General features: G+C 56.6%; 1 protein-coding gene across 1 annotated transcript; it reads right to left on the bottom strand.

Moving 5' to 3' along the window:
• Positions 1–14,234: 14,234 nt before the first annotated feature.
• Positions 14,235–53,730, bottom strand: LOC147600357 (axonemal central pair apparatus protein HYDIN-like). The gene is made up of 41 exons (XM_086751247.1): positions 53,658–53,730; positions 50,545–50,608; positions 50,105–50,363; positions 48,050–48,193; positions 46,757–46,900; positions 45,611–45,924; positions 43,857–44,004; positions 42,944–43,153; positions 41,923–42,060; positions 40,067–40,244; positions 39,747–39,877; positions 38,556–38,689; positions 37,938–38,074; positions 36,954–37,081; positions 36,654–36,845; positions 36,118–36,267; positions 35,217–35,456; positions 34,770–34,938; positions 34,058–34,243; positions 33,037–33,213; positions 32,223–32,399; positions 30,856–31,049; positions 29,965–30,117; positions 29,482–29,665; positions 28,883–29,024; positions 27,470–27,620; positions 26,294–26,707; positions 25,904–26,131; positions 25,209–25,421; positions 24,734–24,936; positions 24,374–24,556; positions 24,008–24,127; positions 23,477–23,636; positions 23,195–23,371; positions 22,873–23,067; positions 21,838–21,945; positions 21,102–21,506; positions 16,478–16,543; positions 15,240–15,903; positions 14,491–15,139; positions 14,235–14,379 (listed from the first exon to the last, which is right to left on the bottom strand). Exons 1-41 carry the CDS (start codon positions 53,728–53,730, stop codon positions 14,235–14,237), a joined length of 8,247 nt encoding a protein of 2,748 aa, XP_086607373.1.
• Positions 53,731–56,736: the final 3,006 nt, after the last annotated feature.

Below are 56,736 nucleotides of genomic sequence, written 5' to 3'. Positions count from 1 at the left end.
TTGGAGTCAGCAGGACTCCAAGTAGCCCCCGGAAAAAGACAAGAGGGATGTCCCACGAACTACTTGGGGGCCCGCATTCAACAACGCTTTATCTCTCCGCAAAAGATAGTAATAGAAGACCCTAAAGTGCATACCTTAAATGACATGCAAAAACTGGTGGGGGCAATCCAATGGCTGCGGCAATTCGCCCTCTTTTCACCCGAAGAGATGAAGCCGTTCACAGACGAACTGGCAGGGACTCAAGATCTTGCAGCCCCGCACAGCTCGGCATAAAAACCTGCTGTCCACCTTCTTCCGCTGACTACAGGAAGGCGGACTACGGTGGTGGGACCCGCAAAAGGAGATGGGACGCCACATCATTCTGCAAAAAGAGGGAGCAATTGTACTCATATTTCAGGGTTTGCCGGAAGCACCCCTGATGTATGGGTATGTGGGAATTCCAAGAGTGGCGTTACCCCAGTGGTCAGCAGTACTGGCCGGAGCCATCTCCTGGGGCTGGAAAAAGATCACACAATTATGCGGGGAGGAACCTCAGAAAATCCAGGTAGAAATGGAGGCAACATCCCTCCACCATGTTATACAACATAGTACGGCAGTGCAAGCCGCCTTAGCCGACTGTCCTGGCCTGCTAATCGGCTCTGCGCCCACAAAAGTAGGCACAATCCTGGCGGTGGTTCGTGTCTTACCAAAAATACTCATTGCAACTCGGCCGGTAAATGGGCCGACGGTATTTACAGACGCCGCAGGAAAAACAGCAAAGTATGGGGTCGTTTGGTTGCAGAGGAAGCAATGGCAACAACGTGTGGTACATTCACCTGAAACCCCCTCAGTACAGCAGCTGGAACTCGCGGCAGTGTGCGCAGCGCTCCAGCAGTTCGCTGCCTGCCCGGTCAATACAGTGACAGATAGCCAATACTGCTTTTGCATGGCACAACTGTGTAAAGACTGCTGTGGGGCTCGCACCCCCACGGCGCTACGACTGTATCAGGCGCTGAGTGAACGTGCATGCCCCGTGTTTATCATGCACTGCAATAGTCACACCTCCTTACCTGGGTTTATAACAAAAGGAAACCGCAGAGCCCACAAAGCCTGCGCCATGGCCGTGGGAATCTCGTCCTTAGATCTCGCACGCGCCTCGCATGCTCAATTCCACCAGAGCGCAATTGCATTGCAAAATTTGTTCCATATTCCTTTAGCGCAAGCACGGCACATCATTCAAGAATGCGAGGCCTGCACGTCACTCCCCACTTTCCCTTCAGGAGTAAATCCCCGTGGCTTAAAACCGGGAGATCTCTGGCAAGGAGATGTCACGGAATACCCCATATTTGGTCGCTTTCGTTACCTTCATGTAGTGGTAGATACCTGCAGTGGAGCCATTTGGGCAACGGCCGAAACAGGGCAAACGGCAAGATGTTGGAGAAGGAGTTGCAGAAGGTCCAGAGGAGGGCCACAAAGATGATAAAAGGGCTGGAGCACCTCTCTTATGAGGACAGGCTGAGAGAGTTGGGGCTGTTCAGCCTGGAGAAGAGGAGGCTCCGGGGAGACCTGAGAGCGGTCTTCCAGTACCTCAAGGGGGCCTACAAGAAAGATGGGGAAAGGCTGTTCAGTAGGGCCTGTTGCGATAGGACAAGGAGTAATGGTTTTACAATAGAGGGGGGTAGATTTAGATTAGAAATTAGGAAAAAATTTTTTACAATGCGAGTTATAGAACACTGGAACAGGTTGCCCAGAGAGGTGGTGATGCCCCATCCCTGGAAACGTTCAAGGCCAGGCTGGATGAGACTCTGAGCAGCCTGATCTAGTCGGGGATGTCCCTGCTCCTTGCAGGGGGGTTGGACTAGAAGACCTTTGAAGGTCCCTTCCAACCCTAACCATTCTATGATTCTATGATTCTATGACATTGTGTTTGAGGCCTCCGCGCGGCATTCGCGGTACTGGGAGTTCCAGTAGAAGTAAAAACCGATAACGGCCCCAGCTACCGCAGTCAGACCTTTGCTGCATTTTTGGCCAGGTGGGGGATACGACACTCTTTCGGTATCCCAGGTAATAGCCAGGGACAAGCAACAGTAGCAAGAGCCCATCGAACACTCAAACAGCGTCTACAATGCCTTAAAGAGGGGGGAGGACTAGAGAGGGAGGAGGGGTGTCCTCACGCAATGCTACATAGAGCACTGTCCTCGTTAAATCATCTGGAGGGACGCATTAAAGACCACTTTGGTGGCCCACAGCACCCTATAGGGATAGTGCAGGTAAGAGACCCCCTCTCAGGAATGTGGGACAAGAAGCCGGTGCCTTTGCTGGTAATGGGACGCGCTTATGGTTGCGTACAAACAGCATCAGGACCGAAACGGTATCCGGCCAGATGCATCCGGCCAGCTCTTGTGAATGCAACACCCAGCGACTAAGAAAACCTGTGAACGCATTTGTAAAAGCCCTAATAATGAAAGCCAAGAGTGTGTTTTGTCTTGACAGGTGAGCAGCCAACGCCTTCTGCTGGGACTGCCAGCAATCATGATCGTCCCAACAACAGCGACAAATTTCTGGGAGGAGTTTGCATCGTACACTCATGAGCATTAGGTTTGCCTGGCGCTGAAAAGCGTGGGAGCACCTTTCACCACTTGTGCCATCGGGGTACGCTTTAGCAACATCTCAGACCGACTAGGCAACGCAAGTCAATGGCTTACTTCACCACAGATACAAGTACGGAATATCAGAATGTCGGAGAGTGGAAATATGTCTGACCGGTACAGCAAAGACAAAAATGTCAAATGGTTCGCTAGCGTTTGGAAGATGAAAAACGAAAACTGCAATCATAACGACATATGTATATTCAAAGACTCGGATCGCTGGATTCAGAGGACTAAAGGCTGGATCGATAGGAGTGGATGGACTGATTATAGACAATTCAGTGGATTCGCTACGGCTGCCTTAATCCTCAGTGGGAAAGAGGTGCCAACAGGAGAAAACATCAGATGGCAGACCCTAGGGACGATGCGCCCAAAAGGTTCCACGGTGGGCTGGCTATGGTTCAACAGCACATAAGCGAAAACAACTCTCCCCATCAGTGAAGACGCCTGTTGGGAAGACATTGGCCCCAATGATTTAGAGTTTCTCGGCAGAATTGAGGGAATCTACAAAAACAGACGCTGTGCCACCATAATACAACTGACACTAACTAACGATCGGCCATTAAGACTGCCGGAAGGGATGTTCCTCATTTGTGGATCAGGCATGGTGTATCCGACCATTCCGCTGAGGCCTCGGGGCGGACCCTGCAGCAGCGTTTCCTGGCCATAGCCCCAACAACCATAAGGGCGACCAAAAGCGCCGCAAGCAACAGAACAAGACGAGAAAGCATTCCATTAGACCCAACTTGCAACGACCAGATAAGCCTGACCGGAACGACACAGATGGCCTTCGAGACATTCTTCACGTGGCCGCAAATTGTGCGTAACACGGGCAGTCTGAAAAACTCAGCGTGCTGGGCTTTGAAAAATGCCAATCGCACGGCCAGTGCGGTGAGCGCGCTAGCGGATGTCCTGGAAGGGCACGGCGAGGCGCTCATGACTCTAAAACTAGCTATGGACTATACACTGTCCAGACTGGGTATCGGTTGCGAAGACACAACAGAAGAAATAAAAAGAGAATACTGCTGCCTGGACTTTGACAAGAACGCCTCGACAGCCATCGAAAAGGTGCGGGAACAAGCAAAACAGATAGCAGAGTCAGGCAACAAAGCAAGAATCCAAAAAGACTGGGGGTGGTTCTCAGGGCTGTTCAGCCTGCCTGGGTGGTTGTCAAACGTAACATCTATGGGCTTGACGATTTTAGTAATCACCTTAACAGCAATGTGTTTACTGCCAATACTCTTAAAAATGCTGATGCGCGTGGTGGAAGGAGTCGCTAGTAAAGTAGCTATGACCACTTATGCTATGGCAAATTATCAACCGCTACAGCAGAAGGACCAAGCATAAAGAGGGGGGAAATACAGGATAGCAGAAGCGGGGCGGTAGGGAGGCGGAACTAAAAGGGGGAAAGCCAAACAGGGGCGAGAGGGGGCGGGTTAGGGAGGTCGTGGGTTTTTGGGGCGGTCAGGTGTACAGGTGGCACGCGGTATATAAGGCTGTGTGACGCAGCAATAAATCGGCATTCGGAGCTAGATGCAATGTGTCCGTCTCTGCGAGTCCCTGTTCTGGGAGGGCAGACGAGATGGGTCTGAGCCCTAGTATTCGGGACCTCCTGAGGAGAGGAGCCCAGAGAAGAACACTACAGGTATCAGATTGTCTCCACACAGGACACATCTCACTCCACAGCAAATGCTTTGGCATGACACCCTGGCCTGCAAAGGAGAGCTCAGATGCAATGACCAATCCTGTACTCCCTGGGGGTTACAGCACACGAACCTCTGCTCTGCTGACACGCAAGGATTTGTTAATCTACCAGGGAACTGCACAGCCATGCTGGGACAAGGGGCACTGCCAGCACCCTGAAAAACCACCCTCTCTCCCGTTCTGAACTGTCTCTTGGCTTCTGCAGCATCAACTCGACGCGCACAGCACAGCCTGCACGACGCACACATCCTGACCAGCTGCCTTCACCAGCCAGGACCCTGAGAGCTCAGGCATCAGCCCCGTTGTCTGAAATGGTCCTGTGAACCTCCACCCAAGCCAAGCTGGATCAGCCTCCAGCTTCAGAACCTTCCCAGTGAAACAGTTCTGCCTGTTCATGCCCAGCTCTCACAAAGGCCTTTCAGCCTCTGGAAGAACAGAACCACGCATTGCATCCAAAGGTGCCAGACTGACGACAGGGAACCCACCGGAAGCAGAGGCAGGAATACCACCCCCCAGCCCCACCTTGGCTGCCTCCAGCCTCGCACCCAGTTCTCCAGCACACACACACTACTGGCTGCCAGGACAGGAAAAATCTTGGATGTACGGGATTACTGCTGTACTGCTACAGCACTGGCTGTAAGCCCCAGGTGTTACAGAGCACACTTTGGCTTCACCGAGTCCTTTCCCACCCTTCAGTCGGGGGGCAAGGCTGGACAACCTGGTACGAGCAATCTGCACCCTCCTGGAGCAGTCCAGCCTTGCTGTTTTCCCTAGGTGTACGCAGGAACCGCTCCCCAGAAAACCACCCATGGGTTTAAAACGCAAGGGGAGTCGCGGTGAGTCAGCTTTGCAGTCCCTTCCAGCTGGGCCAGCTGTTGCACTTCTCATCATAAGCCTTCACCGCATTTTATAGACAGAGCAAGCACAAATAATCTCACCCCTCATTGACAGGCTGAGCCAGAACATGCAAAAGGCCACGTGCAAGATGAGGAGGGCAACAGCAGCAGCCGCGAGGCAGGCAGCCTCTGTCCCCTCCACGTTTAACCCACAGCCTGGATGCAGTCACAAGGGCATCCCATGGGAAGAAAGGAAGAAGTTTTGGCAGTTTGTCTTTTGGGGAGCAAAGCTTGCTCCCTGTCCAGCTCTGCGGGGGAAGAAGGGGCTCCAGCTCCCAGGCCCTGACACGGAAAGCGCTGCCGCCCCCAGGTGCCTCTCAGGCAGCAGCAGAGCCCCCACTCTGCTCCACAGGCCACCTCACCCCTCAAATCCTCCCCCAGAAAAGCAGCTTGGTCGCAGGGGAAGGGATCCCACAGGATGGGGAGCACAACCTGCTCCCAGGAGAGCTTTGTCAGGCCCGAGGTGGCCCTGGCCCAGGCGCAGCCCTGCCTCTCTCCCCCCTCTCACACAAGGGGTGCCCCCACACCGCTGCGTGGGACAGGGGGTGTCAGCCCTCCGCGAGCTCCCCCACAGCCCTGGGTCTCTGCCCAGCCGCGCTTCCCAGCCCCTCCTCCCGACCCTCAGCAGCCTGGGCTCAGCGGCACCGACGGCTGCCCTCCCTCTTTCAGAGGGGACAAGACGCAGCCACGTCAGCACGGGGGTGCTCACCAGCATCCCTCACCTTTCCCACGCCGCGGGGACACCGAGGCACACTCACCCGCTTGATCCCAGCTCTCAGCCAGACTGTTGCCCTCGTTCCCATAGCAACAAGGGCATCCCAACACTGCCATGGCGACAGCAGGGACAGAGAGGGGAGGAGGCGGCTTCGGAACACCATGGCGGACACGGAGGCAGAGGGGACGGGGACACTCAGCGCCCACCCACTCCCGCAGGAGCAGCGCACGCCATCAGCAGGGATCTCTGACCCGCTCCTTGCTGCCCCAGCGCCACAGAAACCAGCCGCTCTTCCCTCCTTTGCTGGGGCAGGCACACCAGGGCGCCTGGCTAGCAGGGCCTCATCTCACAGCAGCAACAGCAGCTCAGGGAAAGCACACAATGGCCACTGCAGGCATCTCTGACATTGCCGCCAGCACAGCCTCCCCGCTCCAGCACAGCCACATCCCTCGGGGTGTTACCCTGAAACACAGCAGCGGCCAGAGAAACTCATGGCAGCACCCAAAGGCTTCCTCCCAGCTCTATCACCTGTGCCAGGGCTCAGACCAAGCCAGCTAGCCTGCAGGACTGACCGTGAGCAGAGCCACACACCACCTGCAAACACCCACTCTGGCCCAATATGCCAAAAGCCAAGTCCCACACAGCCCACAGAGGTGCCAGCGCTGCCCTCAGAAGGGGCCAGCTGCTCTTCTCTCCGGCACGCTTGGTGATAACTTGGACCCTGCTTCAGCCCGCTGCCCTGCTCTGCTGGCACCTCGCACCTCCCAGCCTGCCTGTGGCAGGGCTCTGGGCACAGGCTGACACCCACGCGCACAGCCCAGCACAGCCGGCCCTGTCGCTCTCACAAAGCACCCCGAGAAGCACAGCCTGACACACACAGCTCTCCACTCTCTCCTGAACCCAGGCTCCCCCTGACTCCCTCACCCAGGAGCTCCACACGGCCTCCGCGCTCCATCGCTCTGCGCACCGGGGCTCCCTTCAAACGGATGCGTTTCACCCGAGCGCCCCTGCCCAGGGCTCTTGGGCAGGCTCTGGCACGGGGCTCAAGGGAGGTCAGTGCCTGCTGACTGTGGCTCAGATCCCTCATCTTCATCTCACGGCCAGAGATGCTTCTGCAGCTAAGGAAACAGAACTGCTTGGCTGGCCGTCACGAGCACAGCGGGAAACTCCAGTTGCATAAGATGGCAAACCAGAGCACTTCCAAACCAGGTCTCTGCAGATTAACTTCTGCTTCACAGGGAGCATCGCCGCTATTTCAGTAAGACTCCGTCCACGACACTGCAAACCCTGAGCCCTGGGCAAATCCCACGGGACGTCCAAGTGGCAAATACTTAAAAGCAGCGCGTCGGCTATTCATCTTCCCCACGTTTCCTCTCAGAGAAAAAGGCCTTGCCTCAAGAACTGGCCCTGAGAAGCACCGCAGTCATTAACGCGCTTCCCCTGGGAGCGTGTGCACTGCGATCCTGAGCACGGCCTGAGCTCATCCTCCGCCCACCATCCTTTCAGCTCAGAGTCAGATGTTACCTGTGGGCCAATCCCTTTTTCCTTCTCTTCCCTACGCTGCTGCAGAGATGAGCCAGACACAGGGAAACACAGGGCTCCCAGGTCGGGTCAGCAGGGCAAGATATGACCTGCAGTTCTTCCCAGCCACTGCTTTCCGTCCGTCAGCCTCAGAGCAGCAGACAAAGGACAGCGCCTTCAGCCCCGTTTCACCAGGCAGACATTGCCATCTGGATACCACGGCCTGGTTATTTCCCTGCATGTTCTCATCCAGATGAAGACCCCTCAAGACCTGACAGAGGTTGCAGCAGCTTGAGGCAGGTCAGTCTTTCTGGCCGGGAGCTACATTAGCAGCAGAGAGAAGCACCTTCACCTCTTCTCTTCAGGGCAGCAGTATTCCCCTGGGAACTCCTCCTGGCTCATGACATGGGGCAGGGTCACACAGCCAAAGGATCTGTAGGCACAAGGCAGGGCTTCACACAAGGGCAGTTGGGCCAGGACCTGGAGAATTCAGATGGCTCAACAGCACAAATCCAGACCCAGAGGGGCCCTTCGGGGCCCATGAGCTTGGCAGAAGCGGCCGTTTCAGCCACAGGCACAGCTCTGTGTCCCCACAGACGCCGTGGCTGGCACTGCCCACACGCCAGTGCTCTCATTTCAAGGGACCCCACCTCCCTGGGGCTGAAGCAGCAGCAGCGGCCTCTGGCCTGGTCTGACGCCAACTGACGGCGCTGCAGACGGAAAGGCTGGGGACGGATGGGCACACTGTGCGCTGCAGAGCACTGCGCCCAGCTGTTCTTGCAGGAGCACAGGCCAGCGGGTGAATTTGGCCTCAGCGCGCAAGAAATCCTCTTTCTTCTGCCGGCCAGGCCGCTGCGCTGCACAGCTCGGCCTCCATCTGATTGGCGGCCCGGGCTGTCACTCTCTGCAGGCACAGTGCCCGCCCTGCCCTGGGGCGATGCTTCCTGGGATTGGCTCTTTGCTCACTGTCAATCACGTGACTTGGCCCCGCCTACTCAAATGGCACTGGCTGTCCTGGGCCCACTGGCGCCCCCTTGACTTCTGGGCGGGCGTTGCCAGGCAACGGGCTGGGCCTCCCGCGTTTAGGCCCTCAGGATGGAATTTGGGCCCCCAGAAAAGGCCGGGGGTCAGAGCAGACGGGTTGGGACCCGAATAGTGAGGATTTTGGCCCCAAAAGTGGGGCGGTGGGCACTGACAGGATGGGCTGGTGCTACAAATGGCGCTTTGGGCCCTGAAAACGAGGGGAACCTCTTGGTTCCGACCCGAGCTGGCTTTGGTGCCCAATGGCTCCGCGCCGTGCACCACCCAGAGCCCTCAGCTGCTCCTCTGGGACACGCCTGCCAGCCCCGCCACCAGCTTTCCTGCCCTCCTTTTGACACCGCGGGTATGGGACAGCGAAATAAATTGCTGTGGGTAATGAAAGACACATTGTCCCTTAAAAATGAGACTTTCCAGATCACGACTCGGGGAGGCTGTGCCAGCCCAGAGCACACAGGAGGTGCCCACCTCTGTGCACGGGGACAAACTTGGCAGGATGCGAGTGCTTTTTCGTGCTGTGGGCTGTCTCAGGAGGGGGCAGGTTGCCTAACGCGCCTCTCCCCTTCCTCCCCTCCGGGTTCTTGTGCTCCAGTGGGGCAACGGGGGCTTTGCTGCAAGGACACCCCGGGTCAGCGTGACGCGCGGATCAAACTCTACAACTCGGAGTGAGTTACAAAGCAGGCATGTTTATTCGGCGCCGGGTGCGTGGGGGATCGCTCCTCCAAAAGCACGCACACCGACAGCACATTTTATCCAAAATTTATCTGGTGCAGGTACACACATCCATAGGATTGCACAATACAGACATACATGTGCCTGAGCGAGGCGGGGCTATTAAAAAACCACTTGCGTTAGCATTTCAGAGCTGTCTCTGGTGGTCGTTCCCTTCTCCAGGGGTCTGATCTTCCTGGAGATGAGCTTCAGTCTTTCACCCACGCTCTCCTTTCACTGGGGCATTTCAGCAGTTTCCCACTTCTGACCGAATCTGAACTGACATTCTGTCCTTTGCTAGACATATCAGTCCTTGACAAATACCAGTTTCTTGACAAATTCCAGTCCCTGACAAGCTGAAGTGAGTTTCAAGGCAAACAGGATTGCTAGGCATTGTCTAGCAGTCTCCTAAACCAAGCGATATTTCGCAGGCAGTCAGTCTCCCAAATCAAGCGATATTTCGCAAGCTGTCAGTGTCCTAAACCAAGCGATATTTCGCAGTCAGTCTCCTAAATCAAGCGATATTTCGCAGGCAGTCTCCTAAATCAAGCGATATTTCGCAGTCAGTCTCCCAAATCAAGCGCTATTTCGCAGGCAGTCAGTTCCCTGTGCCCGCCCCGGGCACCCTCCTGCGGCCAGAAGGAAGGACGGAGCCCTCGCTCTCCCCAGGGGGGCCGACCACGGCCCCTCCCTTCTGTCCCGGGGGCTCCCCAGCGCTGCCAGGCCCCGCGGGGCTGCAGGGCCCAGCGCAGGCCGAGGCGCCAGGGCCTCCTGGGGCTCAGGGCAGCTTCAGGCGTCTCTGGAGCGCAGGCGCAGCTGCCCCCGGGCTCCTGCAGATGCACTTGTTTGCCTATTTGAGGGGAGGGCCCGGGGCTCTCAGGGAGGGAGCGTGGCCGAGGATGCGGCTCTCGCCGCGGGGAGCCAGGGGGTACAAAACCCAAACGCCCGCTCAGGCTGGGAGGCCCACAGGAAAGGTGGGAACAGCCAGGAGAGCTGGGCCGCCTGCCGGGGCGGGGCGTGCCGGCGGCACCAATCACGGCTGGCGGGAGAGCAGCACGCGCACGATTGATAAGCTGCCTGACCCATCACTTGATGGGAGGGGCAAGGGGCACATCCCACGCAGCCAATCAGAGGACGCAGCGCCTCAGGTGAAGGGCGGGCACTGCAGCCCAGCAGCCTGACCCCCCCGGGGGCCAATCAGAGGCAGCATCCACACAGGGAAGGGCAGGCCCAAACCAGGGCAGAGTGACAGCCAAGGATCCAATCAGAGCAAGACGAGGGCAGAGTGACAGACCTAGGCAACAATCAGAGACAGAAAAGAGAAGAGTGACAGCCGAGCGAACCAATGAGAGGCAGAGGAGGGCAGAGTGACAGCCCAGCAGACCAATCAGAGCCAGCTAAGGGCAGAATGACAGCCCTGGGTACCAATCAGAGGCAGATGCGGGCAGAGTGACAGCCCAGGGCACCAATCAGAGCCGGCACCCCCGCAGGTGCAGGCCCCGGGCTGTGGCCGCCCGCTCCCCGACGGTGGCTGCGTGCCCCAGGCCGGCGCTGGCTCCTCAGATCCCCGCGGCCAGGGCGGCTCTGGGCGGAGCCTGGGCTGTGGCGGCGGCGCCAGGCCCGGCTGTGGGTGCTGCTGCGCGGTGCCCGGCCCAGGGAGGGCTGCTCGTGTTGGGGGGGCTGCCTGCTCTGGCCAGGGGGGCGCAGCTCGGGCTGCTGATGGCTCAGGCCCACGTTTGGGCACGCGCCACGGGCTCTCTCCTCGCCCGCAGCGTCCGAAACCAGGACAGCGAGTGTGTCCGTGGGTTCCAGAGGGGACAGCCAGGACAGCCGCTGCTCCTTGGGCTGGATGCTGGGACAGCGGGGTTTGCTGCAGCGGGGCTGGAGCAGAAGGTACCGGCTTCTGGTGGCTTCCCCAGGGTGACCCTGACTCACCAGTGCGCTCAGTCAGTGCAGCAGAGCTCAGAAGCGGTTTGGCTCTGAGCGCGTGTCGCGGCTGAGACTGCCTATTTACGTTTCAGCCGCTGCCTTGACTCATCCCGTCGCTCTGTGCGGCTGTGAAGTGACCTGAACGGCTTCCTGAAGGAAAGAGTGGCAGCAGCGGTCTCCGCAGCGTGAGGGGAAAGAATGAAGCAGCAGTTAGCAATTCCTAGAGTGCCATGAAGCTTAAAATGAATAACGACTGGCCTGGCCTGGTGGCCTGGCGCTGGAGTGAAGCAGTCCTTGGAAATCTACAGCTCTGAAGCTGAATTCCTGTCATTTCCTTTAGGCACCGCCTGCGCTTACAGCCCACTTGTAGATTTGTGTTGTCCCCCGGAAGGTGCAGGAGGTTTTGAGGACCCCACTACTGGGCCTTTTCACAGCAGAGATTAAACTGAAGCTGGGCTGAAGATGTTTGAAATGGCCCGGACACGGCGTTTGGTTTGTTGAGTTGTTAACGCGGGTGCAGCAGGCGGTATGAATGGATGCACAGACACCTCCTTGCTGCAGGGTGAGCACCTCAAGTCCCAGAGGGGTCGGTGCTACTCTCAGGGCTACAGAAGAATTTTCCTGCTGCAAGGCTCAAGTGGCATCTGCTGTGCAATGGTCTGTGGTTCCATGGGAGCGGAAGATTTTTAAGAGCCCTTTCTAGTTTCCTTACCCCAAGTCTGGGCATTAAGGTTCTGATGAAGCGTCTCCATGCGGACCCACGGGGTTTCCTCCTAGGCTGGGGGCAGAGGTGGAGGGTCAGATCTACTCGTGCGGCAGGGACTGATTTAAGCCCCTCCCCTCCTGTTGCAGGAACGGCCGCAGACAGAGGTGCTAGGAAACAAACATCCAACCTGTAATGAATTAAGAAAGAAGCAGAGGTCTGGGAGAGGGCTGGGGCTGAAGTGGGTGAGTGCAGGTGACGTGTTGTGGGGGATTTGTGCTCCTCTCATTCTCTGTCCAGGTTCCAGCAGCGGTCAGGGGGGTGTGGGGCACCTTTCCCCCCGGCAGCCCCCCGGGTTCTAGCTGGCTTGTTGGGCACGTTGTTGTCATCCATTGCTTTTTGCTTGCTGCTGCCCGCTTGTCTCAGCTAGCGGTGCTGTTTCCTATGTGCGACCAAATTCGCACCCTCGCTGGATGATATCCCTCACACTAGCCGTAGCCAGGAGCGCTGCAAGAGCTTGCGTGTACGCCGCTAAGCAGTTTGTACGCAAGCAGTCTCGCACTAGCACTTCCTGTGCAGCTGCTGGGAAAGAGGACCCTGCTATTGCAGTTTGCACTCTGTCTGCGAAGTGGCCGAAAGTCTCATTTGAGCCTTGTCTTATATGGAGATAACTCGGTGTCCCTGAGAGCACAGCATTCATACGCTCAAAGGCTTGTCGCCCGAGCCCAGCTGCAGCAATCAGCACAGGAAGTGGCAACTCAACTTGATCTTGCGGAGCGAGCCAGGGTCCCGCGCCTAGCAACATATCTATGTGGGCCCCATAAATGGGATGGTCTGGCTCATCTCTCGCCTGCAATAGCAGCTTTTCCCCTTCCTCTCGCAGCATCTGCTCCCAGATGGGGACTTGAGCAGGAGTAAGGCAAGCACGAGCGCATTGTCGCCAATCAAATATTAATGGGCCGCCCATGGCGATGGTGTCCAACAGCAGTTGTGCAGAGGGTCCCATGATACGCCCTTCTGTCACAGCTTTCCGCAACTGCATTAAAAGCTTGTAATCAAGCGGATTCCAAGCACGGTTTCCCCCTGGTTGGATCAGCCCTGGATATGCCGTTCGCGCTGGCCCCTCCTCAGGCTGCAGCGTGCAATCAGCAAGCACGCACTCCCGTGCGGTGATCGTCCAGCGTTCTGCTGCTGCTCGCTTCCTCTCCTTATTCGGTGCCCCCTCTTTGCACACCAAGCGCTTCATTTCTTCTCGTAACTCCTCTACCTTTTCCTCAAGCCTTTTCTCTCTTCCCTCTTTCTCCTGTATTTCTTCCCTTGCTCGCTCTGGGAGCAGCGCCTTATCCTCTCGCCCTGCTATCGGTACCCCATATGGCGGGGGCACTGAAGAGGGGACTCGTCCCCTTGGCTCCGGAGCCGGTGCCCTCTGGAGGCGCCTCGGGAATCCGGACCAATCCCCCTTTTCCCAAACCCCAGTACGCCCCACCACCCTCTCTTCCCCACATCTGACACTCAGACGGCGCTGAAGGGCCAGAGGGGAGCGTGTGGAGCGGCACTGTAAATGGCTCCAGTAACGGCTCTCCGGCCCCCCTCCCGCCATCTTCTTCCCCGCCGCCATTTTCTTTTCCCTCCACGACTTTAGCTGGGACGCAAACCTTCTCACAATTTGTTCCCCCACCCTGTTCCTCCCTGCACCCTTGTCCGTTGCCCGCCTTCTCGCTCGGTCGTCCTGCAACCGAGTGGGTGCTGGGGAGCGGTGCCTGGCGCCCGGACCCACTAACCCCTTTGGGCACGGCTCCTGCTGGTCCTTTGTTAGAGGCTTGGGAAGGGACATTCCTGGGCGGTTCCAAGCCTCAGGCCGCAGCAAAGCACATGCCGCCTGCCACGCACCCCTGCAGTCTTTTGCTTTCTCCAGCATGGCCCGGAGGGAGCCTAATGCCGGCAGAAGACCGGAGAGAGCCTCTTTGTTCCCAACACAGGCTCTCTGGAATAGTTCCTCTGCTGTTTGTTCGAGGGCCCCCTTACTCACACAGTGAGAAAGAGCGGCCGCTATACCTGTCCGCACCATCCAACGGAAGAGCGGGTCCAGGTCCTTCTTATGCACAGGGCTCTCCACCTGCTGCCCCACGCCTTTCAGCATACTCACCACTTGCTCCATCAAAGCCATATCGAGCAGCTGAAACAGAGACGCCTTACTGCGCGCCTCCCTCACCAATGCAGGCCTGCCTTATCACGTCGGGGTCACCAATTGTCACCTCTCGATCGGCAGCACGGCTTAGGCGCCTGTCCGTCTGCGCAACTCCCTACGCAGGTACACAAGAGACGGACACATGGTGTCTAGCTCTGAATGCCAATTTACTGCTGCGTCACAAAGCCTTATATACCCCCCGCTACTCGTACACCCGACCGCCCCCTGACCCTGTGATCCCTAGGTCCGCCCCGTGGTGCTCGCAGGCACCTCCCACCCGCCTGGCCCTGTATCCCGCAGTCAGCATCGCCGCCACCACTTGCTCCTTGTTGCAGCCGCCTTCTGCCCTGCACTCCAAGAGGTGGGGGAGCTTGTTGAGGGAGGTGGTCAAGCGGGGGACACTGGCAACATCGGGGACAGCGTCCTCAGCATTCCCCAGCCCCGCTGCCCCCACTCACTCCTTGAGGCAGCTGCCCTCCGCCACGTACTCAGAGAGGTCGAGGAGCTCAGCGAGGGCCTCGGCAGTCAAGCTGGCGACATTGGCAGTCAAGGCGGTGTCCTGGCCGTCCCCTCGCTGCGTCTCAACAGCTTGGTCCTGGGGGCAGTCGCCAACCACCACGTCCCCCGAGAAGTTGTGGTGCTCAGGAAGGAAAGCAGTGCTGGCGAGGCTGTTGGGGAAAAGCAGGACGTGAGGGACGGTGCCCTGGCTGTCCCCCAGCCCTGCCAGTGCCACTTGCTCCTGTGGGCAGCTGCACTCAGCCACATACTTGGAGAGGTCGGGGAGCTCCTTGAGGAAGGCGGTAAAGTCGGGGACATGAGGGATGGTGTCCTTGCTGTCCCCCAGGCCTGCCAGCACCACTCCTTCTTGATGGCAGCCGCCCTCCGTCCCGTACTGGGAGAGGTCGGGGAGCTCGTGGAGGAAAGCGGCCAAGCTGGGGCTGTCGGGGACACTGGGGACAGTGTCCTCAGGGTGCGCAGCGTGGGGTCGGCTGAGCGTGTTGTTGCTGGTGGCGTGCGCTGGCTGCTCCAGAAAGGGCTGGGTGAGAGCGGCTGGCCCCTTCTCGGGCACATGAGCAGGCTTGCCCGGAACTTCCAGCGTGCTCAGTGCTGCAGGAAAAGCAAACACAGCCGAGCCAACCGCGGGGCGATGCAAGATTTCCTCGGCTTGGCCACCCGCCTGCAGGCTCCGTCACCCCGCAAAGCTCACCCTGGGGCTTTGCTGTGGTTCTGCCAGTGGGCAGAGCGAGGACAGGCTGGCGTGGGCTGGTGGCAGGGACGCTGTTCTTGGTGGTCTCCCCGTCCTCGCTGGAGGCCTGTGATGGCTTCTGGGTGCTGCCGGGCAGGGTGCGGAGCGCAGGGGGGCCCTGCACCCAATGCTGAGCTGCAGGGCGGCAGGGTGGCGGGGGCCCGTGGCAGGCAGCGATATGCAGCGGGCAGGAGCCTGTGGGGTAGAGGGGCTCCCCCTGCACCACAGCCCACAGCCCCAGCCCCGTCGGCTGGTGGGACACCAGTGTCCCCCTCACCACCTGCTGTTCCCAGCCATGGGCACGGGGACAGGGAGCAGGCATGGAGGGGAGCTGCACCACGGGAGGGAGCTGCCAGCTTTCGGGGAGCTGCTGCAACTTCCCCGCGGCCCCCAGGGGCCCTGGCACCCCGTGCCAGACGCTGGCCTGTGGCACCTGGTAGGTGACGGGGTGGACCTGGGCAGGCTTACAGGACCCCGGCAGCTCTGGAACAGAGGGCAGCACACAGGCGGGGACCGGCGGCGGCACGCCCGGAACCATGAAGCTCACACCGGGCACCTTGGGCGGCATCGACAGCTGGAGAGGGAGCTTCTCTGTGGGGGAAGCAAAGCGGGGCGATGGGGTGAGCTGTTGGCAGGTGGGTCCGACAGGGGGTTACCTGGAGGGCAGGAGCCCCAGGAGGAGCTGGAGCCTGCTGCTGTACCTGCCATGGCAGCTGGTCAGAGTCAGGTTTCTGGGGGACAACCAGCCTGCGTCCCTATGGCGAACACTGCGCCAGCACCTGCTTCAGCCAGCCTTGCCAGGGTTTGACTTTTCCTACCACAGCAACTCCCCAGCTCAAGGATTTCCTGTCCCGCTGATGATTTCCTGTCCCCAGTGCTCATTTCCCATCCCCACAATGGATTCCCAACCCAGCCATGACTTCTCAGCCCTGTCACGGTTTCCTACTCCAACAGTCTCCCATCCCCACCATTTCCCACCCCAAGTGTGATTTTTGCGGGGAGGTGAATTTTCTGTCCAAGGGGAAGGGATGGGGCCAGCACCCGTGGCCTGGCCATGCCCACCTTTGTGTGCTGCTCCCTCCTGCCCTGGCAGTGGGGATGGGGCTGGTTTTGGCACTTTTGAGGTTTTGTGACCCTGTCCCTCTCTGCCCCAGTGGGGCAACTGCTGTTCACAGCTGTGGTGGAACTGGTGCCGGTACTGTGCGGACACGATGGGAGCTGTCACAAAAATGCGACAGCTGGCCCGTGCCATCCAAGCAGAGAGGCTGGGGCGCAAAGTACGGCATCACAAGAGGAATTCTTGCAGTTGTGCATCTGAATGCGCGCCCACACTCTGCTGTTCTGCAAAGCAACTCCAATTCTGTGGCATCGTCAGCCGATTCTTTCTTGATCCAGGCATCCCTGGAGTCGCTCTTGCTGCAGTTCCCTGTCTCTGCTGCCAGAGAAGGGCTCAGGCACCTGGGAGTTGTCCTTGTCTCTCTTCTGGTAGAGACCTGAAGCAGCTTGCCCCCAGAACAGACCTTCTTGTGCAGAGAAAGCCCTAAAAATGTAGAGCAAGTGCTTGGACCCTCTTGGACCCAGAGAATGAATTGTCTGGCTCCTCTGAGAACCTCGTGCTGCAAACATTTCTGAACCTAACAAGGATGTGTATCCTGAAGGATTGTTTGTCCTGGCCAGAGTAACAGGGTTGCTTAAAACTGGGACCCTCATGCAAACAAGTAGAGGAAGTTGTCGGTCCTTGGTTTTTACTTTTTTGGGCAGGCGAGTGTCTGCGTTCCTTCTTGTCCTCATCTCCCTGACCTTTACCGGTTTTCCATAAAATACGTCAGAATATAGATGTGGAGAGCTGACTGACCCTACTCTCTTCTTGCTGTCTGAATCCCATCCTGACCTCCTGAGGCGTTTATTTAGCAGGCTGGAACAGTCTCATGCCCTAGCTGCAGCTCCCCGGCCGTGCCTTGACCTGCAGCCGTTCCTCTCACAGAAATCCTTCACAACAGGCAGGCAGACGCCTCTCAGGGTCTCTTCACATCTCATTCCCATCTCATCTCCTCTCCGCTCCTTGCAGCCGGGCCAGGCTGAGTCAGGCCCAGACGCCGCCCGACGGGAGGCCAGAGGGTGAGGGGTGCAGGGCTCGTGCCTCCGCCTCCCTGCCCCCGCTCAGCTCCTTCACATCTTCTCTTTTTTTTTTTTTTTTTTTTTTCCCCTTCTTAAATACGTTATCGCAGAGGCGTTATCACGGAACATTCTGGTACCAATTGGCTAGGCCCTGGCCAGCAGCAGGTCCGCCCTAGGCCCGGCCGAGTCCACTGGACAAGGGGGAAACTTCTAGAAGCTTCTTAGAGCAGCTGCCAGCGTAGTCCCCCCTCACTAAACAAAACCAGAACAGAACGTGGCACAGCACGGGAAGAGAGAATTTGCTCAATACCTGCTCAGGCAGAGAGAGAGCTGAGTTGCTTTGTGCTCAGTGGTTTGGCTTGGCTTTCAACACCAACTATGGACACTCAAAAACGGGCAGGCAGGCTAGCATCTTAGGATCTATCCAAATTCAAATAAGGTTTATCATCACCAGCGGGCAGTGTCTAAGTTGACTGGAAGGACTGAAGAAGTCCGTTTTTAAGGTCTGTAGCAGCAAAACGCAGACATCCACATTTTCCCTTTCCTTTCTAACCTGCCATTCCCGATGTTTTAGGCGCTGTTTTTGTACGGTTATATTGGGAACACAAACATTTCATAGAACTGTTTGTGAGTTTGAATACAATTCTGAGCATTGCCATTTCCCTGTCATTCAGTAAAACGACATTCAAGGCTATTTCCACCAAAAGCAACCTGACAGTCCTTCTCACAGGCCCTTCCAACCCAGCCCTCATGTCAAAGACCTTTGAATGAGACTTCCAAACTCCTTGCACCAACAGCCAATGCGGACAGTCTAGAGCATCTCTAAAATCAGCTTCACTGAACACTGCCTGCAGTGTAAAGACTTCCCCAACAAAGACCTTCCAGCTGGAAGGAAATTCAGGTATCTGAGCAGTATTTCTTGCGTCATCTCCTACGTCTGTGTCCTGGTTTCAGCAGGGATGGAGTTAATTTTCGTCTCAGTAGCTGGTGTGCTTTGGATTTCATCTGTGAAGACTGTTGGCAAAAACACTCTGATGATAGGAGCTGTTGTGAAGGAGACCACGGACACTGTCTGGCTTGCCAAGTCTCGTTAAAGTCTCGTTAATGTGCAGATGTGGGAAGCTGGGCAGAAGACAGACAGAATAACTGGCCCAAGCTGGCCAAAGAGAGTATTCCATGCCATGAACGTCATCCTCAGCATAGAAGTGGGGGTTGCCCATGGGAGGGGGCATCCATTTGGGCATTCCATTCTGGCATGCACCCTTGGCATCCATCTTCTTTCCATCTCTCTTGCTTGCTGGCATCGTTCCCTCTCCCTTGCTGGCTTGCTCTCCCCCTTTGCTTGCTGCTCGGTGTCCTTTCGTGATCGCTGCTCGGGACGGGCTGTGTTGGTCATTCGGACATCGGGTGGTGAGAAATCCTACACTGTCCATTTTGTATATTTTGTAGATATTAATATCCTTATATTCTGTTATCCTTGTAGTTTTTAGTATTTCAGTAAACTGTTTTTATCTCAACCCACAAGTCTTCCTTTCTTCCCAGCTTCTCTCCCCCATCCCACTGGGCAGGGGGAGGGTGAGTGAGAAGCTGTGTGGTGACTTGGGCTAAACCACCACACTCTAGGACACAGAAGGGTTTCCCCCAGCTCCCGAATCTGGAGCTCGCTTCCAAAGCAGGAAGGCAATGAAAAAAACACTTGGCATGAATAATTGCAATCAAAATTCGTTAGCAAGCAGTCTCAAGATAGATCAGAAAGCCGAGCCACAGCCCATCAGCTGGAACCCTTGTCAGTGCAGCAGAGCCAACCCTGAGGAAAAAGGCACACAGCTTCTTCTGAAGAATACCAATCCGTGACGGCAAGCGCTGAGAATGAAAACGTTTGGGTAAGGATTAATAACAGGCTAGCAGATAAAAGTCCAGTGTGTGACAGGCTTGTCCTACCAGAGTGGCTGTCACGGCCAGGAGAAACTGCAGATCCTCCAGACAAAGCCCTTGCTGTTCAAGGAGCTTACAGCCACCGCACAAGGGGACCTGGACTGTCACACACGGTGACAAGGCCAAGGGAGCTGCGTGCAGGCCTCCCACGTGCGGCTTGGACCACGTTTGCAACTGAAGTCTCTCTCTGAACCAGGAAACAGCAACGGTAAAGACCGTCCAAGAAGGTGGGAACCCAGCACCACTCCCGCTGAACAGGCTGTTCCCGTGCCCCTGTAGCTGTCGCTCACCAAGGACGGACCCTCACGGCAAGACGAGGGAGCCGTGGCTCCGGAGAATGAACTCTCAAACCTCCCCAGACTTCTCCCTCCTCTGCCTCACACGTTTGTTCCATGTTTGGTACAGAAACCCAGAAACAGAAACATGTAAAACCTGCACTCATTTGCCGGCCAAATGAAAATATGCAATGGCCAGGCAAAACAACATCCCTTCATCTACTCAGAAAAATACAGATATCCTTCAAAACAAAAGCGCACTTGGATGAGCTGCACAGCAAAAGCTGTTTGATCCTGGGGATTTCCACACACGCAAACAGGAACACACCCGTGTGCACAAGAAAGGCGGCACACAACTGGTGAACTGCTTGTTGGGGTGGCTGTGCCCCAAAGCCTTTTCTAAAGGACTGTTAGCAAGGAACGGCTGGCACACCCCGTCAGCTGCGTGTTCTGTTGGCCTCTCCTGGCTGGTGGAAAGGGTTCCTGCGCTTGAATGTCTCCTGAAGGTCCTGCTGGGTATAAGCGTCTACAGCCACCGGCTCATTCTGTTAGCAAATTTCATTCTTAAGAGCTGAAGCCAGCTCTGCTCCCATCAGGAGTCACAAGACAGGGCTCGATGGCAATCCAAACTCTTGCCTAACGAGTGAGCACTGAACAGCCGCGGGCTGAGTGCAGCGCTGGCAGAAACGGCTCCGTTTGATCCTTCTGTCAGTGCCTGAAGGGCACAAAGAACTGGAACTCGGGAGATCAGCACGGCATTCGTGGGGATAGTTGCACAAATGAGATGGGAAAACCATTACCAGCCTTTGGCAAGGAAATTTGATCTCAGTCTTCACTCAGTAACGTGCTAAAAACCCCTGAAGAGACCGACACGCAAAGGGTACAAGTGATGTTGAGAGGCTGTGTTTTCAACTGGGAAAAGGGGGCAAGTGCTGACAAACAAACCCATTTCATACCACCCAGAACGGTAAGGCAAGGCACCCAGGATTGGCCCCGCTTCACCATGAAGGACTAACATGCTGAAAAGCAACCATAAATCAACGAGATCTCAAAAGACAGTTTTTCGGGATGGTCACAGGAAGCAATAGGGCTCTGGGGCTTCCGCTACCAGTCAACCCTTGCTGCCAGGGAGTCAAGGACTTGGTGTTATTCTGCATCCCAGCGCACCCAGCTCAGCTGCCAGAAATCAAGGTGTGTTTTTCTTTGCTCTGATTTTCTACATGGGCAATATTAATCTCTGGCCGCTAAGTCCCAAATTGTTTCTCTATTAGAATGCAACTCTGCAACATACTCTACTTTTACAACCACTAATTTGATGGATCCAGCTTAAATTAAGATGAATAGACACCAATGAGAACTCTTTTAATAGACTATGGGTGAGGGGCAGCTTTGTCCAGGGACCTCCCAAGGGGGCACAGGTCACTGGGGAGGGGGGAGGCCCCTGAGGTGGTAGACCCAGGAGATGCCTGCCCCTCCCCGGGCAGGAGAGCAGCACCTTGCTGGTGAAAGGGGCCTCGTCAGCGTACAGGCCGCCCTCCAAGGAGATGGTGATGGAGGCGGTCTTCCTGGCACGCCAGCTCTCAGGGCCCCTGATGGTGAAGGCCAGGTGCTCCACTGGGTCTGGAAAGGCCAGGGGCTGCGGGAAGAGGTTTTTGAAGGGGACGGAGGTAGTGGTGCCGCCGGCTGTGATGGTGAGGGGTCCCTGTGCCTTGGGCAGGAGGATGAGGCCGAAGAGGGATACGCCGGACTCCCCACCAAGCCGGATAGAGAGCTGCAGCCCGGCCCTGGCTCTGCACACTTGGTGGGGCTTGGAGGTCACCTCCATGCTCTTCTCTGACCTCCTCTGGCTGGCACGGGCCATGCTGATGGTTTTCGCTGACTGGAAGTTGGCCCAGTTGTTCTGCAGAGGAGAGAGAAGAGACAGTGGAGGGGCTGATCACCAAAGCAGAGCCAGCAGCTCGGGAAGGAACCGCTGGTCCCCTGCCATCATGCTGGCTGGGGTCCCTTTCCCTTGCCCACCTGTACCCTCCCACCCCTCACACCACAGCCCTGGGGAGTGCTCGTGATGAATGGCCATAGGGGCTGCTGCCCAAACGTGCCCAGCAGGGACAACCCCGCACCCAAACGCTGGGGGACCTCAGCGCCCAGCTCTGGCAGCAGTGGAGAAGTGCTTTGGTTGCCCATCTGCAAAGGCACTGCCATGCACCCGCATTACTTTGTTTCGGGGGCACCCCCTGACCTTGAGAAACGCTGGTGCTCAGAGCAGGCTCGCAGGCCTCTGCAGAGATCTTGATGTTTTCGGTCTGAACGACCCCCAAGATGTCTTCTGCATCTGAAACCTGAGGTGACAAGAAACAAGCACTGCTTAGCCCCTTCTCCTCCATTCTTTTGCTAGACAATATCTGAGTCCTTGTCTCTACAGGCTGCTTCCCCCATGGCCTCCCCTGCGTGACAAGCGCTGTGAGCACACAAGCTTTCCTAACCTGTTCATCTCCCGGGCTGACCCAGCGGGGTTCTGCCGCAGTAAGAAACCCTGTCAGCCCAACTCTTCTCTCCGCCAGCAGCCGCGTGGCTGCTAAAGCACCCTGGGAAGCAAAGGGATCTTAAAGCCACCACAGGCGTGAGGTGTCCCAGAGCAGGGGGCATCGACAACCAACCCTCTCCTCTTCAATCACCCAGCGTCCTCACTGAAATGCATCCCCGAAACCATGGGGAACAGCCTCCCAGGGCGAGAGTTTGTCGCTCTCTGTCAAGAGCCCCAGACAGAGGCCAGGACGGGTGCAGCGAGCATGCCAAAGTCTGGACAACCCAAGGACAGCGTTCAACCTGGCACAGCAGCAAGGTGGTTGTAGCGCGGGCTCAGGGCGCAGCCTCATAACCCAGCCGTAAGCCCTGCAGAGGCAGCGGCTGGTTTTCTGAGGTGACGTGGATGCCCGGGGATGCAGCGCGTGTGCTGGCAAACCCAGCTGGAGGCAGCAGAAGCTGGGGTCGTAGCACCCCTGTCCCTGTCAGGCCCATCTCTTCCTGACTTCCCAATATACTTGCCCCATGGAGCTCAGCTACCAGGGCACCCGAGCAGTCACTTCGTCCCCAAGAGCCCCTTGCTGCTAAGGGCACGGCCCCCCAGCAGTGCAGGAAGGAAAGAATCTCTGGAAGCTCATCCTTTTGCCCTCTTTGCAGGGTACCCTTCAAGCAGCCTCCATCCCTAAGAGCACAGGGCTGATCACTCTGCCCTGCTCTGCCAGGGAGGGCACAGTCCCCCTCACCTCCAGCTGGATGGTCTTCAGAATGCTGAGAGCCTTTGTGGCCTTGAAACGCAGCTGCACAGCAAACTCCGTGTGGGGACCCACGATGCCGCTGTCTTCTGACACCGAGAAGTCCTCGCCCAGGTCTTCCAGCCCAATGAGCCGCCAGGCCACGGGCAGCGGTGTGCGGTTTTGCAGGGCCAGGGTCTCATTGTCCTTCCTGCAGACAAAAAGAGACACTCAGCACCAGCTGCTTGATGGGCATGTTAGTCTTGCAGTTGAATGGAACTTGGAGCAGCCCTGGCTGACAGCTCTCGTCCCCGGCGAGGGGCTGTGGGGTGACTGACCTGGGCAGAAGCAGCGTGTTGAACGACAGCTCCTTGGGGCTGACCCCCAGCTCCACCTGCACCCCCTGGCAGCACAGGCGGAAGACCACCGGCTCTGGGTTCCCCTGAACGCAGCAGATGAGCTTGTCTTCCACCAGGCCGGCTGAAGTGGGGTACGCCCAAACGCTCAGCTCCTAGCCCCGTCCCCGCAAGAACAAACACACAAGAGCATTCAGTCAGCAAGAGAAACAGCTCCTGGGCACTGCCACCGCTGCCTGTCCTACCTGCCTGTCTCCTACCTGCTTCTCGTTCGGTTGCAGCCTCATGCTGGGAGGCTCTAAAAGGAACGTGCTCTCCTGGAGATCGCGCTCAAAGGAGAAATGCACCTCTGCTTCCAAGGGGCTGACGTTCAGGATGGTTATCTTCTCGCAGTTGCTGGGATAGCGCAGCTCCTTGTACCTGTCCACAAAAGGGGAAAAGGCTGCAGAGGAGATGCCAGGACCACAGCCTTGATCACATCTTGAGGAAAGCACCGTGTCCGGGCAGCGGCAGGCTGCACTGGAAGACCATGTTCCGACGAGCAGGCTAAGAAAAAGGATCACTTTGGGCACATTGCATGGAATATGGGTTCATCCTTGCGTTGCTTTGATGTCTGCCCCTATACTTGGTGCCTGCATGCCAGAGGTGTGACGATGCAGTCACGCACTCAAAGAGCGTTTTACAAAATCTAAGTGGAAAGGCACCTGGAAAAATAACAGTATGCCAGGCACATGGCTTCTTCCACCTTCTGTGTGAGCATCAGCTGCTAACTCAGGGCTGGGAGCACGTACCCGTCTCTTGGCTTCCCACACAGCAGCGGTCCAAAGTGGAAAACACCCGTGTCCATGACATACTTCTTGGAGATGATGTCCTCATCCTCCTTGCTCTCCCTCTGGTGGGGAAACACCAGCCTGGGGAGAGAAACAGGGAATGAGGAGCTGTGAGATGCTCCTAGGTAGGAAACCTGGTCAGAAAGCCATAACCCTTCTGGGTGGCTGAGGTACCAGGACTGGTTCCCAGCTCCAAGCACGGGAAGATGCTGGGCTGCTCAGGCAGCACGCTGTGCCCAAGCCAGAAGGTCACAGGGGTACAAGGGGCAGCCCTGGCTCTGAGTTCAGGGGGAGCCATGCGTGAGGGCTCCCACGCGCCAGCCTTACCGCGGGTCCTGGCTGATGGCGGGATACAGGCAGGTGCCCCTGCAGGGCAGCTGGTACAGACGCTTTGTCCCCAGGATCTCAAAATGCAGCGTCTGCTCAAACTGGCCCAGTTCCGTGGAGCTGAAGTGGACCTTCAGTTGCACCTCACCGTGGGCAGGCACTATCCACCGACAGCTGCTCAGCCTGGCAATTAAAAAGGAGATTTCAAACACTGGGAAGAAGCAAATGAGGAACGGAGGGTTGTGGACTTGCCATGCCATGGAGGCACCGGCCGAGGGTGCCTGCAGAGCTGGAGATGAGGGACCTTGTCTGGCGAGATGGCTGCGAAGCAGAGGGGTCACATCCTGCCTCACAGCTCGCCTGACAGGTCTCCCTGGGGATGGAACCGTGTCCACATCACTTTGGTCCAACCTGGGAGGACATGTGGGTGCTCCTGTGTCTGGCCTCTGGAGATCTCTGCTGCCCCGGCTGGAGCTGCGCTTCTTCCTCAGAGTCTCCGGGCTACCCACAGCTTTCTCCTTCCTCGACCGCCCCCTTGTTGGAGTGACCTGTTTCTTGGAGGTCTTAACAGCAAGGGGAGAGAGAGAAGAGAGAGAGAGGTCAGACCTGCCTGGAGACATCCCACCCTGGAAAGAAAGCTGTGGCTCTTTTCTCTCATGATAAAGAACCATCCTATTTCTCAGCAGAGAGACAGCACAGCTGTCTCTTTTGGACAGACAGAAGGGATGCCTGCAGACACGTGGCCCCGTCATGATTTGACCGCCCTTCCACAGTGATTCTTTTCCATCTCGCCTGCCCCCCGTGCCCCCATGCAGCCTGGCCCCTGCCCTGAAACCTTCACTGCGGGCACAGCGGGGGCATCCACGACACTTACAGTCGCTGCCTGTTCTCCTTCCGCAACAGCACCTTCTGGCACAACAAGCTGGAAGTGCTGGAGGGCTTCTCCTGCTGCAGGGGCCGTTCGCTTCTCCGGGTAGCGGATCACGGAGTACAAAGCAGGAGGGGGAATGGGAGGCCCAGAGGGACCCAGTCCCAGCTCATCCAAGATCTAAAGCAGAAGAGAAAACTCTCTTTATACTCCCATCACCTTCAACCTCCCACTTCCTTAAAGGCACTGAGCTTTTGGCAATGGGGTTTTTAAAATTATTATTTCTAGGGAGTACAGTGCTTTTTTACGCCCAGTGGGGTGGGCAGGCTCCAGAGCAGTGCCAGGACCTACAGCTGAGACCTAGAGAGAAATCTCTCCTCTGAGTGACTCAGCTGAAGGCAACACCGACCATGAGCTGCCCTGCCCTGGAACCATCTGGAATGATTTCCACACTGGGAAACTGAACGGACAGGATGCTTGAAGAGAGAGCACTCCCGCTTTGCACCCGTCTGAGGGATGGTGAGAACCTCTCCAGCCACGGGGCTGCTCCGGAGGCGTTGTGGAACAGTGGCCTGGACAAGGCTCTGTGCCCTTGTCCGTGGGACGCAATGCACCAGGGCAGAGCATGGCAGGCTCAGCACCTGAGCTTCACAGGGCTTTACCTGCTCTGCCACTGGCAGCTTGCTGCTCTCCAGGATCTTCCTGGTCACATCTTCTGAGCCCAGTGCTTCGATGGTCAAGCAGGGCACCCTGCCACGCTGGCCTCGGCCTGACCCTTCTGCACCTTCCCCTTCCAGCTCAGATAACGCGGAGTCCTCAAGAGCCTCCAGATTTTTTAGCCGCTCCTTCTTCGTGCGCTTCTTCTCCACGCGCTCTTTCTTGGAGCAATCCTTCTCCACGCGCTCTTTCTTGGAGCAATCCTTCTCCAGGCGCTCTTTCTTCACACCCTCTTTCTCCAGGCGCTCTTTCTTGGTGCGCTCCTTCTCCATGCGCTCTTTCTTCACAGACTCCTCCAGGCGCTCTTTCTTCCTGCACTCCTTTTCCAGTGTCACCTGATGCTCTTTCCCTCTGTTTTGCTGGCTCCCGTGGCTCAAGGCAGGCTGGCGCCTGGCTTCTGCTTTGTGCCGCACCTCCGCTTGGTTCAGAGGGGACAGCAGGATACCCTGAACCCTGTCCCAGAATGACAAGATATGCGCCACATACTTCTGCGATGCCTCATAGATCTTAAACCTCAGGGCCAAGTTCTCGCTGTCACTCAGAGCCCCCTGTTCTGCGTCTGAGTGTTGCACACGCACGGCTGGGCAGGCATCCATCAGGAAAACCTTGCTCTGCTTTCTCTTCTCTTCCTTGTCACTCCCAACAGCGCCTGAGTGCTTCTTTACAGATCCTCTCTTGTCTACCCCTTTGGTGGCATCCAACTGGTTGCTGGTGGAAATGCTGGTGTTGCTGGCGGATGCGTTCGTGTTCTGGGCAGGAGGAGCAGGAAAAAGCAGTGAGCATTTCAAAGCACCAACTCAGATGCTGCAGGGCAGTGATGATCTTTGCAACAGCACCCCAAGCCTCGCCTGAGACCTGTGCTGGGTGCTCCACAAATCCCAATCCAGAACACAGCTGGTACCCAGGGTAGCTCAACTGAAACCAAACTCCCCAGTGCCAGACTGATGGGGAGTCCTGCCCACCAGATGAAAAGTAGAAAAGCTTCTCCGAACCAAACCAGGAAATTAAAACACCTCCGTACTCTTGTGCAGTCCTCTGGGCTCCATTCTGGTGTGCTGAGCGTCCCTGTGCCTGGCTGACACTTGAGGAAGTCTGGTTGAATACCTAAGGCCTGGCGGGATCTCCTGCCAGGCATGTAGCAAAAGACACCCCATCCCAGACGGATCATGGCCCAGAGGTGTAAGTCATGTGCAGAGTGGGGAGAAATGCTGGACTAAAACTATCTAGGGCTTCACAGTGAATGTCTGGAGTTATGTGAAGCCAAGACTCAAAGGCAGCATGATCCCACAAATGCAGCTCCCCAGCAAACCCATGGGAAAACATCCCTGGCCAAGCAGCAGCATGAGCAAACACCGGCTCTTGTTTCCCAGCACAACCCCACGTGTTACTCACTCAGGCCCATTCCTGGGCCCAGCGCCGCGTGTGGCTGCTGGCTTCTCGGGGAATGGTACAGCTCCGTGGGAAGAAGCTCCCCAGGGCTTTTACTCATCTCTACAAACACAGCCACCCACCTGTCTGACTCCAGGCTGCATTTTCTTCCCTGAAGCGTTAACTTGGTCTTTTCCAAGCTCGCTCCTACTCCTCTTGGAATTCTCCAGCTCTTGTTCCTCCTTCAGGGGTTCCAGCTCCTGACGGTGCTTTTCGTCAGGCTGCTCCATCGCCCTTCAGGAAGCCAAACAGAAAACAGCCCTGTGAGTCACCACCAGAAATGTGGGCTCGCTGCAATCCCAGCTGGCCCTGCACGCCATTCATTGACCCTGAGGCCAGACAGAACTCTTAGGCCATCGCCATGGACTTCCCTCAACCTGGGGAGCCTGGGAACATCCAAAGGGCGGCAAGGTGAGAGGGGTCCTCCAGGGCCAGCCAAATCTAGGCTTTGCTGTCCTAAAGTCTAAATTGTGCTGCTTCTCCAATCAGGTCCACCTGGACCCCTCCAGCACACTGCCAAGGACGGATCCACCATCTCTGCCCACTGATGCCAGAAGCCCTCTCTTGCTCTCCCAGTTTCAACCAGCTCACAAATCACTAACGCCTCCTTATCCCTGCGCCAACACCTACGAGGCTTATCCAGCCCTTCTCCCTGGGCATAGCCTGCTCCTTAGTGAGGACACTCACATCAGTCAGAAAGCAAAGGTAACTCCCCTCCTGCAAAACAGGCTCTCATCAACCAGGCTTCCTGCTGGAACCCAGCCGTCACCACGGGAAACTTGTGCCGTCTCTCCTGGAAATCAACATTGGAAGCAGCCCTAGCCATCTCCTCCCAGAGCAACAAACTGGGGCCTGTGCTGACAGAAAAGCTGAAACGCATGCTCACTTGAAGCAGGTCCCCCTCCCAGTTTGACACTTCCCCTGTGCATCCTCCTGGACAGGGCTGCTTTGCTGGATCACAGCTTCTCCCAGGCTCCCCTGCTGCTGCAGGCGAAGGGGAGCCGAAGAGACACCAGCTTCTATGGCTGGCGGCGCTCAGTCAGGAAAACCCTGGGAGATCAGCGTTGCACGGGCTTCACCTACAGCAGGACTGCTCTCTACACCAAGGCAGCACAGCTGCACCTCACACCAGCCCACACCACAGCCCCTCTGGTTTGGTGAGGAAGGGGGATGAAGAAGATGGCCATCAACAGCATTAACTCAGAGACACTTGTGGGTGCAGCGGCAAGGCAAGCACAGAGCCCAGCTGCCTGCAGCCAGCGTCTACGCCAGAGGGCTCACTGCTGAATCGGAGAGAAGATGTTCTCTTCTCTCCCAGCGCAAAGTCCCTCCCCTGTCGAGAGCCAGGGAGGTGGAACTGGCCATCCTTGTGCGGCTTGGAATAGACACTTTTGGCGTTTGCTCTGAAAGCCCTCTTAGCTCAACCAAGGTCTCTGGAGCAGGGAAGGCCCTGAGGGACACTATCCTGGGGAGTTGTCCATGGAAGGCTTACAGACCTCCTCCTCCTCTCACGCCGGGCTTGTAGGAGCCTCTGATTAAATTGAGTTTTCTCTTCCTCCATGAGGGCATCGTACTCCTCCTCATCCATCTCCCAGAGACGTGCTTCCTCCCTCCTGGCAGCTTCTTCCCGCTCCCGTTCTTCAGCACAGACCAGAGGTGAAACCATTAGCCACTGCAAGTTCTGGAGGAGCTGCAAGGATTCACAGCTCTGTCCCGACCCAGCCTATCATCCTGCCAGGCCATCCTGGGGAGCTCATATCCCTGCTCCAGCGTTCAGAGAATCCCCCAAACTGTCGCCTGTACCTTGCCTGGCTCACGTGCACCAGCGCTGTGGACAGCTGGAGGGTGGGTAGGTACTGAGCCACAACAGCTTGCACTTGTGCCCAAGCTTTAATGGCAGAGACCAAGGGGAATCTTACAGCCTCAGCTCTGCTGTGTTTAAGCAACTGTGAGCTGAGTGCTGGCTACACTGAGGCAAAAGGCGGAAGGATTCATAAAACCGTTTCTTACAAGCTCTGCTGGTGACACAGATACACACGGGTAAGGTTGAGGGCTTGAGAGAAGATTGGAAAGGCGCGGAGATGAAGATTCTTACCTTCCTGCTCTTTCGCGGCTGTCTCCCTGGCTTTCAAAGAAGCATAATCCCGGAACAGGTTCACAAAATAGATGTGAGGCCGATTTCCCACAGCTTTGAGCAGGCAGAGGAGCGCAGATGCCGTGCTGCATGCAAAGCAGGTCTCCAGGCCATCAAACACCACTCCCTGGAAGCAGTCGCTCAGCTGTGAATCAAGTGGCAAAGGAAGAGAAAGTCAGCGATGGCACGCGTTGGGCTCTCAGCTACTCAGTCAGACCAAACGGCAAAGGGCAGCGCGTCGTCGTTCCAAGAGCATCGGCTCAGACAAGCTCTGATCTTTCCCTGCGCTCTGCCGGCTTCTAGCATCTGCAGCTTGACCCAGGCGTGCCTGCACGCAGCCCAGGACTTCTCCAACAGCAGATACAGATCCCCTCCTCTGCAAACTGTACCTCACCGCCTGTCTCTCTGTAGCAGGAACGTATCATTTGCCCCCACCCCACGTACCTGCAGCCTTTCCGAGAGGATGGCCACCAGCAAGTCCTCAGGCAGCACGCAGCTCATCAAGCCCAGCTCTCCCGCTGCGCTGTCACTGATGCTCAGCCATCGCTGCGCAGGAACGCAGGGAAGGGCTGAGCTGAGCTCAGAACTCAATGAGCCCTGCAACATTGAACACCACGAGAGAAATAAACCACCTTGGAACCCCCTGAACATTTCCAGCTGCTGGGCTTGCAGCTCAGGTCTCTCGCTCGCAAGACAATAGACCCAAAGGGCAGGCCAGCAGCTCCAGGGGACAACCCTGGGGGGTCACATCCCTTGGCCACAAGAGACCCAAGCTTGCAAGCCCCTGGCACAGCGTCCCACAGCTTTGCTCACCACCTGCAGCCACTTTGCCAACAAACCATACGACTCAGTCGAGTTTTTCTGGCAGAACACAGGTTTTTGTTCCCACCCCACGCCATCCCCAACCTGCCCAGCTGCCTCTCTGCACTATCGTTCCCCACACCAGGCTCTGGGTGACACAGAGCCCCGCCACGGTAAGCAGCCCCTGCACTTTTAACAAGGCCTGTAGCGACAGGAAAACACGTAATGGTTTTACACTCAAAGAGGGGACATTCAAACTAGACAGAAGGAAGACATTTTTCATGATGAGAGCGCTGGAACATCGGAACAGGTTGTCCAGAGAGGTGGTGGATGCCCCATCCCTGGAATCATTCAAGGCCAGGTTGGCCGGGGCTCTGAGCAACCTGATGTGGTTGGAGATGTCCCTGCTCCCTGCAGGGGGTTGGGCTGGGTGGCCTTTAAAGGTCCCCTCCCGCCCAAACCCCTCTAAGATTCTATGATTCTCAAAGGCAACAGAAAGGTGCCATGCACTAAGCTGTGCCGATCACGCTTCACCCGGGAGCCTGTCAGGTCCATTACATGCTGTTTCTGGGACAGGCGCTCCTTTTTCTTTGTCTTGGCCGCTGCAGAGCTTTGGGAACCGACAGACTGCAGGCTGACTTTGTTGGCAGAGGGCGACTGGCTCCTGTCTGGGCTGCGCTTGCCATGGGCCCGGAACTGCCGGCGGCGGGAGGCATCTGCGTTTTGACCTGTGGAGGGGACAAACGGCTCAGTGGGGCTGGCGACGGGCGCTGTGGGGAGCAAGCAGGCACCTCGCACCTCCATGAGCACAGCCTTGTGCCCTGGTAGGGACACAGCACTTGTCCCCCAGCCTGCCTGGCACTGGCAGCACTGCTCCCAGAAGCAGCTCCCTCCCTGCTTCTCTTATTAGCACGAGAAAGCACACCACCTGAAACTAGATTGGAAAGCTAGAGAGCTTTTAATTCACAGCCCTGTGTCCGTCCCAACAAACGTGCACACAAGTAACACCTTTTCCACAGTCACTCCCACTATGGGTCAAGCCAAGGATTTGTCCTCCAGGACTATTGTTTCTGTACCTTGCCCCCATCCTACATTCTCAGATAGAGACCGTAACACGCAGCCCTGCCCCAGCTGCATCACCCATCTCTGCTGGAGCTAAATCCTCCACATGGGATAACCCCACCGGGGACCCAGGCCCTTCTTCCTTCCACCAGCTCCCAACCCAGCCAAGTTCAAAGCTGAGCAACGCAAAACTGCCCCCACCACAGACAGGGTCTGGCCTCACCCTGCAGAGCTTGGGGCACCAGCTGCCCAATAAAGTTTCCTTAAAGTCTCCGGTCTCACAACGGAGAACAGCACAACTGGCACCAGCTGCCTAACCTGACAGCCTGTATAGGAACATCTCTGGAGAAAAGAGCTCATCTGCAGCATCTCTCTCATCTGAAACTGCCCCAGAAGGTGATCCTTCCCTTCCTCTCATGTTTGTGAAGCCACACTCAAAGTCAGTCGTCTAATGCTTCATGAGCCACTTTAGAGACCTTTTTCCTTCTTAAAGTGGGCAGCAGTTCTGCCTGACGGCCCTGAGGAGCAAGCTGGATTCAGCTTTGAGGAAACAGGAGAACTCTCAGTAAGACACAAACAAGTGTGCTTCACTGCTCCTAGAAAAAGGAACCCGTGCCAAGAAGCTCAGGAGCAGGAAAAGTGCCCCTGCCGGATCCCGGAAAATGGAGAATTTTTTTAATACCCAGAGATGTTTGAAGAAACGGCTTTGCATTTCTACACGCTGCAGCCATGTTCCCCAAGAGACCCAAGGGCTGTCAAGCTGCTTCTCTGGAGCAAGGGAGGTGGATGGTCATGGTGGGTTTCTGAAGCGCTGCTGGGGGTCCAGCGTTTCTCCTTACCCGCACGCTCTGTCTCCTTGCGGCTCTTCTGCTCGATGGCAGCCCTGATGCACAGCTCCTGGGCACACAGCCCTGCTGAGCTGCTCCTCTTCGAGATGGCTTCCTCCACCACGGCATCGATGGACAAGCAGGCAGCGCCATAGTATTTGGACAGCGCGACCGCTGCCGTGGTCTTGCCTTGAGAGAGAGGAAGACTGCTTGGTGACACTTGCACATGAGGCATTGTCAGGGACAGGCTCTGGAAATGCCCCAAAAAGTATTTCACATTTTCAAGGGCAGGGGGAAAGCACGTGCCCCTTAAGGAGAGACCATGAGGGAGGCAGCCTGAGCATGGTTAGAAATGTGGATCATCTCCACCTCATCTTCAGCTGAGGACTTTGTCCCTTGTGGTGACCTCGACCCTGGGCCAGAACACTGCTTCCAGCCCTGTCCCACCACCACTCAGACTATTATTCGCTAGCCTGTGCTGCTCGCTGCTGTCTCAGGCAACCTCTGGGCACACTTTGAGGGTCAGTGTGGGCTAGGGACTGCTCCCACGAGGCAACATGGACCCGAGGCAATGTGGTCCCACAAAGCAACAGGAACATGGCCACACTGCTTGCGGGAACGAGAGCCCAGCTCCTAGCAGGGACACAAGATGAGCCACACCACCTGCATCAGCTAGGCGAAGGCCTGAGGCTGCTTCATGTACCAGCAGAGCTGTGGCTCACCTTGCTTCACTTCACTTGGTCAACCAAGCACCGTGGTCCACCAGGAGATATATGTCTCTCCTGCTGCCCCCCATCCTGGCAGCCACGGCCTGCCGCTCACGTACCTGTCAGGGGTGCCCCATGGACGATGACGACGATCCCTCTCCGGTTTCGGGCTGCGCGCCCTTCTGCAGAGAGATCGATGCCAAGGTGGCGGGCAATGGCCTTAGTGACAGGGCTGTTGTCCAGTTCTCCCGCTGCCTCCTTGCTGCTGGCGGTGCTTTGCTGATGCTCTCCTGTGCAGAAGCAGGTAGAAAAGTCGGTCTCCTGCCTACCTGTCATCCTGATCATCCTCCCATCCCCTCAGGTCCTGGGAGAGGAGACTGCTGAAACCAACGTCACACCCAAGATCTCACCATGCCCTTCCTTTAGACTTGTGCAGATCAGGGTCTGCCCTAGATGCTGGTGAAGGTGCCTCTTCAGGGTACAGGAAATGGGGTGGCAGAATGGGGTGGCAGAAAGAGAACAAAGCAAGCAGCCAGCAATGCCTGAAAGGCCTGGGCCAAATCTTTCATGAACTGTTGTCATGGGAGATTGGTCTCAGGTCCTGCTGAGTAAGGGGACACAGGCAGAACCAGGCATCTTACTCAGTCCCAAGGCAGATCGCAAGCTAAGGATCAAGCCATTATCCAAAAGCCGGATGCTTGAGGAATATTACTAGCAGGACATCTGGCCGGGCTCTGAATTCACCAGAACAGCATTTACAACGAGTTCCCACCTTTGACCTCAGGAGGTCACCAAAAGACAACTCAGCTTGCAATGCCACGTAGGACAGCGAGCGCCCTGCCCTGCCCTGCCCTGCCTAGCAAAGGGAACAGCATCATCCTGATCCCAGCAGCTCCTGGGGGCAAACATGCTCATGTGGCAAAGCTGGGGAAAACCTCCCTGGCCTCTCCCTTGTCCCTGCCCCAGACTCCTCCCGGGATCCTGCAGACTTCCCAGAGAAGAGCGCATTCCGGGCCTACAGGAGTGAAGGTGGCCCCAGGCTGCAGGGAAGTGATGGAGCTGACACTCAAGTCCTCCACTGAGACCCCTTTGCCACAACGGACATAAACCAGGTGATGAGCTTAGGGTTGTTATCTGTCCCGCATCTTTTCTCAACGCCTTCCTCCTCCTCTTCTCCACATTCAGCTTTAGAGTCCACCTTGTTGGACTGGCTTTCATCAAAAATGGAGGAGGGAACGACCGAGCTGTGGGATGAGATGGTGTGAATGATCCCAGCAGAGTGCTTCCCTCCTTGAGCTGACAGAGACCGGACACTTTCAAAGTTTGCTCAGCAGGAAGGACACAGGGAGGGAAGAAGAGAGTGAACATGCTCAGGCATCTGCTCTTTGCCATTTGACACTTTGCACAGCCACATGCAAAAGACACAAAATTGCCCAAGGCACAGGGAAGTCTGTCCAGGCTCTGGCTGCCCTCAGGGGAATTTTGAGCTTGTGCTTTTGTTGCTGGGAAGAAACAAATCGGACATAGCCAGTGGTATTAGACCTGGTCCGACTGTCTGAAGAACTCATCCCATCCTACTCTTTGTGGATGAGGGACACAAGGGGACATCCTGACTACTGCCCCAGTCGACGGCAGGCAGATACGAGCTTGCTTTGGCTGCACTCAGGGCTGGCAGAGGATGCGTGTTACAAGCCACAGATTTCCACCTGGAAATTCCTCCACCAAGCTAGGGAATGGGAAGCTGCTAAAAGCATGGGCTTTCCATGGACAACGAGGTCATGGGGAGCTCAGGGTGTGTGGGCTGAGCTCCCTGCTGTGGCCACACTCAGGAGAGCCAATGCCAATCCCTCACCGTTGTCCTGGCCTGCTGCTTCCCCAGTCCTGGACTGTGCCTGCTCCTCTTCCAGCCTCTTCTGGTCCTCATAGTACTCCAGCACCTCTGGGGGCAGCTTCTCACCCGGGGCACGTGGTGGCAGCAACAAGGTGTTGTGGCGATCGTAATCCTTCAGCGTCCGCAGGATCTGTGTGCATAGGGAAAAAAAAACGTAGGTGGGATGTGATTCTTGACCTTCATCACACGAATAGACTCCCCAGCCAACCCATCTTCTCCCTCATTCCTTCCTCCCAACGGCACGGACTATCCAAGCCCCTACACACCTGCCAGCAGAGGTGGCCAACCCTGAAATGCCACCAGGCTTTGCCCTGGGGACTGCCTCCACCCCCCTGGCACGAGCCTGGGAAGGCTGGAGCGCTAGGAAGCGACGGGAGTGTGCCCATGGGACCAGACCTTCCCTCTCACCTGCTCCTCAGCAAGGTACTGCTGGTCGAACTCCAGGGAGTAAAACTCGATGGGGAAATCGCACGGGTTCTTCACCACCACTGTCCCCTCTGCCCCGCGGCTGCACGGCAGCGATGGTCCCAGCTCCAGCACCGAGGGGCTGAACTCCAGCTGTGGCTGCAGCCCATGCCCCGACATCTGCAGCTCGAGCTGCTGGCTGCTCTGGCAAATGTTAATCTTCACCTTGCTTCTGTAGGATTTCTGCAAAGAGAGAAGCACAGAAAGCTCCTCCATGAAGCCCCAGGTGACAGGGCCTCCCATTCAAGCCTTCCCCAAGGTCAGACTGCCTGGGAACATGCAGACAGGCTGGGCCAGGGCCATGGGGACTGCTGGCAGCACAGCACTGCAGGTGACTGTCCTGCCGTGCCCAGGAGGGTGTCTGGCGGCTGTTTTGTCTGCTGGTACCAGCAGCGGGATTAGCCTCGATGGGCCCTTCCAGCGTTATCCCCTGTGAGCACGCCACGTGCTCTGCACCAGGGCAATGCAGCCTGCAAATACGTCCTGGCAAGGGGGAAGATGATGGGAAAGAGGCAGAGTTCCCCATCATGCACCCACAGGTAGCCACACTGCAGTGCCCTGATGCTCGCTGTGCAAGCTCCCCATGGGGATTTCAAAGCCCCTCTCAGAAGGCTGTGCTGCAAGGGAAACCGAGGCACAGTGGGGACGGGGCTTGCAGAAAGCTCCATGCGGAGGTAGACCTCATCTCCTCCTCCCCACGCTGGGCTCTCGTTACCACACTGCCCTGACAGACCTCCTGGGGGTGAGTGAGCAGGATGAGTCCTGGTGTGCAGGGGAACCGCATATTTGTTTATCAGATGGACCTAAATTGGTCTATCAGGTGTTTCTGCCTCGCCAATCTCACCTCTTCCACAGGGGAAAACCTGACTTGCACGTGGCATTGCTGTCCTGGAGCGAGGACTCCAGCTGGGGGCAGCACCTCGAAGACACAGGGCTTGGCCTTCAACTCCTGGAGCAGCTTCCGATGCATGCGCACCGACAAACGTTTGTCCACCTGAGCACAGAAACCAATCGTGTGAGGTCTCCTTGGTCTGTGAGGACAGACTCTCGGTTCCTGCAGTGCTCTGAGATACTGTCATGGTGCTGCGAGCACCCACGTCCAAACCAGCCACAGCCACCACTGGCCTAGAACTGGAGGGAAAATGTGCAGGCAGGGTGCGCAGATGCACTGTCAGAAGAGGAGCAATGGGTGAAGCTGGCAAAGAAGTGAAGCATCAGCTAGTGAACAGGTGCAGGCAAACCAGATTTGCTCTGTACCTCTAAAGCTTCCTCAGGTGGGCTGTAGCCCAAGGGCTCAGGCAGCCACAGGCGCAGAAAGGGCAAGAGGGGCAAAGAAAGCCCAACCACGACGTTACGCGTTCCACGGAGTCTGTGCTTTACCTTCTTAACAGGCTCACTCCTGGTGGTGAACCATTTGCAGGGGACCTGGAGTGGATTGTGGAGCTGGATGGTTTCTTCCTGGCACTGTCCGCACTGGACAGTGGAGAACTCCACTGTATCCTTGGAGAGGCAGAGGGACGGCACAGCAACGTTGGCACGGAGACGGACGTGAAATGTGGGGCCCCCTGTTACCTAGTGAAGGACAGAGCATCCCGCTGAAAGCCCAGGTGACATCTGCTGCTGTCCCAAGCTGCCACCTGCCCTGAAAGGTGGTGAGGGAGGTGAGGAAGCATGCGGTACCTTGATGGGCAGGAGCACGTCCACCTCTCCCAGCGGCAGCTTGGCACTTTGTGGGTCGAAGCGCACCTCAAAAGTCTCTGTCTCCCAGCAGGGCAGACGTTTCACACGGGCAGGCTCCACACTGAAACCTTGAACAGATGAAAATAAAGCAGCTGAGAGGCACAACCCACATCAATGTGTCACAAGCGTGTTAAGGCCATACGAGTGTCCTGGCTGCTGGCTCTCTGAAGGACCCCTTGGCTTCTCCGGAGAAGCCTGCCACTCTTTCTCCCTTCTCACCACACACGGACAAAGGGTTTTCACAGCCAGAATCCAAGGTCCACACGGTAAAAAGGAAATCTATCATTTCAGGACCTCCAGCAATTCCTTCTTCAGGCATCCCACGGAAGGATGCACAGACCTCTCCAAAGGGGAATTTCCAACTAAGATCCCTCCATGCCATGGTGCTCCCTGGAAAACAACTTAGAGGAGACACCTGACCACCCCTCAGACACAGCGAGTCACCGTTGGATGGCAGGGCAGCCTTACCTCAAAGGCCTGCTTCAGAAGCCTGTTTCCATACAACACAGGACCTCACAGGCCACGTTCTCAATAAAGGCTGAACACAAGCGTGACATCTTTATGAACTCTAAGCAAAGCACTTCCAAACCCCAAAGAGTCCGTCTGCTTGTAACACAAGCCCAGAGTGCAGAAAGAAACTCAGATGACACTCCTGGCAGTCAAGAGCAGAGGTTGCTGAGAGGGGACCACGCTGATCAGCCCATCTAGCCCCCAGGGAAGTGTTAGGGCAGTCACAGGCAGGCCAGGTCTCTGGGTCCTGCTGGCCAGGAGAACTCAGGCTCCAAAGCAGCAGGTAGAGAGGGTCGCAAGGAGGAAGAACTAGACAAAGAAGCACTCAAAAAACTCCCCATGGCCAGCAGCTGAAGCTACTTTGTCAGACAAGGCTCCTTCAAGCCCACGAGAAGTCTCTCCAGCACTGGTTACCTGTGTCACGCAGGACCTGTCCATCGGCGTGGAAGGACACAGGGAAGTGGCCAGTGTTGGTGATCTTCACGCTGTGCGTGTGGATGTCACCAGGAATGACGGAGCCAAGGTCCAGGATGTACTCGGGCAGCTGAGCCCTGAAAGGACGAGTAAGGACAGTTCTTAAACCACAGCCTGGCTACGTTTCCAAGTGGGTGGACGATGCAAAAAATGTGGGTATTTCTGTGTCCACTGCTGTAGAAACTCAGCTCTAGTCAGTGAATCCCAAGGCCTGACTATCTGGTAGTAAGACTTTGGCAAGTCCCAGGGAGTGTAGGTTCTAGGCTTCCTCAACTAGCAAAGGGACCTTAAAATAAAGTTACTTTAAAATGGATACTGGTCACCGCTCGTGTGCTATGAAAAGCCACTGCAGACAAGTTCACTGGACCTCCACTGGTCTCCGTGGAACTGCTGAGCCAGGGGTACAGCCCAAGCCTGAACTTGCTTCAGGACCCTGAAATAGGATTTGCCCCCACCGCTCTGCAACCAGATCTGTCCCCAAAACAGCAGCAGCAGGGCTGCGCCTCTGGCTGTTACCCTCGGGGTGCCTGGAGATAGGCTATGGGAGTCCCCACTGACTTGAGAAGGCTCTGACGAGCACGCTGGTCAAAGGCTGTCTCCTCCGGGGGATGGGAGGCAAGAGCTTTCTGCTGTGCCAGGGCGTGTTCCTCTACCAGCATCTGCTCCATCTGCATCTGCAGCCGAGTGTCCAGCTGATGACAAGGAAAGACAGTGGCTGGTTAGCAAAGGTCCTTCCCAAGGCACAACCCTGTCTCTGAAACAGGATCCCAGCCTGCTCTTGTGGAGAGGGGTGATGGGGTCCTCCTGGCTCACTGCTCAGTGTCTGTGACACCTCCTGCTCTCTTAGCCAGGACCTTATCTCTAGGGAAATGAACTCCAGCGCCTTCGCCTGCCCGTCACTGTTACAAAAGCTGATCTCGTCAGAGAGGCAGACGGACAAGCCAGGAACCTTCCAGTGCTCCGAGTGCCTGCGCCCAGCCGGTGCCAAAGCAGCTTGGACAAAAGCTCTCTTGAAAAGGGAACCTTTTGTTGGGCCGGTGCCACTTGGAGCTGAGCACCGACAGCACAACCCCAGGGCACAAGTCAGGCTGCTGCGATTAACTCTGTAAACCTGGCAGGGCTTGGGTTCAGAGAATCCTAGAATCCTGGAATGGTTTGGGTTGGAAAGGAACTTCAGAAATCATCCAGTCCAACCCCCTGCAGCGAGCAGGGACATCTCCAACCAGATCAGCTTGCTCAGAGCCCTGTCCAGCCTGACCTTGAACGTCTCCAGGGATGGGGCATCCACCACCTTTCTGGGCAACCTGGGCCACTGCTTCAACACTCTCATCATAAAAAAAAATTCTCCTTATTCCTGGTGTGAATCTGGCCTCTTGTAGTTAAAAACAATGACCCCTTGTCCTGTCGCTGCAGGCCCTGTTAAACAGATTGTCCCGATTGTTGTGAGCCACAGACACCCCAGCCATGACCTGCAGCGCCAGCACAAAGAACCATCAATTCGATGCCTTGAGCAGGGTCTTCAGGATCCCTCCCTGGGGCAGTCAGGAAGCTGGTGCATCTATGGGAGGGACAATGCCCCGAGGTGGGCAGCCCATGGGCAATGCTGAGTTGATGCATGACCATGGGCAGGTGTGGGCAGGGAGGTCCCAAGTGCCAGCAGGACCCCAGGAAGCCTGCTGTGGGGTGCAAGGGGCCCAAAGGACACAGGGGGAGCACCCTGTGCCAAAGAGGGAAGCAGTTGTTCCTCACCAGACTCTGCGAGTTGTCCATGGGTGGCTCCGCTGCCGCAGCCTCCCTCAGAACAACTGCTTCGTCCCTCTGGCTGTCTTTTTCCACCTTTTCTTTTGCCTCTTTGAGCAGCTTCTCATATTTTTCATTTCCTGAAGGAAGAGAACATCCACAAATACAAGTGTGGGCACAGCGCCATTCCCATTCAAGCTGGGAAGCCCCATTCCCCTAACGCTGGCCTCTCCCAGAAACACATTCCTCAAGCAAGATGCCCTAGGGACATATAACATGGGGGAAAAAAACCCCAGGGCCTTCCTGGGGAGCAGACGGGCAGTGCTTACCTTTGACGTTCCTGGGCAGGTCCAAGCAGATCCTGGGAAAGCTCCCCTCTCCTTTCAGGGAAATTTCTTCTGGCTCCAGGTGAGCCACTCGGATCTGGAAAGTCCTGCAGAAGCCTCCAGGCACTCCCGGCAGGTAATAGACTTTGAGAACTTTCCGCGTGCCAGGTCCAACGTAACCCTGCAGAGCGCGGGAGAAGACGGAGGGAATGCACCAAAGAGGCTTTGGTGGAGGGATGGCTCAGACGATAGACATGCTGCCAAGAGAAGGCATGTTCTCCAGGCTGAGAAAGGGTCAGACAACATGGCCTTCTGGCCTTCTTCTGTCCCAAAGCTCACATCTCCTGCACCAGGATGCACTGTGTCCTTCAGAGGGCTCCTAAGGCTGCATTCCCACAGCACTGCCTGCCCTTTGCTCAGCGTGAGCACAGCTCTTCTGCTCACGAGGTGTGCCCTCTGCCAGCCAGAGCCAAGCTGAGGGAAGAAAGGCTCTTTTGCCAGCCGCTACGCAAGATGAGGGAAGTGCCCGCACTCTCAGACGGGCCGGCAGCTCCTGTCCCAGCACGTCAGCGGTGCCCAGGCTGGTGTTGAGCGCCGACGTATTCACAGATCCCAACCAAACGTCTCCTGCCTGTGTGGTTGCACCCAGGGTGCTCGAGTCTCTCCAGACTCACAGTGATCTGCAAACGTACATCTCTGGAGAAGCAGGAGCCCAGTGCAGGAGGAGATCCAGGGAAGAAGGTGCTGCCAGGAAGGCCACCTCCTCTCTGGGCTTCCAGAAGGGCTGTCGGAGTCCCGGGCTGGGCTGACGCCAGCCAGGTCAGGAGCAACTACAAGCAGACAGCACCACTGCTCGAGGTGACAGGACATGGTCTCAGCTTTTGCAGCTCGCCCTCTGCACACTGGGCTGGACCCTCAGCTCCCGGCTCCCCTCCACGCTGCAGGGAGAAGCTGCTGAGCGGGACACATCCTGCCACTTGGTCTCCTGTGCCCTTACTGCAGCACACAACACAGCTGCAGCGAAAGCCAGCCCTGCCAAGCTGCCCGGGCCCATGAAGCAACTACAGCAACCACTGCCCGGGCCCAAGCAGAGCTGTGCTTTCGGGAGCTCGCGGGAAGGGGGCATCAGCGTCTCAGCCCTTTTCGGAGACAGGCATGAGGAAATGTGAAAGCCATTTGGCTTCCTCTTCCCATTGCACAAAGGGACATAGATAGGAACACTGCTTCAGCTCAAAGACACCCACGCAGAACGGAGAAGCTGGGATGGTGGGGTGCTGCAAACTCCTCTCCTTGCTATTCCACAGCCCCGCTCCTCCCTGGCCCCCCTCACTGCCCCACAAAGCTGCTGCAGAGCAGCAAAGCTGGAGCAGTGAGGGACCAGTACAGGGGCTGTCACCATTTCTGGCAAAGGACCTTCACGCCCAAACAAGAAAGTATTTCAGTCTCCCCTGCTTAGTGCTGGCAGGGGGCAGGCAGGGTTTGTGCAGGCTCGCACCAGGAATAAGTCCTGTCCAATCACACAACCGGGGGAAGGCGACCCTCAGCAGAGTCTGCGCCATCCGGCTCCAGCGCCAGCATGAGCAGAGAGCTCAGCAGCTGGGGGCCAGAGAGCTCCCCAAGCACTCGTGCCTCCCGCCGGTGGGTGCTGTGTGACAGCAGGGCCACCCGCCAGCAGCGGCCGTTAAGGAACTCTCTCAGGCCCGCACCTGCTTGACCCTCTCAGCCCCCCAGCAGCAATTGCTTACAGCCCTGTCTCTCCTGGCTGCTTCTGTGGGTCTTGTCTTTTTTCCCTTTTTTCCCTCTCACCCTCTCCTGGGCAGCCTGAGACAGGCCCAGGGTTCATCGCTTGTGCTACTCACCGTGCTGGGCACAACCAGGGGCACGCCGGGCAGCGGGCTGTCTGCAGTGGCCGTGCTGGGGCTTAGCACCGCGTAGGTGATTCCCACCTTGCCGCTGTTCTGCAGGGTGAGCTCTGCTTCCGCGACTTTGTGAAACGGCTGAAGAGAGGGCAGAGGAGCGGGAAGTTACACACACCAGCCTGCTGCTGGGAGTCTCCTGCTGCTTGCATTGGGATGAGAGCAAATGAACACAACGCAAGAGAGAAGCAGGGACTGCAGAGAAGATACGGGCACTTGACTCTCCCAGGTCAGGCTGGGGAGCCCACAGCCACAGGGTAGCTCTTAGCCCTGCACAGGAACAGAGAGTGATGGCGGCATGCAGAGGGGCAATACCAACCATAGACAGATCAGTAATCAAGAAACCAAAGAGGATGCCAGCCCTCTGCACTTCAAGGTGTCATCTAACAGCTGGCTGAAAGAAAGGAGGAGGCACCAAGACATTTCAGAAGAACAGGCACCCGCACGCAAGTATTTGCAGAGCTTGCAGTGACAGCGACAAAGGGAGATGGACGTGCAACATGTACAGGGCCAACAGCTGGAAATATCTGGGGGGTTTTGAGCTGAAAAGAAGCAAAGCAGGGATCATTGTGGGACATTCTCTCCAGCTACAGTGACGGGAAGCCCAAGTTCACTTCCTCCCTGGTTTACTGTGTTGGTTAATCAAGAGCATGGAAAGAGAGCATCTCCTTGGACCTCAGGCTTTAGGAGCGGATCAGTGGATGGATGTCTTGGGGCATGTCCCCCTGGAGATCACCTCTGGGATCCTGCCTGCCCCAGGAGGCAGCATGAGTGACCTTGAAGAGGAGGAACTGCCAATTTTGGGGGAGCAGGGGTGGAGATGGCCATCAAAACCCAGCCTGGATGCAGGACGTATCACTCAAAAAGTAGCTGGGAAGGGGAGAGAGCCCTGGACCTAGGTGGGCAGCAACGCGCTGGTGGTGGTTTCGTGACAAGGACCTCTGCCAAGAGAAGTGCACGGTACCTGCAGCCCGTAGTCAATCTCCATGACGTCTAGGTGGTAGCTGATGAGCGAAGCCTCCCCACTCAACGCCATCTTGTAGGTCGGGCCTCCCTCCACCCTGCACAGCGCCATGGCGCGGGCAACAATGTTGGCGTGGCCAAAGAAAGTGAAGGTGACTCGCTGGCTCTCGCCTGGCTGCAGCACACCATGCAGAGGCAGGATGTCGAAAACCTGGAAGCGAGGGAGGAGAGATCAAGATGTCGAGCACTGAAATGGGTGCAGAAGGGGAGCCATGGCTTGGAGAAAAGGACAGACATGGCTGGAGGGACCTCTCCCTCAAACACAGGCAAAATCATCCTCATCTCAGCCTGCATCCATTCCACTTTCCAGCACAGTAACCACGGGAAAATTTTTCTCCCTTGCTCACTCATTAAGGCATTCATTAATACACTACACTGAAGTACTTTGGAGGTCTCCTGGCAGCAACAAATTCTCTCTGCTGCCTTTAGAAACAGGTTTTACTGCCTTTAGAGAAACACAAAGACTTGGAGGTGAGAGCCCTAGGAGCCCCTAGGAAGACTCCAGCCCAGCTCCTCTGACTCCTGATGCTTTGCACTCTCTCTCTGATTTGCATGCTGCTCTCTCTCAAGACGCTACAGCAAAATCTACTGCAGAAATTTCCTGCTGACCACTCGATTAGAGACAAGATGGATAATGCCCTCCATGGGTGCAGCAGAGGTAATGCCCTCCATCAATCCTATGACACGTCCCGCACAGCCTCTCCAGTGACCAGTCGCTGCAGCAGTGCTGTGGGATGTGCTTGGAGGGGTGCAAAGCTGCTCTGTGAGCAGCATCGAGAGCCACCCGTGGGAGCGGGAGCTGCGTAACTGCTTGCCACACTGGAAATGCAGGAGAGAGACACATTCCTACTTACATCCTCTGCTCTCAAGGCGAGGGGCTCTGCCTCCCCCAGCTGCCTCAGTTCCTTCATCCTCACCGGGCTCTGAGTCTTGATCCTCGCCACGCTGCCCGGGGATGACGCGCCTCGCTGCTGGAATAGCGCTGGTGCGGGCAGCTGGTAACTGGTTGCAAGGAGAAGTGGAAGAGGACAGAGGTGAACGCCTTGTGGGGAGGTAAGAAGCGCAGCAAGAAAAGACACATGAACTGTGCAAAAAGGTGACACTGAGACACAAAGGGGCAGATCTGGACAGCGATGAGCTACAACAGACCCCCCAGTGCCCTCCTGAAAGCACCCACCCCTGCAGACCGTGCCTTCCACACCCAGAGGGCCTAAGTGAGAGAATCTGCAGCTCTACTGGATATTTCTCCTGAAATTTCCCTTGACAATTACCCACAGCTGTAGGTCCGTCCAAGCAAGCAGCAGTGCTGGTAGCGTTCTCTAAGTGCGATCAGGCCGGAGCAGCGATGGAGCCCGCTTGTACTTAAACCCTAGTCTAATTCAGCAGGAGATGGCAGGGGCCTCCAAGCAGAGCTTACAGCCCTGCTCCTCCTTCCCTGCCCACCTCCCTCCACCTGCTCTTGCAGACTTCCCTCTGCCTTTTAGGGTCTGTTCTTGAAGGCGCCCTGCATCAAGAAGGGCCACACTGAAGACTTGTTGTTACTTGGTAAGGCTCAGCTGTGAACGGGCTACCCCAGTTCCCAGGACTTCTCCCCCAAGCCCTGCTCGGAGCAACAGCTCATTTCCAGGTCCAACAGCTCGTCTCCTCCGGGCCAGATCCCAGTTCCCTCAACAAAACTGTTTCGTGGTGATCTCTTGTATTTGGAATAGCAGCACTTCCATGTCCAATGGTAAACTTGGCTTTGTTTCCTACAGCGTTACAGCAACATCGTTTGCTGCTGTAATTAAAACTGTCCAGACCAGACGTTTGCCCTGTGCAGAGAGGCCACAGCGGGAGGAACTGCTAGCAATGTGTTGAGAGATGGGCTCCAGCGCAACTGGAAGACTGGTCCTGGGCTTGGAACCCACAGGCCAGCGCTGGACAGCCCTGCTCGCCAGGGATGCTCAGACAAGTCCTCCCGCCAACATCTACAGCTGTACCCGAAGCCACAGCAGAACCTGCCGTTTGCTGTGAAACACTCAAGAGCTGGTTCATGAAGGTGACGTGCACGTTAACAGATGGAAACTCACTTCACCAAGGTGCTGTTTGCCTCAGGCCACCAAGCTCTGAGAAAGCAGCTTCCCACGCCAGCTTTCCTTCCCAGGGGAACCAGTACAGAGGCTACAGCCAAACAGCAGCAAGAGGCTGGGACAGCAGCACAGCGTGCTGGTGGCAGTGCCGTTGTAGCTTCTTAGTACGAGACGACAACAAACAGAGTTGGCAGGGAAGGAAAAGAGGCCACATGATACATCTGCTTGTCCAAGTGCCTAAGCATGGCTTTGTAGCTCCAGAAATAAAGCAGGATTCTAGCTTACGGCTCTGCAAAACGTGCTGGTAGTATCCTACAGCCCCAGCTTGGCTGGAGAACATTGTCTCCTTCCCAGCATCAAACTGGTGAAGATCACCTGTTTGCTGAGCATCTCCCCTGACCACAGCTGGCAGGTGTTATTTCCACAAGGCAAAGTGGAAAGCAGTTTGTCAGGTCCCAGGCAAACAGCCTTGGTCTTTGCCAAGGACAGGCAGGACATCAGGAAGAAGAGCTTCAAGGAGAGGGCAGAGGTGCACATACCTCCTCCGGCTCACGTGGCTGTTTGGCAGGAGCATCCAGTGGTACCGGACAGGAAGCGGGCTGCAGTTGGTCATCTCGACGTAACGCTCCTCTTCGGTGTCATTCAAGATGCCGCCAAAGTCCAGGGCCGTGGTCTGGATGCGGAGACTGGGAAAGTAGACCTCTCCCCTAACGGGGACCAGCTCCACATGCGGGTGCTCTAGAAACTGTATCTTCAGAGTCTTCTCTGCTACCCGGCTATTCAAATCCTTTTCATAAGCAGGGTTAAAGCCGATGAAGAGATGAAGCTCCTCCCCTACCTCCAGCTTCATGGGCTGCAAGGAGATGAAAAGCATTCACCACCAGCTGATGAAGTCCCAAGGTCTGAGAGCATAAAACGTGTCAATGCTCAAAGTGTGACCCCTGCGTGGGCTTCAGGTCATGCTTCATTTTCTGGACAGTGTGCACCTGACCGCAAGCACCACAGCAGTCTCTGAGACGGCCTCAGGCTCACATCTCTGTGCTCTGCATCGATAGCAATACAAGGGGGAAAGAAATATTGTTCTACTGTACTCGGAACCCACCAAAGCTGTATGCTGAGTACATCACCAAAGCAGCACTCTGGCAAGCCAGGGCCTTTTCCCCTGACTCTAGAAAAACTTCTTTATCCTCACACTCAACACAAGCACAACAGCACTGCGTCCTCACCCTTGCCGGGGCTAGTCACCAGCACGGCACAGAAGTGGTGGCCGTGCCTACAACAACACGTGTTTAGCAGGGTCCACGTCCCACACCTTCCACTAACAGCAGGGCAGGCACCAGGCTGAAGGCAGAGCTGCCCTCCAAGAGAGCAAGCAGCTCCAGAAGTGGTCTGAGGATGGCGGCTGGAGAGCTGGGACGGCTTCCAAGAGATGCCTTTACTACCCGGCTTGCCCAGACCTAGTTGCCTGCTGCCTTCTCTCCATGTCTTAGAGCCAGGTGTGTTTCCCCAATTCAGATGATATTCTGTTTCCTTCAGCAGCTCGTTTCAAATCTGATTTAGTTCAGGCCAGTCTACTGCTGACTCTAAAGTATCAACTTCTCTACTGGAGGGCCTCCCACCAGAAACGCGCCACCACACTCCTCCCTCTCCAACACCCACCAGCAGGAAGGTCCACGGCTGCTCACCTGGACATCTGCAGGGAGGGGCTGCCGGTGCGCATCGCAGATGAAGAAGGGTTGCTCTAAGGCCAGGACAAGGCTGACTGGCAGGGAGGAGTCGTTTTTTAAAGAAAGAGACTTGTACTGAAGGCAAAGGACATCACTGGGTTGCTACAGAAACAGAAGACAAGGGGAAAAAATCAAGTTCAAGTGGCCATGGACCTCCTTCCCTTTCTGACGCATTGCAACTTTTTCAGCCCCAGACATGCATACATCTCTATTTACGATTTTCATTAGTTTGTATCCTTCCAAAAGTTTTTCCTCTAAGACTATCAGATGCTCTCCATGTTCAGAAACTGCAGCATCCCGTGTGGGGACAGCGGAGGGAATAGGATTTACCCTGTAGTGGAGAGCCTGCAGTAGCCTGAGGTTAGTTTGGAACATTTACACGCACACACAGTCAGCGAGAAACCTCAGCTGCCCGGTAGCAACCTGTCTCCTGAGGCCCCTGCTACAGGGGGCATTGCTCTGGGTTTCCTGCATGGTTTATAGAAACCAGACAGTGTCTGGGAAACTAGTGCTGTGCGTGCTGATATCAAACAGCTGCAGTGCCATAGCCCTCCATAAATCGGAGCGCGTGGCGTCAAGCACACCAGGCAGACATCAGGGAGAGCTGAAAAGCTTCTAATTAAATCTGCCAGCTCACAGGATTTTGTGCTTCTCAGGATGCCTGGGAACCAGAGGAGACATCTGAAAACACAGAAACTAAACACTGAAATATCTTATCTTTGTCAGACACCTCATGGGAGAGGGAAAGTTCACGCAGGAGTTGGGATCCAGAGACTAAAGGGCACCTGCTTTGGGTTGTTCTCAGCGCTGCAGCTGAAGACGTCTGCAGGTCCTTTGAAGAAGGTGAGTGTTGGGGAAATGCGAAGAGCTAGCATCCATACCAATGTCAGAGAAGGCAAAGAGAGACAAGAGATGACAGGTTTTGCTCATCACCCTGAGGAGCTGACAGCAATCTCAGTTTTCCTCTGCTTCCCTACAGGACTGCTGTTCAGACTTCGCCGTGCCTTGGAGGATCCTCAAGAACCTCCCTTCACACTGACTGCAGAACCTTGTGTCTCTCTGGATGTGGCCATGATCCCCTTCAGCGCAGCAGCTGTCATCTCAGTTTTACTTGGCTGAAGTTAAAAAGAAGTCCCGTCTCTGACTTGGAGAAGCTCTTTCATTTCCTCCTTGAGCACAAGCACACGCACCCCACAGGCTTTCAGGCCTCGGCCACGCTATTAAATGCCAGGATGCAGTCCCGAGACTTACCTTCTCCACCCGGAAAGTGATTGCCCTGGAGGACATTTGCAGGACGGGAGCAATGAACTCGCACGTGACGTCCATGTGCATTATCTGCCTCTTCCTTCCCTCCCTTCCCACGATGGCGTGACACAGCAGCCGCTCCTTCACCACCTGTGTGCAAGAGTCGCAGGTCACCCGGCGGGTGCTAGCACGGCATCCAGAACACACCCTGCATTTACCATCACCCAGCCACGGACCGTACTGCTGCCATGAAGTGACAGCCACTGGTCTGCTCAAGAGCCCCCTTTTCTTTTGATGCTGCTTCCTATTTATTCTGCACGCCAGTGTCCATAATGCTACACCCCAACGTCCACAAAAGGCACCTGTGAGTCACCTGCTGCCTACAGCCGTAATAATCCCTGCCACAAAGGATTATTGCTTTGATGTGCCCCCTTGCTAAGCACAATACGTACGGAGAGCTGTTGGAGCTGATTAAAAACATAGAACCATATGAAGGGAAGGAGGTGCTGGAAGGGCCAACGCCAGCAGACCCTCCCTTGGAAGCTTAGTGGAAAGGATCCATGGAAAAACCCAAGGAGCCAGCCTGCTTTCAGGTCAAGAGGGGATCACTCGTGTACTCTGCCCTCCTAAAGCACCCCAGGAAAGAGAGGTCTTGCCCTTCACAAGAAAAGCCTCTGCTTAAGCCAGATGCTCTTACATTCAAGACTTTTTCCTCATTTCCCATGGTTTCACTTCTCCAATTCCTCCTTTCATTTCTCACTCTTCCTTCTTGTACAACACCACAACCCAACTCCTCCTCTGAGCCTACAGCCTTCCAAATCATCTGTGTCGCACGGGCAAGGCAGGGAGTTGGGCTTCTGACCAGCCTGAGGAGTATTAAGTTCTCAAGACCCAAGGAAGGTGGAAAGCCCACTCCCAGAGTCTTGGCTTTGACTGCAGGAGCCACAAAGCCACAGCTGTGCCCACAGATGCCCTTTCAGCTTTCCAGGCAAGACACCCTCACCAGTGCCCTGAGCACTTTATTTCCTTTCTGGTACCTTTGTCTCCTCTTCAGCTAAACCTGTGGGCTCAGAGCTGCACTGGGACAGTCTCATCACAGTCAGCGAGGGGAGTAATCAAGTCTTCTTCAAGCTACCACTGAGGCAACACTTTCAAACAACCTTCAAACCACTCATACCAGCAGGAGCTTAATGCAGATTTAGTTCCCATTCCCTTAAACATCTGTGCCCAGGAATGCTGCAGGCAGGGAATGCGCAGCAGGGTTAGCCGGCAGCTTCTCTGCGGAGCTGGATTTCCCCTGGAAAGAAGGGGCCTGGGAGGAGAACAGCCAGCAATCCTGCTGACATTTCCCTCTCTGAGCTGCCATCCAAGGGTGCCGCAAGACCTGGCTGCCCTTGGGACAGCGGGGCTGGCTGCGAGACTGGGGCAGGCAGTTATGGAAACACTGACAAAAGTCAAGCTGTCAAATACAGTGATCCCTGGGAACAGTTTCCCACGTGGGGACCGTCACTGTGATCACCAGAGCTGGCACAATGTGCTTGTTTTTCTCCTCCAGGACTTAGAGCTAGAGCAGCCCTCTGTCCATCTTTGTCTACAGAGGAAAAAAATGTCGTTCCCAGACACTCCCTCCCTTCACCGGTGTTTTGTTTTATTCGCTGCTTCCCCCAGAAGCTTTGCATTTTTTTTTGCATTTTTCTTTACTTTCTGCCTGTGCTCCTAGTCAAAGTGTAGCATCTTTTCTCTGCCTTTCCCTTCCACCTCAGCACGTGACACCTCGTAACCTGCCGTTTGCCCCTGAGCTAGTAATGCTTCCTTCTGCCCATCTTTTGCTAGCAGCAAGGTGGGTTTATGGTAGCTACAGAAACATGAAAAAGCCTTAGCAACTGATGGTGGCCAGCAAGGAAAGCAACTGGTACCGCCATGGTGGCAGCTTGCTTGTGCCACTACAACAGTTCCTTGAAAGCACTTGCTCATTTTCTCAGGGAAATGTCAAGGGGCTGCAGAAGAAGTCCCAGCGCAGGTGATCTGATGGGAAAGGCTCAGCCCTCGGGGCAACCTCACCTGGGGAGTGCTGGAGAAGCCTTCCAGCACCATCTCCATGCTCTGGCCTGGCATCAGCTCCATCCTCAGAGGATGGAGCTTAAACACAGGGCAGGCAGGCTTGCGGCTCTGCAAGGAAGCTTTGCCCTTGGTGTCTGTGATGGCAGGCAGACGGTCACACCGGTGAGATGGGGCAAAACCTTCCATTGTCCCACAGAGATGATGAGTGTGTCCTCCTTTCTTCATTGTCTTGAAAGAGTAACAGCAGCACGGAACCAAGCTAGAAGAGAAGCAGAGATGGAAAATGTCATGGGAGCTGCCATTTCCAAGGAGTCCCTCAGCCTCAGCACCCCCACGGCCTTAGCGCACTGCACACTGCGCAATAAAGCCACCTCCAAAAAGGCTGACCCAGCTCAGAACTTCAGCAAAAGCCAGACCTTGGCTGCCCCTAAGTTCATCACCATCCACTAGCTGGTCTGTTTGCCTCACGGAAGGAAAGCTGCGTGAAGAACATCATCTCAGTTGCTGTGGACAGAGCAACACCAGCCTTTGGCGCTTGAGACCCAGAGCATTTTTCCAAGGTGCTTCCTGCAGGTCTCGCTGCTTCGGATGCCGAGCTGGCCTGTCCTGGCTGCCTGGATGGCGGAACAGCTTGGCTGCCGTTTCACCTTCCCCTTGGGAGCTGCTGCCTCAGCTGGCTTCCTCTGAAGATGCTATTTGGGAGCTGCAGGGTTTGCAGCCTCATCTGCCCACCTGGATGCTGGGCTGGCCCCCGTGGTGGGGTCCCTGCCCTGGCACCAATGTTATCCACATCGGCCCCCCATCCCTTAGGGAACAGCCAACCGCCACTGCCCCACACCTACCGCCCTTTGCCTCAACAGTGCAGCTGCTTTGAGCTTTAGGAAGACGCACTGTGAGAACACAGGATCAACAGACGTTTCCCCGAGATTAACGCTGCAGTGACATTGTAAGATAAATAACTACAGCTAGACAGAAAGCAAAATGAATATGCAATGGAAATGGATTCCTTCGTGTACAAGAAACACTCACTGTGTCTTTTAATAGATTCACCTCAATAACCCGGTTTTGCCCACCCAAGGGATGCCCATCCTCAGGAGAAGGTTATTTCCCCCTCCAGTCTCTCTTCTGGAGCGCGCGCCAAGGGAAGCTACTTTATCGCTGCTGGCTCCCCAACAAGGGTGGCCAGGTTTGCACAAAGGCTCAAGGGCAGAGGAAGCCAGGACTGCTCAAATCCCACCGCAGCAGCCACGTGGCTGGGCGATACTGCTGAGAGCATGAAGAACAGCTCTGCAAAACCGGTTGATCAAAAGCACCAAAGTCTTCTTTCCCAAGAGTTAGGTAGCGCTTCTCAACAGCCCCTGAAGGACTGAAGCACTCACTTCTGTTTCTGGAAGACGACAACCGAAGCAAAACCTGTCAGCAGAGCTCTGCCTGCTCCCCCAGAGAGACCACAGCCACTGAGCCTCCTGAAACCACCCAAACATCAGCACCAGATGCAGTTTTGTCTCAAAGGCCAGGGATCCACACAACCCCAGGAAGGCAGACAAGAGAAGTGGCCTCAGCGACCACGTAGGATCCCACCAACCCTCTTCTCTTGTCTCTGCATCCCGTGCGGAGCCCATCACTAGCCTCAGAGGCACCCACTGCTCTGCCATCAGCCAAGGGCTACCCAGCCAACACCTTCATACCCAGCTGGCAGCTGGCAGGTTTTCATTGACATTAATGTACAACTTCTCCTGGGATTCATGCTGACACAGGGGAGCTCGCTTGAAAAGGAGACCTGATGGCTCTGCTCCGGAGGTGAATCTGCAAGGCTGCTAACTGGCAAAGCTCATTTATCAAAGCTTGCCAACGAGCCGCGCAGGACGTTGCACCCGAGAAACTCTTACAGAGGAATGGTGCTAGGCTGTCTGGATGGAGCCAGGCGTTGCATTCCCCAGGGGGACCCAGCGCAGACCACCATGCCCTGCCAGGCCAACGGCCCACTCCACAGCAGCACGATTTCCCTTTTGTTATCACCTTTTATTCCAGTTCCTCTGTGCTTTCTCCCTGCGGCACTGTCACCCTGCAATTCAGTGCAAAAGCTCCAGCACAGCTGAGAGAATGTCCAGGAGCCTGGTGTTAAACCTTCCTGCTCGCTCTTTAAACAAACGCCGACGCTCAGCTGACACTGAGGTGGACCAAGCTCCCTTCCAAGAGGCTGCTGGAGATCCACAGCTCCACATGCTGTCATGTACAGCTATGGCTCCTGCCTTAAGGCCTTACACTACGACTGTCTCTTCTCCCAGCATTTCCCTCTGCTCTCCTGCCTTCCCAACTTGCACCAGCTCTGCCTTTTTATTCACTCTTGGCCGGGCATCTGGCCCACATTTCATTTTGGGTCACAATGCATCAGAGCTCCCACGCAGCTGGCGACTTTGGAAGGGAAGAGCAGAACCCAAAGGACTATGAGTGGATCCCCAGGGCAGCAGCCAGCAGCCAGACGCGCGGTCAGAGCTGACTGTGCATGGCTGAATCCAGAGCAGCAGGTGAGCGAAGCCGTACCACTCCTGAGGGGCTCCTGTCAAGAGCCCATTCCAAGTTCCTGGAAATCACAGGAAGACTCCTGTGGGGATCAGATTGTCTGAGAAATCTGCACCCTCCTGGAGCAGTCCAGCCTTGCTGTTTTCCCTAGGTGTACGCAGGAACCGCTCCCCAGAAAATCACCCACGGGTTTAAAACGCAAGGGGAGTCGCGGTGAGTCAGCTTTGCAGTCCCTTCCAGCTGGGCCAGCTGTTGCACTTCTCATCATAAGCCTTCACCGCATTTTATAGACAGAGCAAGCACAAATAATCTCACCCCTCATTGACAGGCTGAGCCAGAACATGCAAAAGGCCACGTGCAAGATGAGGAGGGCAACAGCAGCAGCCGCGAGGCAGGCAGCCTCTGTCCCCTCCACGTTTAACCCACAGCCTGGATGCAGTCACAAGGGCATCCCATGGGAAGAAAGGAAGAAGTTTTGGCAGTTTGTCTTTTGGGGAGCAAAGCTTGCTCCCTGTCCAGCTCTGCGGGGGAAGAAGGGGCTCCAGCTCCCAGGCCCTGACACGGAAAGCGCTGCCGCCCCCAGGTGCCTCTCAGGCAGCAGCAGAGCCCCCACTCTGCTCCACAGGCCACCTCACCCCTCAAATCCTCCCCCAGAAAAGCAGCTTGGTCGCAGGGGAAGGGATCCCACAGGACGGGAGCACAACCTGCTCCCAGGAGAGCTTTGTCAGGCCCGAGGTGGCCCTGGCCCAGGCGCAGCCCTGCCTCTCTCCCCCCTCTCACACAAGGGGTGCCCCCACACCGCTGCGTGGGACAGGGGGTGTCAGCCCTCCGCGAGCTCCCCCACAGCCCTGGGTCTCTGCCCAGCCGCGCTCCCCAGCCCCTCCTCCCGACCCTCAGCAGCCTGGGCTCAGCGGCACCGACGGCTGCCCTCCCTCTTTCAGAGGGGACAAGACGCAGCCACGTCAGCACGGGGGTGCTCACCAGCATCCCTCACCTTTCCCACACCGCGGGGACACCGAGGCACACTCACCCGCTTGATCCCAGCTCTCAGCCGGACTGTTGTCCTCGTTCCCGTAGCAACAAGGGCATCCCAACACCGCCATGGCGACAGCAGGGACACAGAGGGGAGGAGGCGGCTTCGGAACACCATGGCGGACACGGAGGCAGAGGGGACGGGGACGCTAGCGCCCACCCACTCCCGCAGGAGCAGCGCACGCCATCAGCAGGGATCTCTGACCTGCTCCTTGCTGCCCCAGCGCCACAGAAACCAGCCGCACTTCCCTCCTTTGCTGGGGCAGGCACACCAGGGCGCCTGGCTAGCAGGGCCTCATCTCACAGCAGCAACAGCAGCTCAGGGAAAGCACACAATGGCCACTGCAGGCATCTCTGACATTGCCGCCAGCACAGCCTCCCCGCTCCAGCACAGCCACATCCCTCGGGGTGTTACCCTGAAACACAGCAGCGGCCAGAGAAACTCATGGCAGCACCCAAAGGCTTCCTCCCAGCTCCATCACCTGTGCCAGGGCTCAGACCAAGCCAGCTAGCCTGCAGGACTGACCGTGAGCAGAGCCACACACCACCTGCAAACACCCACTCTGGCCCAATATGCCAAAAGCCAAGTCCCACACAGCCCACAGAGGTGCCAGCGCTGCCCTCAGAAGGGGCCAGCTGCTCTTCTCTCCGGCACGCTTGGTGATAACTTGGACCCTGCTTCAGCCCGCTGCCCTGCTCTGCTGGCACCTCGCACCTCCCAGCCTGCCCGTGGCAGGGCTCTGGGCACAGGCTGACACCCACGCGCACAGCCCAGCACAGCCGGCCCTGTCGCTCTCACGAAGCACCCCGAGAAGCACAGCCTGACACACACAGCTCTCCACTCTCTCCTGAACCCAGGCTCCCCCTGACTCCCTCACCCAGGAGCTCCACACGGCCTCCGCGCTCCATCGCTCTGCGCACCGGGGCTCCCTTCAAACGGATGCGTTTCACCCGAGTGCCCCTGCCCAGGGCTCTTGGGCAGGCTCTGGCACGGGGCTCAAGGGAGGTCAGTGCCTGCTGACTGTGGCTCAGATCCCTCATCTTCATCTCACGGACAGAGATGCTTCTGCAGCTAAGGAAACAGAACTGCTTGGCTGGCCGTCACGAGCACAGCGGGAAACTCCAGTTGCATAAGATGGCAAACCAGAGCACTTCCAAACCAGGTCTCTGCAGATTAACTTCTGCTTCACAGGGAGCATCGCCGCTATTTCAGTAAGACTCCGTCCACGACACTGCAAACCCTGAGCCCTGGGCAAATCCCACGGGACGTCCAAGTGGCAAATACTTAAAAACAGCGCGTCGGCTATTCATCTTCCCCACGTTTCCTCTCAGACAAAAAGGCCTTGCCTCAAGAACTGGCCCTGAGAAGCACCGCAGTCATTAACGCGCTTCCCCTGGGAGCGTGTGCACTGCGATCCTGAGCACGGCCTGAGCTCATCCTCCGCCCACCATCCTTTCAGCTCAGAGTCAGATGTTACCTGTGGGCCAATCCCTTTTTCCTTCTCTTCCCTACGCTGCTGCAGAGATGAGCCAGACACAGGGAAACACAGGGCTCCCAGGTCGGGTCAGCAGGGCAAGATATGACCTGCAGTTCTTCCCAGCCACTGCTTTCCGTCCGTCAGCCTCAGAGCAGCAGACAAAGGACAGCGCCTTCAGCCCCGTTTCACCAGGCAGACATTGCCATCTGGATACCACGGCCTGGTTATTTCCCTGCATGTTCTCATCCAGATGAAGACCCCTCAAGACCTGACAGAGGTTGCAGCAGCTTGAGGCAGGTCAGTCTTTCTGGCCGGGAGCTACATTAGCAGCAGAGAGAAGCACCTTCACCTCTTCTCTTCAGGGCAGCAGTATTCCCCTGGGAACTCCTCCTGGCTCATGACATGGGGCAGGGTCACACAGCCAAAGGATCTGTAGGCACAAGGCAGGGCTTCACACAAGGGCAGTTGGGCCAGGACCTGGAGAATTCAGATGGCTCAACAGCACAAATCCAGGCCCAGAGGGGCCCTTCGGGGCCCACGAGCTTGGCAGAAGCGGCCGTTTCAGCCACAGGCACAGCTCTGTGTCCCCACAGACGCCGTGGCTGGCACTGCCCACACGCCAGCGCTCTCATTTCAAGGGACCCCACCTCCCTGGGGCTGAAGCAGCAGCAGCGGCCTCTGGCCTGGTCTGACGCCAACCGACGGCGCTGCAGACGGAAAGGCTGGGGACGGATGGGCACACTGTGCGCTGCAGAGCACTGCGCCCAGCTGTTCTTGCAGGAGCACAGGCCAGCGGGTGAATTTGGCCTCAGCGCGCAAGAAATCCTCTTTCTTCTGCCGGCCAGGCCGCTGCGCTGCACAGCTCGGCCTCCATCTGATTGGCGGCCCGGGCTGTCACTCTCTGCAGGCACAGTGCCCGCCCTGCCCTGGGGCGATGCTTCCTGGGATTGGCTCTTTGCTCACTGTCAATCACGTGACTTGGCCCCGCCTACTCAAATGGCACTGGCTGTCCTGGGCCCACTGGCGCCCCCTTGACTTCTGGGCGGGCGTTGCCAGGCAACGGGCTGGGCCTCCCGCGTTTAGGCCCTCAGGATGGAATTTGGGCCCCCAGAAAAGGCCGGGGGTCAGAGCAGACGGGTTGGGACCCGAATAGTGAGGATTTTGGCCCCAAAAGTGGGGCGGTGGGCACTGACAGGATGGGCTGGTGCTACAAATGGCGCTTTGGGCCCTGAAAACGAGGGGAACCTCTTGGTTCCGACCCGAGCTGGCTTTGGTGCCCAATGGCTCCGCGCCGTGCACCACCCAGAGCCCTCAGCTGCTCCTCTGGGACACGCCTGCCAGCCCCGCCACCAGCTTTCCTGCCCTCCTTTTGACACCGCGGGTATGGGACAGCGAAATAAATTGCTGTGGGTAATGAAAGACACATTGTCCCTTAAAAATGAGACTTTCCAGATCACGACTCGGGGAGGCTGTGCCAGCCCAGAGCACACAGGAGGTGCCCACCTCTGTGCACGGGGACAAACTTGGCAGGATGCGAGTGCTTTTTCGTGCTGTGGGCTGTCTCAGGAGGGGGCAGGTTGCCTAACGCGCCTCTCCCCT

The sequence above is a fragment of the Chlamydotis macqueenii genome, chromosome 6 (genome assembly GCF_036417535.1).
Source record: "Chlamydotis macqueenii isolate bChlMac1 chromosome 6, bChlMac1.mat, whole genome shotgun sequence".
NCBI classification, from domain to species: domain Eukaryota; kingdom Metazoa; phylum Chordata; class Aves; order Otidiformes; family Otididae; genus Chlamydotis; species Chlamydotis macqueenii.
This window is presented reverse-complemented; position numbering and strand designations above follow the sequence as displayed.

Bases quoted from the DNA above. Each gene is read 5' to 3' on its own strand.
- LOC147600357 (XM_086751247.1), bottom strand. From the start codon at position 53,730: ATGGCGGTGTTGGGATGCCCTTGTTGCTACGGGAACGAGGACAACAGT. The intron at 36,268-36,653 runs GTAAAGCACAGA...TTCTGTGCTCAG, and splicing joins GGAGTGAGCCTGTTAAGAAG to GTGGACAAACGTTTGTCGGT. The intron at 21,946-22,872 runs GTGAGGGGGACT...TTGTCACCTCAG, and splicing joins TGAAGACCATCCAGCTGGAG to GTTTCAGATGCAGAAGACAT.